General features: G+C 41.6%; 1 protein-coding gene across 1 annotated transcript; it reads right to left on the reverse strand.

Moving 5' to 3' along the window:
* Positions 1 to 21,614: 21,614 nt before the first annotated feature.
* LOC139470885 (uncharacterized) lies at positions 21,615 to 52,560 on the reverse strand. Its single transcript, XM_071253209.1, has 3 exons — positions 52,349 to 52,560; positions 32,266 to 32,422; positions 21,615 to 21,943 (listed from the first exon to the last, which is right to left on the reverse strand). Exons 1-3 carry the CDS (start codon positions 52,475 to 52,477, stop codon positions 21,867 to 21,869), a joined length of 363 nt encoding a protein of 120 aa, XP_071109310.1. The 5' UTR covers positions 52,478 to 52,560; the 3' UTR covers positions 21,615 to 21,866.
* Positions 52,561 to 62,777: the final 10,217 nt, after the last annotated feature.

Below are 62,777 nucleotides of genomic sequence, written 5' to 3' on the forward strand. Positions count from 1 at the left end.
TCCTCGCTGCTTTTCTTTGATAGAAACTTTTAAGCGATGAAGCAAATCAGCATAGTAGGCACCGATAATAGTCTTTTGACTTTCTAAGTAATCAACACGGATCACACCCTTTGCATCCCCGAATACATTGGCCATAACTTTCTTTGATCTTGAAGAATTTCTTTGGTGCCGAAGAAGCGGATTGGTGTCATTCCATGGACTGACGTTTTGACTCCGGATTATAGTGGTAGACCAATGTATAATCACTCGTTACTCATCCCTTTTTTTAATTTGACGAAATCCTTCTCAATTAGCGCTAAATTTTCTCTGTCATTGTCAGTTCCTTTTCCCTTAAGATCAGAATATAGAAACTTTGGCACCTAACGAGTAGATTAAAAGTGGAATAGCTAGGTCGCGTATCCCCAAACACTTGTGACATGCGGTCATGAATTTATTGGGGAGTACTTTTCTCTGAAGTCAAAAACTTGATGACTGCTCGGTACTCGTTCTTTTCCGTTTCTGTGTCATTTGGACCTCAATCACGTTCAACTGTCTGTCACTAATATACAAACGACCTCAACAGACCAAATACACTTGCAATGAACTACTCAAACAATGTACTACATTGTTCGATCCCCGGCCGCGTCATACCAAAAGACGTTAAAAGATGGAACTTGTTGTTACCCTGCCTGGCGCTCGGCATTAAGGGCTAAAACAAGGACTGGTCGGCCCGGAGTAAGTGTACTGTGTCTGAGTGGGGTATTCATGTTAAACTGTGGCATGGTATTTGAGTGGGCTAGCACTATAGAAAAATTGGCATTAGTCCGGGCTAATGTAAGCAGCCACACACGCACACGCACACACACGCACACACACGCGCGCGCGCATGTACTGTCGCTATATAAGTGCAACACGTGAAAGCGACGTTAAACCCATTTCATTTCACCTCATATAACGACATCTAGTCGAACGTTAAACGTTTTACAGCCGATGTCATGTTTTATCTCCAGCATCAGCATATTTCAGATAGTACCCACGTGTAAATGATGTACTCACGTGTAAATGGATCCGTGAAGATGCGGGTTAGAATAGGTCTTCAGCAACCCATGCCTGCCGAAAGACACGACTATGCTGGTCGACTAGAGACGACTATCGGGGTCGGGTGGTCAGGCCCGCTGAATTGGTTGATACATGTCATCGTATCCAAAATGCTTAGATCGATGCTCATGATATCAATCACTGGACTTTCGCGCCCAGACTTGATTATTTACAGACCGCCGCCATACAGCTGGAATGTTAACTACAAACAAACAAACAACACAAATAAAACAAGTGGACATGAGACTTGGAGTACGAAGGAGTACGAATGTTCTGTCTTATATCACTTTGAAGCCATGTGAGCTGTACATAATTCAACTTAAACTGTCATCCATGATTCGTTGCCTCGAGGGAAGATGTGACATTAAACACAAATGATACACAAAACATAAGGAACCCTTTATTACATAAATAATAATTACGCTGTCATTTGTTCGTGCGTTGTGACGAGAGTAGGGAAACGTCAATCGTGAAACGAATGCTTCATAACACATTCTACAACCTTGAGCATACAAAAAATATCCTAAATACCTTTAAAAACTGTTATAGAAAAGAAACACTCGTTGGTTCAAAGAAATACTAAACTGAAGGGCAAAAGAAAGTATACCGAGTTTGTTTTTTAAGATAATTGAAAATTGAAAGAACTTCTGTTAAATTTAATCATGTCTATTTAACCATCACTCCTTCCTGCAACATTTTGTAAAAAGTAATCTGTGACTGGGTAATTTTGGGTAAAAATGTATTGGTTCAATGAAGAATGGTAAGAAATGAATTTGCAACCACACGATCCCAACCTTGTTTGAAATGTAAATTTTGTGCAAATTTATTGATTTTCAAAGATGAGATGTCTATAATATTCATCAACAGTGACTTAAAAGTGACTTAAAAAAATAAAATAAAATTGTATTTAACAAATTAAAACATGTAAAAGTATTCTTTGAGTGCTGACTAAGCGCCAGTAAAGTTCAATTTTTGGATATAATATTTGTAACATAAGATATGTTCAACTGCAAAGCAAACATGTAATAAATCAACAGAGGTATAGTTTCCTTGTCTTCTCCGTTTATATAAGTCTAATATGGATATTTTGGTTACATGTTGTATCATGTTTGTTTAATTTGTTTGTTTAACGCCGCACCCATCAATATTCCAGCTGTGTGACGGCGGTCTGTAAATAATCGAATCTGGACACAACAATCCAGTGATGGACATCATGAGCATCGATCTACGCAATTGGGATGCAATGACATTTATCAACCGAGTCAGCTAGGCTGACCACCCCCGATCCGTTAGAAGCCTCTTACGACAAGCATAGTCACCTCTTACGGAAAGCATTGGTTGCTGAAGACCTATTCTAACCAGGATCTTCTTCTGTATCATGTAACACAATGTGACATTTTGGAAGATATCTTCAGTCCACCATCCAGACTCCAGCCATTTCAGGTTTATTCAAGTGCAAGGAAAAACGAAATAAGAAAACAGAAATGGAAAACTCTTAAAAAAGTAAACTCATTGTCGGCGAGATATTTCAAGAATGTCATTTTCTGCTTCAGCTGGAAACACAATTTGTCCCACAAAGTCATTCTTTCACAAGTGTGTTTATGTTTACTTCGCAAACAATGTAAATGTTTGACCTTCTCTGCGACAGCATCGTTCTTCAGCAACGCGGTCAAGACAGCATCCTTCTCAACATACAGATTAGTTAATTGGACATTGGAAATCGTTGCCGGATTATAGAAAAATGTTATTTGCTATTTTATTATTAAATGCATAATAATCGTTTTACATTGCTCGAAAATGTATATTGGTTCCAGCTCATTTCGCGACATAAGGTTGAAAGGGAAAAAAAGCTCAGATTAGAAAAAGCACACAAAATATTAACAATGAACATGTGCTCTATTGCGCTTGAGAGATTCGTCACGATGAAGACAGAGTTGGTGTTTGTCATGGCACAGCTGGGACACATGACACCAGAAGCCAAACAACCCTTATATGGTATATGAAACCGATGCTCGTAAAATGTGGCAGCTGTGGGCAAAACTCTGGCAGCTATGAACAATAATGAGTTTTGTTTTCTTCAGACAAAAGTTGGTAAATCGGTTTTTCAACTAAACACTTGTCTTTGCGAGTTTGGTTAAACTGAAATACCGGTATCGCATCAGTACAACACTTATCTTAAGAAAACTTAAAGGTACAACTTTATGGATAACAGATTCTGGTTTATTGTATATAGCGACGTTTCTATGTAGATTCTTACACCTTTATCAGTGTACAACCCTTGTACTTAACGACGTCATCGATATGTTTGATAAGCCATCTTGACCTGACGAAGTGCGGTCGGGTAGCCTAGTGGTAAAAGCGTTCGCTCGTCACGCCGAGGACCGGGTTCGATTCCCGACATGGGTACAATGTGTGAAGCCCATTTGTGGTGTCCCCCGCCATGATATTGCTGGAATACTGCTAAAAGCAGCGTACCCACTCACTCTTTACCTGACGGAAAGAATCCTTATAACATTGTTCAATGCTAAACACATCGGCAAAACATGTCCTTGCGCGTAACCTCTAACGTCAGTCGTCGCAAGTTGGGGACATGCCGGAAGATCGCATGATAGGTTTTAGAGCAATTTATCACAGAGGTTTAAAGCAATCTCATGTATCTTCTCTGCCAAAACCACGCATCGGTTCTTTCAATTTTTGGCTTGACACTAAAGCCTGAAGTTGCCCACAAACGCTGAGCTCCAAGTTCACTAAATGTTTTGCGTTCACATCCATGGTCTTCATCCATTAAACAGAATGTAAGACAGCGGGTTACCCCTACGAGTGAGTGAGTAAGTGAGTATGGTTTTACGCCGCTTTTAGCAATATTCCAGCAATATCACGGCGGGGGACACCAGAAATGGGCTTCACACATTGTACCCATGTCGGGAATCGAACCCGGGTTTTCGGCGTGACGAGCTAACGCTTTAACCACTAGGCCACCTGACCGCCCCTTTCCCTTACGATATCGCACAGTCCTTGATGATTGGTCGTTTTCATCTTCCCGTGGCAAGTGGGTCAACTGACTATAAAAACCAGTTTCAACCCTTGCCGAACTAGGATGGAATTATGAAGTTATATTTTGGCTGGACTAACGAGCCTATACATTGTCCAATCAAAATCGCGTAACGAAATCGAAATCCGCTTCGTAAACTGCCTTGCAGCTTTCGGTCGATTGCAGGATATGCAAAGCGTCTGTACCGTCAATGTAGCCTTGACATATATTTTCCAAATCTTTCCACGTTTTTAATCAAGGTGCTAACGTGTTTGATGCGAAGTAAGACCCGCTCTATTACAATATAGATCTTGATTATCGATCATATCGTCTTGACTTGGCGCCGCCATTTTGTTTGAAGCAAATACAAGTAATATGAAAGGTAGAATCTGATTGGTCAATAAGAGGGAAATAGAAGGGACATAACTCGTAATAGCCACTGGTGGCGCTACGATCAAACCCAGAAATTCCAGCCTTGTTCTGCAAGGGTGGAAACTGGACTTTTACAGTCAGTTCACTCCCTTGCCTCGGGAAGATGGGTTGTTTTCAGCCTGCATCATCGCTGGCCATGTCGCCAGAAAGACGGTAACCTCAAGGCTGGTACGTCAGGCATGTGGAGGGGGATTTAATATTTTGAGCCGATAAAATATCCGTATGTATGTATCTTTATATGTACCGACATCCTTCATGCTTGAATCACCCAATTTTATCAACTTGTGTTGACATTTTTAGCATATGCAGTCGGCGACCTCTAAATAGAATTGGGTAGCCTCGAGGTTAAAGCGTTCGCTCGTCACTCCGAATACCTTGCTTCGATTCCCAACATGGGTACTTTTTGCGAAGCCCATTTCTTGTGTCCCCGTCGTGATTTTGTTGAAATATTGCTAAAAGCGGCGTAAAACTATACATCACTCACTCACTCCTAAAAATGTTAGAGGCCAACTTGGACTGTGTTTGTTGTTTGTGCCTGGTTGTCTTGTCTACTAGGCACGTGTGCTTAGACAGGATACCAGTTCATAGGGGGAAAGTAACGAGAGATTACAATCACTTGTTTGCTAAATTGGCGTTTTCTCAGTAATGATACGGCGTCACTCTATTGTTTAAACAGTTTTATTTTGACAGCTAAATATCATTTTGTCGTTTACCTGTACTGGACAAAAGAAAGAACGGAAAATGTATTACCAGCGCCATGAAATCACTGACTTCCACTGAGGTTTGGACAGCAACCATTGTTACATTGTCCTTTCTCTCTGAAAACAGCAACCATTGTTACATTGTCCTTTCTCTCTGAAGACAGCAACCATTGTTACATTGCCCTTTCTCTCTGAAAACAGCAACCATTGTTACATTGTCCTTTCTCTCTGAAAACAGCAACCATTGTTACATTGTCCTTTCTCGCTGAAGACAGCAACCATTGTTACATTGTCCTTTCTCTCTGGCGACAGCAACCATTGTTACATTGTCCTTTCTCTCTGAAAACAGCAACCATTGTTACATTGTCCTTTCTCTCTGAAGACAGCAACCATTGTTACATTGTCCTTTCTCTCTGGCGACAGCAACCATTGTTACATTGTCCTTTCTCTCTGAAAACAGCAACCATTGATACATTGTCCTTTCTCTCTGAAGACAGCAACCGTTGTTACATTGCACTTTCTCTCTGAAGACAGCAACCATTGTTACATTGTCCTTTCTCTCTGAAGACAGCAACCTTTGTTACATTGACCTTTCCCTCCGAAGACAGCAACCATTGTTACATTGTCCTTTCTCTCTGAAGACAGCAACCATTGTTACATAGACCTTTCTCTCTGAAGACGGCAACCATTGATACATTGACCTTTCTCTCTGAAGACAGCAACCATTGTTACATTGTCCTTTCTCTCTGAAGAAAGCAACCATTGATACATTGACCTTTCTCTCTGAAGACAGCAACCATTGTTACATTGTCCTTTCTCTCTGAAGACAGCAACCTTTGTTACATTGACCTTTCTCTCCGAAGACAGCAGCCATTGTTACATTTCCCTTTCTCTCTGTAGCCAGCAACCATTGCTACATTGCACTTTCCCTCTGAAAACAGCAACCATTGTTACATTGACCTTTCCCTCTGCAAACAGCAACCATTGTTACATTGCACTTTCTCTCTGAAGACGTACTGAAACAATTGTTTTTTGTTGGTTCCTCTTCAAATTACACATGTGGTTATGGATACACTATGGCTTTATTGAAAGTGCTCAAATGAAACAAAAGTTAGAATATTAAACTTGCTTCAATTTTATATCAAGTTTATGTCCACAGGGAAATAATTGTCAGATTACCCCTGGTAAACCTCGGGCAAATTATTTTACTCGAGCCATGAACTTGATATATAAAATTGAAGCATGTGATACTCTATATAAACAGTCAAGGGAGGATTTCTATATTCTAGTATTCACAGAAAGTATTTGAGTATTTGAGGCAAGTGCAATCAATATCACGTGGATTTTTAAGAACTCCAACGATTTCCTTGAAGAACCACATTCAATAGCTTCAAAACTTTTGATTTTTCAACTTTGTACATAACTATCCCATTTCTAACACGTCAATTCTCGATCCTTAGTCACAAAACGTGGTGACCACAGAAATAGTTGTATTTTAATCTTGAAAGATGAAGGTGCACGGGTGGCCCAATCGTCTAAGGCGCCGCAATTCTCTTTGCAGAGTTGCGTCCCTCAGTCACGCCAGAAACCTATGATTGTAGGTTCGAATCCCGGTCGCCCCGATTATGTTTCTAGGTTTGGCAGCACCATACCCGTGCTCGTGGGTTTCGCCTAAGTGGTAAACGTCCGAGACCTACATCACTGCGGCCTTTCCTCCAACATTAAGCTGACACACCGCGATATAACTGTAGTACTTATAAAAGCGGCGTTAAACCCAACTCACTCACTTCGAAAACAAAATGTTATCCGTTTCTTCATGTATACGAGGCATAATTTCATCTCTGACTGACAGAATCCAAACAAGGGGATTTGGTCAAGAAGTTTAACCATAGTTACGTCAGGCATGTGGCGGGGGTGAGGGGGGGGGGGGGGGGGTATTTTGAGCCGATAAATGTCCGTATGTATGCAATATAGTTCGTTAATGCTCAAATAGCCCATTTCCTACCCCTGATTTACCCTGCTGAACTACATGTAGAAATACAGTGAGTGAGTGAGTGAGTTGGGTTTAACGCCACTTTTAACAGTATTCCAGTTATATCACGGCGTCTCAGCTTAATGTGGGAGGAAAGCCCGAAGTGATGCAGGTCTCAGACGTTTACCACTTCGGTGAAACCTACGAGCACGGGTATGGTGCTGACAAACCTAGAAACAATCGGGGCGAACCGGGATTCGAACCCACAATCATAGGTTTTTGGCGTGCCCAAGGGACGCAACTCTGCACAGCGAATCGCGGCGCCTTAGATGACTGGGCCACCCCTGCCCCCCTAGAAATACAGGAGACCAGTTAAACCGTCATCTCTTTTTAGACCAATGCACAAAGGTTCAGAGTGGCAAAAGAACCTCGACAAGGCTGTTTGACAAGAGGGATGACTTTCCAACAGTCGACTTTCCCTTTATGTCGGGCAATATTGCTGCAACTCCAGCCTTTGGCGTCAACATTTCACAACTTCTGAGATACAATCGAGCATGGTCTTTCTTTGATCAAGACTACAACATTCACAGCCTCAGTAAAACTTGAAAAATATTTTGTGGTAGACACGAGGCCATTCCCAATTTTGACGCGTATTTGTCAAAATTGATGCCCGATGCAATTGCCTATTTGGACATGTGCCATATGTTCCTGTGTTTTTCAGGTGAACAATTGACTTGCCGTTGCGTGTGTTTGTGACGGGTGCTACCGGTAGGGCAGGGTGCACTCACCTATTGCGCTCACTATTTGGCATTTCATAAACACATGCTCATGATATAGTCGGAATCGTCAATCGACTTTCACGAATCAAGAAAACGTCTTGTCGCTTTTTTTTTATTCACAGACACTTCTATGACATTTTCCACTGGCAGTGGAAAGAAAATGCAAATGTATTCCTTCTTTAGAGTGAAATATAAGACACTAATGTCTAGACGCGTGTGTCGATACTACATAAATGTGTTTTGTTAAAGGTCAGGCTTTAATCATAAGAAAGACAATTATAATATGGCTGGGCATTATTGAGACTCTCTTGTTTGAGAGATAAGGCTCCACCAAAATACCGCGAGGCAATACGATATCATGAAGTGATTGCTGTCAGAGTGTTAGGTAACTCAGTTAATTAGGAGATACTGTATTTTCAATGTAGAGCTAGCCTACTTGTAGATTTAAAAGTGCGAAATTGAATTTGGAACCGAACGCACAGCTTGGGGTTTCAAATGTAAAATTTACCATGACTAAATAAAACGCGAACCCTTTGGTGGTAGCAAATACATTGAGTGAAGCGAGTCCAGTGTTTTGAGTGTGTTGTCGATCTGAATTACGGAATCACCGATAACAGCCTTTAAACAAAGTATGACGTTGTATATGCTCAGGCAGTTTATTTACACCGTAATACATCACTCAAACATATGACAGGCACTGAAAGCATATAAGCACGGCAACTTGGTAAACTAACATGAAGTGGGCACCCCTCAAGAAAACTAAACAAGCATGGCAAAGCTTTCGCTCTACACCGCGCATCACCATTATGACGTCACATCGCAAAGATATTACGTCACAGTCGTATATAGAACAGCGCGAAATCCCAAGCTCTCTGTTGTCCCCAATCGTGTTTTCTGCACGAAATGTATTGCATGATTGATCTATATTTAATCTATATATCGATCTATATCGATACATAGCTGATTAACACATCGATGCAGAGCTGACCTATATATCGATACAGAGCTGACTTACACATCCATACAAAGCTGATCTATATATCGATACAGAGCTGATCTATGTATCGAAACAGAGCTTATCGATACATAGATCAGTTCTGTATCGATGTGTAAAACACCTATGTATCGATACATAGATCAGATCTGCATGGATGTGAAAATCAGCTCTGAATTGATAATTATATAGATCAGCTCTGTATCATCTATATATCGATACATAGCTGATATATATATCGACACAGAGCCTGCTCTTTCCTTGCTCCGCCGAACTTTTAGCAATATTCTAGCAATATCACGGCGGGGGACACCAGAAATGGGCTTCACACATTGTACCCATGTAGGGAATCGAACCCGGGTCTTCGGCGTGACGAGCAAACGCTTCAACCACTAGGCTACCCGATACTGTATCATGAGCGTGTGTTTAGGAATCACTACCAAAGAGAGGTGATACCAGGTGTTCGCGAAAAGGTGAGTGTATCCTGCCCCAAAGATGGCACCCGTCACAAACACAGCTGTTGGAATATTGCTCGTCATGAAGGGAAAGTTGACTATAGGAAAGTTGAACTCATCCCCACTGGCGAACACATTCGTGTTATTCCGGGACAAGCCGAATTCACGTATTTTTCCCCAATAAATCGTAGATATTCTAGATGCTTTTGAAAACACATCGGAATTACAGTATTATACAGTATGATTGAACACATTTAATTGTATCTTGGGCATATTTTGTCATGCAAGACATATGTAAAATCAAAACTTATTCCTAAAGGATTCTTTGACCGAGGTACTTGAAGTCATACGCGCCTGCTCACTGGTTTGTGGTATTTTCGCACATAGCATTCTTTGAAGGGGGGACCAGACTTCTTGCAGGTTACGGAAAAGAAATTCACTGACTCCTCAAATGTCAATGTCAATCTCAACATCGGAAATTCCAGTGTTTCAGATTGAGGAATTCAAAAAAGGTATAATTGACCTTAACCTTACTTTCATTTTGACAACCTCTCTAGTTTAGTTATCGAATGCCGCGGTCGCAACGATAGAGTTGTCTTTTATATTCATTATGTGAAAAATATGTCGAAAATTTTAAGAAAAGAGGAAGTGAAACTGACAACTGATTAATTAATTACCAATTTTTCAACTCGGCTAGCTGTCATCGATACCTGTTCAATCTCAGGCAAACCTTCCGGCTTTGAAAAGAAGGCCATTTTGGTGCTTTAAATGTATTAGGGTAATTGAAATTGGTTTGAATGCCAAGACAAGTAAAACATCAATGCGTTTGTGACAGGCGGTCCATGTGGGCGTGACACATGCCAATGACAATTTGACGTCAACTGTCATACACCCTACCATGATAAGCCACATCTCTGCTTCAATTTTCATGTAAGGTAATGAAAAAAGTTGTCATGTTTGTACTTTAATTGCATTTTCATATTACATGTATTTTTTCCTAGGTCTGAGCTGTTGTGTTTTAGATATTTTAATTCAGATAGACGTTCTTTGGGTAAAATATGAGGATTGTTCTTCAATGACGGGGATGCTTGGAGCCCAATCATAACGGCATTTTATTGTAATTGCACGTCTGTAAAATAGAGGGGTCCATCTTCTCTTAATTTCAAATTGATTTGTCATATTCGTCTATACATGTCTGCGTGTATTTGTATGCAAATGTCTTATAGTGTTAAGTATGTGTGTAAATAGTTGATTGTGATACTTAAGTGTTGAAATAGTAAATAGTGTGTGTGTGCGTGCGTGCGTGCGTGCTTGCGTGCGTGTGTGTGTGTGTTTAGTGTTTGTAAATGGTTGATTGTGGTAAGTACGTGTGTAAATGTTTGGTTGTGTTTAGTGTGTGGGGTGGGTGAGTGTTGTGTCTGTGTGTCTGTGTCTGTGTTTAGTGTGTGTCTGTGTGTATGTGTGTGTGTGTGTGTGTGGGGGGGGGGGGGGGGGGGGGGGGGTAAATGGTTGATTGTGTTAAGTATGTCTGAATGGATCAGGGAGTCGGGAGTTTTCATTGCTCCAGATAGAACAGTACTGCTTTAAATAAAATACACTCCTAATCAAAAGAAAGTGTACATCGACTTAGACTGCTTCTTAAAAGTAAACGTGAAATTTTCATTTGAAATGTAGTTTGGAGTTCAGCCATTTATGGTACAACAGGCCAAGAGGCAAATCCATGGCACTTCGGATGAATAGACACAAAGCAATCAGACACATCCGGGTCATAGCTGTCACTTTTCACAACAAAAAACGGGGCGGACGGATAGCCTAGTGGTTAAAGCGTTCACTCGTCACGTCGAAGACCCGGGTTCGATTCCCGACAAGAGTACAATGTGTGAAGCCCATTTCTGGTGTCCCCCACCGTGATATTGCTGGAATATTGCTAAAAGCGGCGTAAAACCATACTCACTCACTCACTCACTCACTCACTCACTCACAACAAAAAACAAAGAATGAAAATCTGCTAACAAAGCTCCGAAAGCGTCCATGGAACGTCGGTAACAGCGTCCTTGCGTGTTCTCCTGAGGCGTCCAGACGCGCCTGAAACCGATGCCTCATAGATAACGTAAGCCTCCCGATGACGTCATTTGGTATGCGGTGCTACTCCTCCAATAACCCACGTTCCAGCTGCTGCACGTTGTTCAGCAGGTTTGGACGTGGTGTTATCTCGCGCGTAAGGTGATCCCAGAGATGTACTATCAGCGAAAGATCACAAATCCGCCCAACACCATGACGTCACCACCTCCAAATGGTTGAACCTCTTGGTGCATCCTGGAGCCATTTGTTCGTCTCTCCGTCGGTTTTGTTGAGGTGAGGGAAGGTGAAATTGGGTTTAACGTCGCGTCCAAGATTATTGCACTTATATAGTGACGTGCATGCACGTGTATGTGTGTGGCTGCTTGTGCTAGTCCGGACTGATGCCGATTTATAGTGCTAGCTCACTGAGATACCATGCCGCAGTTTAACATAAATACCCCACTCAGACTCAGTATACTGACTCCGAGCCGACCTGTCCTTATTGTAGCCCCTTAATGGCGAGCGGGGGCGGTCGGGTAGCCTAGTGGTTAAAGCGTTCGCTCGTCATGCCGAAGACCCGGGTTCGATTCCCGACATGGGTACACTGTGTAAAGCCCCTTTCTGGTGTCCCCCGCCGTGATATTGCTGGAATATTGCTAAAAGCGGCGTAAAACCATACTCACTCACTCACTAATGCCGAGCTCCAGACATGGTAACAACAAGTAAAATCTTTTAACGTCTTTTGAATGACGCGGCCGGGGATCGAACCCCGGACCTTCCGCTCTCCGGGCGGAGCTTTACCACAAGACCACGCCGTTTTAGCAATATTCCAACAATCACGGCGGGGGACACCAGATATTGGCTTCATACATTGTACCTATGTGGGGAATCGAACCCAGGTCTTCGGCGTGACGTGCGAACGTTTTTACCACTTGGCTACCACACTGACCCCCAGATCAAAATTAGAGATGTATCCAAATAAGTCATACAATCGTTACAACGTAATAAGTCTGCTGGGATAGATAGAATAGGTAATGGATATCTTAAAGATTCATTTGATATTATGGGTAACTTATATGTATTCCTATTTAACCATATATCTTTGATGCTATGCCTGATGCATGGGAATGATAGGACCTGAATTCTGGAGTTCTGGATTCTGGATGAAGACTTCATATCAGTGTGTAAACATGTGCCCTTCTGTAAATAATGTAGATTGGAAACTACATATCAGTGTGTAAACATGTGCCCTTCTGTAAATAATGTAGATTGGAAATTACATATCAGTGTATTAAGCCCTCCTGTAAATAATGTAGATTGGAAACTACATATCAGTGTGTAAACATGTGCCCTCCTGTCAATAATGTTGATTGGAAACTACATATCAGTGTATAAACATGTGCCCTCCTGTAAATAATGTAGATTGGAAACTACATATCAGTGTATTAAGCCCTTCTGTAAATAATGTAGATTGGAAACTACATATCAGTGTGTAAACATGTGCCCTCCTGTCAATAATGTAGATTGGAAACTACATATCAGTGTATAAACATGTGCCCTCCTGTAAATAATGTAGATTGGAAACTACAAATCAGTGTGTAAACATGTGCCCTCCTGTAAATAATGTAGATTGGAAACTACATATCAGTGTGTAAACATCTGCCCTCCTGTAAATAATGTAGATTGGAAACTACATATTAGTGTGTAAACATGTGCCCTCCTGTAAATAATGTAGATTGGAAACTACATATCTTTGTGTAAACATGTGCCCTCCTGTAAATAATTTAGATTGGAAAACTACATATCAGTGTATAAACATGTGCCCTTCTGTAAATAATGTAGATTGGAAACTACATATCAGTGTGTAAACATGTGCCCTCCTGTCAATAATGTAGATTGGAAACTACATATTAGTGTGTAAACATGTGCCCTCCTGTAAATAATGTAGATTGGAAACTTCATATCAGTGTATAAACATGTGCCCTCCTGTAAATAATGTAGATTGGAAACTACATATCAGTGTGTTAACATGTGCCCTTCTGTAAATAATGTAGATTGGAAACTACAAATCAGTGTATAAACATGTGCCCTCCTGTAAATAATGTAGATTGGAAACTACATACCAGTGTGTAAACATCTGCCCTCCTGTAAATAATGTAGATTGGAAACTACATATCAGTGTGTAAACATCTGCCCTCCTGTAAATAATGTAGATTGGAAACTACATATTAGTGTGTAAACATGTGCCCTCCTGTAAATAATGTAGATTGGAAACTACATATCTTTGTGTAAACATGTGCCCTCCTGTAAATAATTTAGATTGGAAAACTACATATCAGTGTATAAACATGTGCCCTTCTGTAAATAATGTAGATTGGAAACTACATATCAGTGTGTAAACATGTGCCCTCCTGTCAATAATGTAGATTGGAAACTACATATTAGTGTGTAAACATGTGCCCTCCTGTAAATAATGTAGATTGGAAACTTCATATCAGTGTATAAACATGTGCCCTCCTGTAAATAATGTAGATTGGAAACTACATATCAGTGTGTTAACATGTGCCCTTCTGTAAATAATGTAGATTGGAAACTACAAATCAGTGTATAAACATGTGCCCTCCTGTAAATAATGTAGATTGGAAACTACATATCAGTGTGTAAACATCTGCCCTCCTGTAAATAATGTAGATTGGAAACTACATATCAGTGTGTAAACATGTGCCCTTCTGTAAATAATGTAGATTGGAAACTACATATCAGTGTATAAACATGTACCCTTCTGTAAATAATGTAGATTGGAAACTACATATCTGTGTAAAAACATGTGCCCCTCTTTAAAAAATGTAGATTGGAAACTACATATCAGTGTATACACACGTGCCCTTCTGTAAATAATGTAGATTGGAAACTACATATCAGTGTATAAACATGTGCCCTTCTGTAAATAATGTAGATTGGAAACTACATATCAGTGTGTAAACATGTGCCCTTCTGTAAATAATGTAGATTGGAAACTACATATCAGTGTATAAAGATTTGCCCTTCTGTAAATAATGTAGATTGGAAACTACATATCAGTGTGTAAACATGTGCCCTCCTGTCAATAATGTAGATTGGAAACTACATATCAGTGTGTAAACATGTGCCCTTCTGTAAATAATGTAGACTGGAAACTACATATCTGTGTATAAACATGAGCCCTTCTGTAAATAATGTAGATTGGAAACTACATATCAGTGTGTAAACATGTGCCCTTCTGTAAATAATGTAGATTGGAAACTACATACAAGTGTATAAACATGTGCCCTTCTGTAAATAATGTAGATTGGAAACTACATATCAGTGTGTAAACATGTGCCCTTCTGTAAATAATGTAGATTGGAAACTACATATCTGTGTATAAACATGTGCCCTTCTGTAAATAATGTAGATTGGAAACTACGTACCAGTGTATAAACATGTGCCCTTCTGTAAATAATGTAGATTGGAAACAATATATCAGTTTGTAAACATGTGCCCTCCTGTAAATAATGTAGATTGGAAACTACATATCTGTGTATAAACATCTGCCCTCCTGTAAATAATGTAGATTGGAAACTACATATCAGTGTATAAACATGTGCCCTCCTGTAAATAATGTAGATTGGAAACTACATATCAGTGTGTAAACACGTGCCCTCCTGTAAATAATGTAGATTGGAAACTACGTACCAGTGTATAAACATGTGCCCTCCTGTAAATAATGTAGATTGGAAACTACATATCAGTGTGTAAACATGTGCCCTTCTGTAAATAATGTAGATTGGAAACTACATATCTGTGTATAAACATGTGCCCTTCTGTAAATAATGTAGATTGGAAACTACATATCAGTGTATAAACATGTGCCCTTCTGTAAATAATGTAGATTGGAAACTACATATCAGTGTGTTTACATGTGCCCTCCTGTAAATAATGTAGATTGGAAACTACATATCTGTGTATAAACATGTGCCCTCCTGTAAATAATGTAGATTGGAAACTACATATCAGTGTGTAAACATGTGCCCTTCTGTAAATAATGTAGATTGGAAACTACATATCAGTGTGTAAACACGTGCCCTCCTGTAAATAATGTAGATTGGAAACTACGTACCAGTGTATAAACATGTGCCCTCCTGTAAATAATGTAGATTGGAAACTACATATCAGTGTGTAAACATGTGCCCTTCTGTAAATAATGTAGATTGGAAACTACATATCTGTGTATAAACATGTGCCCTTCTGTAAATAATGTAGATTGGAAACTACATATCAGTGTATAAACATGTGCCCTTCTGTAAATAATGTAGATTGGAAACTACATATCAGTGTGTTAACATGTGCCCTCCTGTAAATAATGTAGATTGGAAACTACATATCAGTGTGTAAACATGTGCCCTTCTGTAAATAATGTAGATTGGAAACTACATATCTGTGTGTAAACATGTGCCCTTCTGTAAATAATGTAGATTGGAAACTACATATCAGTGTATAAACATGTGCCCTCCTGTAAATAATGTAGATTGGAAACTACATATCAGTGTGTTAACATGTGCCCTTCTGTAAATAATGTAGATTGGAAACTACAAATCAGTGTATAAACATGTGCCCTTCTGTAAACAATGTAGATAAAGGAACTACGTGTCAATGCGTATACAGATGACATTTCTGTAAATAATGTAGATGAGGACGTCATATTAGTGTGTAAACAGATGCCCCTGTAAATAATGTAGATGGATATATTTCGTTTAGTTTGTTTAAACCCGTCTTCATTTGGTATGTCGTAAACACGTTACGTCAAGACGATGTTGGTCAGTTACCCAGTGTCAAACTTAAATAAATCGTTCCATTAATAGTGTAGAGGGTTTCTTCATCTTATTGCGAGTGAGCGAGTGAGTATGGTTTTACGCCGCTTTCAGCAATATTCCATCGGCGGGACACCGGAAATGGGCTTCACACATTGTACCCATTTAGTGAATCGAACCCGGGTCTTCGGAGTGACGAGCGAACGCTTTAACCACTAGGCTACTTCATCCTATAAGAGAGTGAATATTTTAATATTATAGATAGAGACAAGTTAAGACGTGTTATGTTGGCAGTAAAATACTGCCTTAAATCCAAAATGTTATTGAGATTCCGTGGACTTGACGTCAGGGAGTTCAACAATATTTCATGCACTATTGCCAGTGAGCGTGTGAATGAATGAATGAATGAATGAATGAATGATTGACTGATTAAGTAGAAGAGGGAATTGGTTGAAGATGAGGGATTGAGTGGAGAGTCAATGGAGGGAACATTTGATGAAGTGAGTGAGAAATAGATGACGTATGTTTGCATCTATATATGCTTCTGTTTTTGTCCTTCTCTATGGACCGCCTCCGTGGTCTAATGGTAAAGCGTCTGCACTGAGAGCGGAAGGTCCAGGGTTCGATCCCCGGCCACGTTAAACTGGCGCTCGGCATTAAGGGGCTAAAACAAGGGCAGGTCTGCACGGAGTCAGTATACTGTGTCTGAGAAGGGTATCCATGTTAAACTGCGGTAGGTATCTCAGTAGGCTAGCACTATAAAACCGGCATCAGTGCGGACCAGTACAAGTATACGCGCCCACGCACACACACACACACACACACACACACACACACGTGCGTGCAGGTCGCTTTATAAGTGCAATAATCTTGAACGCAACGTTAAACCCCATTTCACCTTATCTCACCTCATCTTAACCACGCATCCATCCGTGATTCTGTCCATCCGCGTATCCATCTGTCCACTCATCTTACCACACATCTGTCCAGGCAACTTTAATCAGTCTATCCATCCAAACACGTTTCTATCTATGCCTCCTAATATCCATCAGTTGCCTGTCAATGTGTGGTGATAAAATGGAGGTGTAGAACAGTTCCACGTCAATGTGTGGTGGTAAAATGGTAGTGTAGAACAATTGCCCGTCAACGTGTGGTGGTAAAATAGTGCCGTAGAACAGTTGCCCGTCAATGTGTGGTGGTAAAATGGTGGTGTGGAACAGTTGTCTGTCAATGTGTGGTGGTAAAATAGTGGCGTCGAACAGTTGCCCGTCTATGCATGGTGGTAAAATTGTGGTGTAGAACATTTGCCCGTCAACGTGTGGTGGTAAAATGGTGGCGTAGAACAGTTGCCTGTCAATGTGTGGTGGTAAAATGGAGGTGTAGAACAGTTGCCCGTAAATGTGTTTTGGTAAGATTGTAGTGTAGAACAGTTGCCCGTCAGTGTGTGGTGGTAAAATGGTAGTGTAGAACAGTTGCCTGTCAATGAGCAGGAGTAAAATGGCGGTGTAGAACATTTTCCCGTCAATGTGTGGCGGTAAAAATGGAGGTGTAGAACAGTTGCCCGTCAATGTGCTTTGGTATGATTGTAGTGTAGAACAGTTGCCCTTCAATGTGTGGTGACAAAATGGTGGTGTAGGACAGTTGCCCGTGAATGTGTGGTGGTAAAATGGTAGTGTAGAACAGTTGCCCGTCAATGTGTTTTGGTAAGATTGTAGTGTAGAACAGTTGCCCGTCCATGTGTGGTGGTAAAATGGTAGTGTAGAACAGTTGCCCTTCAATGTGTGGTGGTAAAATTGTAGGTGTAGAACATTTGCCCTTAAATGCGTGGTGGTAAAATGGTAGTGTAGAACAGTTGCCTGTCAATGTGTGGCGGTAAAATGGTGGCGTAGAACAATTGCCCGTCAGTGTGTGGTGGTAAAATGGTAGTGTAGAACAGTTGCCTGTCAATGTGCTTTGGTATGATTGTAGTATAAAACATTTTCCCGTCCATGTGTGGTGGTAAAATGGTAGTGTGAAACAGTTGCCCGTCAATGTGTGGTGGTAAAATTTTGGTGTAGAACAGTTGCCCGTCAATATGTGGTGGTAAGATGGAGGTGTAGAACAGTTGCCCGTCAATGTGTGGTGGTAAGATGGAGGTGTAGAACAGTTGCCCGTCAATGTGTGGTGGTAAGATGGAGGTGAAGAACAGTTGCCCGTCAATGTGTAGTGGTAAGTTGGAGGTGTAGAACAGTTGCCTGTCAATGTGTGTTGGTAAAATGGTAGCGTGGAACAGTTGCCCGTCAATGTGTGGTGGTAAAATGGTAGTGTAGAACAGTTGCCCTTCAATGTGTGGTGGTAAAATGGTAGTGTAGAACAGTTGCCCTTCAATGTGTGGTGGTTAAATGGTAGTGTAGAACAGTTGCCCTTCAATGTGTGGTGGTAAAATTGTAGCGTGGAACAGTTGCCCGTGAATGTGTGGCGGTATAATGGTGGCGTAGAACAATTGCCCGTCAGTGTTTGGTGGTAAAATGGTAGTGTAGAACAGTTGCCCGTCCATGTGTGGTGGTAAAATGGTGGCGTAGACTAGTTGCCCGTCCATTTGTGGTGGTAAAACGGTGGTGTAGAACATTTTTCCTTCAATGTATGGTGGTAAGATGGTGTCGTAGAACAGTTGCCCGTCAGTGTATGGTGGTAAAATGGAGATGTAGAACAGTTGCCCGTCAAAGTGTTTTGGTAAAATGGTAGTGTAGAATGGTTGCCCGTCAATGTGTGGTGATACATTGGTAGTGTAGAACAGTTGCCCGTCAATGTGTGGTGGTAAAATGATGGTGTAGAAAAGTTGGCTGTCAATGAGCAGTGTTAAAATGGTAGTGTAGAACAGTTGCCTGTCAATGAGCAGGAGTAAAATGGCGGTGTAGAACATTTTCCCGTCAATGTGTGGCGGTAAAATGGAGGTGTAGAACAGTTGCCCGTCAATGTGCTTTGGTATGCTTGTAGTATAAAACATTTTCCCGTCCATGTGTGGTGGTAAAATGGTAGTGTGGAACAGTTGCCCTTCAATGTGTGGTGGTAAAATTGAGGTGTAGAACAGTTGCCCGTCAATATGTGGTGGTAAGATGGAGGTGTAGAACAGTTGCCCGTCAATGTGTGGTGGTTAAATGGTGGTGTAGAACAGTTGCCCGTCAATGTGTGGTGGTAAGATGGAGGTGTAGAACAGTTGCCCGTCAATGTGTAGTGGTAAGTTGGAGGTGTAGAACAGTTGCCCGTCAATGTGTGTTGGTAAAATGGTAGCGTGGAACAGTTGCCTGTCAATGTGTGGTGGTACGATGGAGGTTTAGAACAGTTGCGCGTCAATGTGTGGTGGTACGATGGAGGTTAAGAACAGTTGCCCGTCAATGTGTGGTGGTAAAATGGTGGCGTGGAACAGTTGCCCGTCAATATGTGGTGGTACGATGGAGGTTTAGAACAGTTGCCCGTCAATGTGTGTTGGTACGATGGAGGTTTAGAACAGTTGCCCGTCAATGTGTGGTGGTAAAATGATGGCGTGGAACAGTTGCCCGTCAATGTGTGGCGGTAAAATGGTGGCGTGGAACAGTTGCCCGTCAATGTGTGTTGGTACGATGGAGGTTTAGAACAGTTGCCCGTCAATGTGTGGTGGTAAAATGGTGGCGTGGAACAGTTGCCCGTCAATGTGTGGTGGTAAGATGGAGGTGTAGAACAGTTGCCCGTCAATATGTGGTGGTAAGATGGTAGTGTTGACCAGTTGCCTGTCATTGTTTGTGGTAAAACGGTAGTGTAGAACAGTTGCCCGTCAATGAGCGGTGGTAAAATGGTGGTGTGGAACATTTGCCTGTGAATGTGTGGTGGTAAAAAGGTAGTGTAGAACAGTTGCCTGTCAATGTGTGGTGGTAAAATGGTAGTGTAAAACAGTTGCCCGTCAATGTGTGGTGGTAAGATGGTAGCGTGGAACAGTTGCCCGTGAATGTGTGTTGGTAAAATGGTAGTGTGGAACAGTTGCCCGTCAATATGTGGTGGTAAGATTGTAGCGTGGAACAGTTGCCCGTCAGTATGTGGTGGTAAGATGGTAGTGTTGACCAGTTGCCTGTCATTGTGTGTGGTAAAATGGAGGTGTAGAACAGTTGCCCGTCAATGTGTGTTGGTAAAATGGTAGTGTGGAACAGTTGCCTGTCAATGTGTGGTGGTAAAATGGTAGTGTAGAACAGTTGCCCGTCAATGTGTGGTGATGATATGGAGGTGTGCAACAGTTGCCCGTCAATGTGTGTTGGTAAAATAGTAGTGTGGAACAGTTGCCCTTCAATGTGTGGTGGTAAAATGGTAGTGTAGAACAGTTGCCCGACAATGTGTGGTGGTAAAATGGTAGTGTGGAACAGTTGTCTGTCAATGTGTGGTGGTAAAATGGTAGTGTAGAACAGTTGCCCGACAATGTGTGGTGGTAAAATGGTGGTGTAGAACAGTTGCCCGTCTATGTGTGGTGGTAAAATGGTAGTGTAGAACAGTTGCCAGTCAATGTGTGTTGATAAAATGGTAGTGTAGAACAGTTGCCCATCAATGTGTGCTGGTAAAATGGTGGTGTAGAACAGTTGCCCGTCAATTTGTGGTGGTAAAATGGTAATGTAGAACAGTTGCCCGTCAATGTGTGGGAAAGGTTGAATTTGTTTGCCTTCAGTGTGACTTCTTGTTTCTGGTTCTGGTCATAAATTAAATGAATTCAACAAAATCATTGATGCTAGTGAATCATGTGAACACAATGAACCAGTGAATACCTCGGCAACGACTGACGTGTCCTTTATGCCATAAATCCTCAACCCCAAATTCGGTTGGCAGAATTCGGTTCGAATCCCAACTTAAACCATGCGCCATAGCTTTATGTTCGTGTTCATGCTGTACACTGTGTGTGCATGAATATATCCCTCCGTGGCAAACACAATAATAATCACCAGTATCTGGCCAACACTGGTGAGATAATTATGAGAATATACGGAAGTCGTAAGTTACGCAACCATGACAGAGTCATCTCACGAAGGGCACTATTCATGGGATACATTATTATACAGTGTCTCATCATGACAGAGGTTAAGACATGTTGGTCTCCATTCAATCACTCTGAGGTGGTTGCGTAACTTATTAGCATCAGTATATGTTTTTCTCCTCTGAGGTGTGAACTCAAAGAACTGGATGAACAAGAGTAAAGCTACTTAAAATATGTATCACACTTTATTTCTTACCAGCCAAATAGCCGCTCACGCATACACGCACGCACGCATGTTAAGACCAGGAAGGAAGTATGGGGATCAGAGATTTATTTGTAAGGCCATCAGAGCGAGAGATGAGCTCGCACAAAGTCCCGTGACAGGATAGGAAAATAGTATCTTATATATTGTCCAAAACATCAACCGAAACGACAGATAGTATTTTCCTGATGCTAAGCTGTAGTCCAATTTCTCCAATCTGCCATTCTGAACCGTGATTGAGGGATGATGTGCCACGCCATTGTAACGTGGTGCACGACGATGTCTCGGGTAGGGCACGTGATGCTCATTTTCCGACGCTCTTTTTCGACACAAGCCAAGGTGCAGCGGGACAGACCTTCCATAGACAGAGAGACATTCCACCTGCAACAAACAAATACCCGTCTTAGTTTGTTTGTTTGGTTGTTTGGTTGGTTGTTGTTTAACGCCGCACTCAGCAATATTCCATCTATATGACGGAATATCTGTAAATAATCGTATCTGGACTAGACAATCCAGTGATCGACATCATGAGCATCGATCCACGCAATTGGGATACGATGAAATGCATCAGCCAAGTCAGCGAGCCTGACCACACGATCCCATTAGTCGCCTTTTAAGACAAGCATAGTCACCTTTTACGGCAAGCATGGGTAGCTGAAGACCTATTCTACCCCGCATCTTCACGGGTCCCGTCTAAGTATTCAGGTTTGCATATTAACACATTTCTAGAAAATAAAAGGGGAAAAAGAAGCTGCTCCAGCTTGTGGTGTCTACATGTCACACCTTTTGAGGTACAATCGAGCATGCTATTTTGACCAAGATTTCAAAGAGCGTCATACGACCCTTGCTCAAACGCTGTTGATCAGGGTTACAACAGTCATGGCGTCAGTAAAACTTTTGAAAGGTTTTATGGTAGACATGTTGATGCCGTTTCCAAATTTAATGCATCAGTGACAAAAATGACGTCCGATGCAATTTCCCGTGTTTCTTTTAGGTGAATAGTTGACTTGCCTTTGCATGTGTGTGTGACGGTTGCCACCGGTGTGGAAGGATACGCTGCCTATTCACGAACACCTGATATCCTCACTATTTGATAGTGATTCATAAGCACATGATTATGATGTCGTTGGTGCAATCGAGACTGATTTCAGCAGATATTGCTTCTGATAATATGAATGGATTTGTCGCTTCTATTTACAAAAGACCCGGGTCCTCATAACACACGTTTCGTTTTATTTAGTACTTAGTTCAAACTAACACATACATTCATTGTCAGAAAATATATTAAAAACATATTAATTGTAACATTAGCTGTGAATCACTACCCGCTTTTATCATGGAACTGCCAGCGTAAGCCAGCGCTTTGCTGTGACATGCTGTTGTCACAATCAGTCGCCGTACACTTCAGTGGTCCCGGAAAGACTTAACTCGACTTTCAAGAGCCGGACTAACTTACAAGAGCCGGTCTAACTTAATAGCATTGTTATTACCATAACAATCAATAGCTCCTTTCAAACAAGAGGAGGTAAGAAAACAGATTGCTTGTTCACGTAAAACGTATTAACAATGGTCATGCTCTTTAACATATATCTGTACAGAAGGTTTTACGGTACATGCTTGTTAGACTTGATCGATTTCCCCGCCATACCGTGATCACGCGCAAATCACATTCAATCAGTCACACTTCTTTTCACTGTTGTAAGATGCCAAAGTAGCATTTTCTTTATGGTAAACTTGGCGCAACGATTTCACTGCCTGCGTCGGTTGACTGATTGCAGTGTCTTTAATCCTGTCATTATAGTTGCTCCTTATAAAGCGCAATAAGAAGTCAATTGATCTGGCCTTTATACGAAGCAATAGGAAATGCTGAAATAAAGCGGCGTTACAATGTCTTTATTCCTTCAGCCATCAGATGGCGCTGGCAACCACAGTCTACACGGGGTAAGTGAAGCACATGCATACTTGTTCTAATGTAGTTCAGTTATTCATAACCTAGCGCGGGAGAGTAGCTTATTCCTCCATAGGCTCCACATGCCCACTTCCGTTTACATGTCCCACCGGAAGTCTCGCAGTATCACGCTATGCTTTTCCTATCACGTGATGACAAGTGCCGTATGTGGTTATGTTACGGAAATAGTTTGAGGAATATTTTGGTCCGTGTTTGTCACAAACGAGTTGCCGGAAAAGAATAACCGTTTGCTTCCGCGCCTTAACACTGTACTGTCTCGGTCCTTTGTTTGTAAATGACGGTTAATTACAAAGGTACGTGGAGGTTAATTGATTCGGGTCACGACAGTGTTGCGGGTGAGATGAGGTGCGCCCACTGACAGTAATCACCAGCACTAACGACATACGGTAGTCGTGAAAACCACGGCGCCCTCTGGTGGGGTTTTCCGGGTACTACGACCACCACCACTACCACTGCTACTACTGCCATTACTGTGATCCCTGCCATTACTACTGATACTACTACTACTACAACCACAACCTCTTCTACCACCACTATTACTACTACTACTACTACTAGACTTACTAGAAACCTATGATAACGGGTTCGAATCCTGGTTCGCCGTGATTATGTTTCTACGACTTTCATCAACATACCGGGGGCACGGGTGGCCCAGTCGTCAAAGGCGCCGCGATTCGCTGTGCAGAGTTGCGGCCCTTGCACGCCAGAAACCTACGATTGTGGGTTCGAATCCCGGTTCACCCCAATTATGTTTCTAGGTTTGTCAGTACCATACCCGTGCTCGTGGGTTTCACCGAAGTGGTAAACGTCAGAGACCTGCATCACTTCGGGCTTTCCTACCAAATTAAGCTGACACGCCGTGATATAACTGGAATACTGTTAAAAGCGGCGTTAAACCCAACTCACTCACTCACTCACTCACTCACTCATCAACATTCCTTCCTTTGGACTTCACCATAATGGCAACCGTCTGAGCACTTCATCACTTCGCACTTTCCTTCCAAATCAAGCTGACAAGCCGTGATGTAACGGAACTACTGTTCCATTAAGCTTAGAACCCAGCTCACTCACTCACTCACTCACTCACTCACTCACTCACATACCACGTGTCGACTTTGGATCATTCCATCGCCACACCGCACGGACAGGTGTGGATCTACATCTCTGTGATGGCACGCATGTATTCCACCGCCCATTTGTTTGCATGTTATTTAAGCCGCATACAGCAATATTCCGGCTGTGTGACGGCGGTCTGTAAATAATCGAATCTGGACACAACAATCCAGTGATTGACATCATAACTATCGATCTACGCAATTGGGAAACGATGACGTGCATCAACTAAGTCAGCGAGCCTAACAAACCCGATCCCGTTTGTCGCGCTTATGCCAAGTATGCCATTTGGTTTGCTGAAGACCAATTCTAACTCAGATCTGCACGGGGAACAAGCATGGGTTGCTGAAGACCAATTGTAACCCAGATCTGCACATGGGACAAGCATGGGTTGCTGAAGACCAATTCTAACCAGGATCTGCACATGGGACAAGCATGGGTTGCTGAAGACCAATTCTAACCCAGATCTGCACATGGGACAAGCGTAGGTTGCTGAAGACCAATTCTAACCCAGATCTGCACATGGTACAAGCATGGGTTGCTGAAGACCAATTCTAACCCAGATCTGCACGGGGGACAAGCATGGGTTGATGGAGACCAATTCTAACCCAGATCTGCACGGGGGACATGTATGGGTTGATGGAGACCAATTCTAACCCAGATCTGCACATGGGACATGCATAGGTTGATGGAGACCAATTCTAACCCAGATCTGCAAGGGGGACAAGCATGGGTTGCTGAAGACCAATTCTAACCCAGATCTGCACATGGGACAAGCATGGGTTGCTGAAGACCAATTCTTACCCAGATCTGCACAGGGGACAAGCATGGGTTGCTGAAGACCAATTCTAACTCAGATCTGCACATGGGACAAGCATGGGTTGCTGAAGACCAATTCTAACCCAGATCTGCACATGGGACAAGCATGGGTTGCTGAAGACCAATTCTAACCCAGATCTGCACATGGGACAAGCATGGGTTTCTGAAGACCAATTCTAACCCAGATCTGCACATGGGACAAGCATGGGTTGCTGAAGACCAATTCTAACCCAGATCTGCACATGGGACAAGCATGGGTTGCTGAAGACCAATTCTAACCCAGATCTGCACATGGGACATGCATGGGTTGATGGAGACCAATTCTCTCCCGGATCTTCACGTGGGGGAAACATTGGGTTCTGAAGACAAATTCTAACCCGGATCTTTACAGGAATCGCAACACATGTTTGTGAAGACTCCCATGTCAGAAACCCTGGGGACTTTGCTGAGGTCACCTTAGTTCTTGTTGTGTTTATAATTGCTGATGTTTCCGCACCGATATACTCTCAGCGGAAGACAGTGTCACTTCAGTTTAACAATGAACATTGTCCATGCACAACAGAACAAAAACCTTCAAAGATTACAAGTACTGCCATTAATATCAGTCAAGCTGTTAAGTAAGGTTGGATTAGTGGCATGTAGGGATCATATTCAGTAATGCAAACTTCGCTTTCGAATTGTGTTTGATGTAAATACTGTATTTTTTCGGAACATGAAGGACAATAGTTCCCAAACGTTTGAAAACAAAATAATTTCTCCAAGTGACGTTTGCCCTATAAAACCGCACTTTGAAGTTCCTCAGATGATTTATTTATTTTCAATGACTCTCTTTAAACACATGAAGATTGTCAAGATGCTTTTAATAGCCTGATCCATATATGACAAATAAAGTAATATTGTGAACAGGACTTCTTCAACACATGACAAGTATCGACAACAGCAGTAAGTGTTGTAACGTACTTTCGATAATTCACAAGATGGTGTTTTTTGAAGGTGTCATAATATTTATTTCCTTTGAATCTGGTCTCACGTTTGTCAGCTCGTGTCAGTGGATATTGTGCTTAGTGTAGACTCCGACAACCGCTAACCGAAATAGACAAAGGCCGCCTTGTTATGGAATGTTGAGATTGATGAACGCAGCCTTTGTAAGAAAGCACGATCCAAAAGTTCAACCGCTGAGGAAAAGGGGCAGATAACTTCGGGTTAATACACTGAGAGGCCTAATTACAACGCGGGAAGCCTGGGGGTCTCGCGAGAGTTGGCGTGAGACGTTGTGAGAGAGTATCATGTGTGTCTAATGACGGAGGTATGAGTAGGCGCCAGGCGAGCGGGGGTCACACTCCGGGGAGATGGTGCGAGATCAAACCTCTCGCTGCCCCACCGCAAACAATCACCCAACAATGAAGCTAATACCCGAACCCCGCAAGCTGTGCATGACGTCCACGTGAGCTTTGTTTGCCACTCCGGCACAACCACGGCCGCAAGCAACGTCACATACAATGCCCCCAGAAAAAAACGCCAAAAATGGCGGCCGGCCTCGTTCGTTCACAGAATGCCGGTAATGGCTCAATCAGGCTGCGATGGACTCAGGTTTTTGTCTCTAGTGACATGAAATTCTAGGTGATATAGTGGTTATAAAAATCATCCCAAACGATGATCTCGGCCTACTTGGGGTATTTTGAAGGAATTTTGAAAGAAACACATCTGACCATTTCTCCTGATATCATTAACCACGAGTCTCGCCAATGTTACCTCTCCAGGAGTGGCCGATGAGTCGCTGGCGTGAAAATCTTCACTGCCTGCTGGGTGTTTCCTAATCCCAGGAATGGTCAGGAACTTCAAGATACATATATGTGATTTCAAGCAACCCATGCCTGCCGTAAAAGGCGACTATGCTTGTCGTAAGAGGCGACAAATGGGATCGGGTGGTCAGGCTCGCTGACTTGGTTGATGCATGTCATCATATCCCACATGCGGAGATCGATGCTCATGACTGTCTGGTCCAAACTCTATTAATTACTGATCGCCGTCACATAGCTGGAATATTGCGGCGTTAAACAACAAAGAAACAAACAAACAGAATCCGAAGGATTTCAGATCATTTTTGCTTCTGCTTCGTCACTGCTACTGCTTCTCTTCCACGGTACTATTGTTGCCATGGTATCTATTTTCACTACTGATACTTTTATTGTGGTCTTGCTTAGATTATCATTATCATTTTAGAGGTTCTTAATTATTAGTACCAGAATTATTACTACAACTCTTGTGGCTGTGATTGAATGTTAAAGTTAAATATTTCGTCTCCACGTCTCACTGAGAAGTATCAATAATTTACTATCTTCAGGTGAAGATCCGGGGTGGAATAGGTCTTCAGCAACCCATTCTTGACGTAAAAGGCAACTATGCTTGTCGTAAGAGGCAACAAACGAGATCGGGTGGTCAGACTCACTTACATGGCTGACCCGAATTGCGTAGATCGATGCTCATGATGTTAATCACTGGATTATCTAGTCCAGGTTGATATTTTTACAGACCGTCGTTATATTGCTGGAATATTGCTGAGTGCGGCGTTAACCAACAAACAAACAAACAAACAAAGCTCTCGCCGATGCTGGCGGAAGCGGAAGCGATGATAGCCATGACTGGTGATGACGTGTTTCATGACCATTGTCACACTCACTTATCTCTGTTGGTTCAGGACAATGTCATTTGAAGAACACATTCCCTCCATTTTAGCTCTAGGCCCGTGAAGATCCGGGGTAGAATAGGTCTTCAGCAACCCATGCTTGCCGTAAAAGGCGATTATGCTTGTCGTAAGAGGGGACTCGAGGGATCGGGTGGTCAGGTTCGCTGACTTGGTTGATGTAGGTCATCAATCCCAATTGCGTGGATCGATACTCATGATATTAATCACTGGATTGTCTGGTCCAGACTCGATTATTTTCAGACCGCCGTCATATAGCTGGAATATTGCTGAGTGCGGCGTTAAACAACCAACCAACCATTTTAGCTCTAATGACGTTACGTTATTTTTCAGGGCATTGTCTGTCACTTGCAGACACTGTCAGTCCGTTCAAGTTTTCTCCGTCGGGCCAGTTAATGGCTGACCTCGGGCTTCTATTAATGATAATCCTCCGACAATTAGCGTTACCGTCATAATGTAGGTGATGACGTTCCAGCGTCTCTTAATTGTTTCCATCCTTACATCGCAACCCAGAATTGTGACCGAGCGTCGCAATATTTGGAAAAACAAATCTAACGACTTAATAATGGGCAATATAACACACGGTTTAGAGTCTCGGCGAACACTCAATGCCGTGGTGGCGATATAAATATTTAAGGAAGTACATGGATGTTGATAGTATCGTGCACTGACACGTTCAAAAGGCTGTAGATATGACGTGGCATGACATTAACCTGTCAACTGGTAATAATGCTTGTTATTAACCCACCCACCTTGATCGTATCGTCTGATCATCCCGTTAGTCACGTGACCCTTTTGCGAGATGTAATTGTCTTTTATCGCTGACTGTTCCTGTACAATGTATAACCTTTCAGAGGCACGACTCAACATCCCTTTATAACACCACATAAAAATACGATACTTGGTTCGTTCTCAGTACTAAGCATTCTGGATTAGTGACTAGGAAAATATTATTGAACTATTTGTGGCTCGGGTCCAGGTCGCTGCAGAGGGAATGATTGATAGAGGACGAGCGTGGTCCCTAATTTCTCAACGGTGTTTGACGCAACTTTGGAAACTGTATTTGTTAACACTTAAAGCCCTGGTGACCCATTGGTGATAAATGGAACCGTATTTGTATGGATGATTAAATGTCGTTATCTTAGGAATTCATCACGAAACCTATTCAGTCACACGGTTGTGTTGTGCCGATTCGGTTACAAGTAGCCAAATGCTGGCTTATTGTCATACATTGTGAACAAGATACTTTGAAACTACGACAATATCATTAACATCACCCACTTCCCATGATGGACAAAGGGAAAAAATGCAGTTGATGGCGGTGCGGTATGAGCGGTAATCTGTGTTTTTCAAGTCATTGTCGATAACGATTTAGTACAACCGGCGCGAAAAACCTTGCCAAGTGATGAATCACGCCCCGTCTGATATTACATCGTGTCTGGACCTCTGCGATATACCAGAACTTGCCCACGACAAATGTGTTTCTCTTGGGGTAAATGAGGTCAGCTTTGGCTGAGAACATTGGTATTTTGAAAAGAGAAATCAGAATGTTTACCATATCGAAAGTTTTACAAGAATTTTGGACAGTAGTTTAAATGAATTTTGCATTGGCATTTTCATATACAGTGGTTACATTATTTGGACATCAGGTGGCAGAGAGTTGATGATATTTGTTGGTTGTCCGGAGTTGTCTTCCCTTCCCTTCCCTTCCCTTCCCTTCAACTGACCCAATGCTGTCACAAATGTTCGTCTGTTCTTCCACAGAATTAGTATCTACCCGTTGAAGTGAACACCACCGCTAGCCCGACACAACCCCCTCCCCTGACACCACCCCCTCCCTCGACACCACTACAGTCATAGAGATACTGTCTTCCTGACGAAGTGTCACATGGACACCAGCCCTCCACCGACACCACTACAGTCATAGAGATACTGTCTTCCTGACGAAGTGTCACATGGACACCAGCCCTCCCCCGAAACCACCCCCTCCCCCGACACTCGCCCTCCCCCGACACCACTACAGTCTTAGAGATACTGTCTTCCTGACGAGGTGTCTCATGGACACCACCCCTCCCCCGAAACCACCCCCTCCCCCGACACCACTACAGTCATAGAGATACTGTCTTCCTGACGAGGTGTCACATGGACACCAGCCCTCCCCCGACACCACTTTAGTCATAGAGATACTGTCTTCCTGACGAGGTGTCACATGGAGACCACCCCTCCCCCGACACCACTTTAGTCATAGAGATACTGTCTTTGGAATAGTTTTTGAAAAAGGCCAGCACCATGCTATCAAATCGAACTAAACAGAATTGTACGTACTTGGGCAGTTTTGTTTCTTTATGTAACATTGTCTGATAAACTTCCGAACACAGTGACTGTCTTCAAAGTTTATCTTGAACCTCCATGTTCCAAACAGAAATAACAGCCCTTTCACCTGGCCACGAGATTCTCTTGCTCATCACATGAATCTGTTATGAAGATAATTTGCGAAAACAAGCAGACGAACTTGTCCCTCTGACCAGAAACCATTTTTCACTCGCTTTCAATTCAAAGTTGGTAGTGTCTTGAACAAGGGCATATGACAAACTTCTACAGATCGCTATTAGGATTTACATGTTGTTCGTATTTCATACTCACAAGTAAGTCAAGCATTGTGGGAAACTGTTTGTACCGACCTTCCCTTTCCTCATCGAAAAGACTTTGCTATGGCGAACACCCGCTGGGGGGCGCGCCGTTCCATTTTTATTGAAAATAAGCGCTGCCGCGAGCATAGGGAACTGGCGAGAAGCGAGGAAAGTTGATTGTATTGTTACTGTGATAATGCTCTGTTACTGTTATTACTTTGTTGCTGTTTTACTGTTATTACTTTGTTGTTGTGATATTGCTGTGTTACTGTTATTACTTTGTTGCTGTTACTGTTATTACTTTGTTGCTGTGATATTGCTGTGTTACTGTTATTACTTTGTTGCTGTGTTACTGTTATTACTTTGTTGCTGTGATGTTGCTGTGTTACTGTTATTACTTTGTTGCTGTGTTACTGTTATTACTTTGTTGCTGTGATGTTGCTGTGTCACTGTTATTACTTTGTTGCTGTGATATTTCTGTGTTATTACTTTTGTGCCGTGATGTTGCTGTGTTACTGTTATTACTTTGTTGCTGTGATGTTGCTGTGTTACTGTTATTACTTTGTTGCTGTGTTGTGGCTGTGATGTTGCTGTGTAACTGTTACTACTTTGTTGCTGTGACATTACCGTCACTGCGTTGGTGCTGTAATGTTGCGGTATTGTCGCTGTGATGTTGCAGTATTGTTGCTGCGTTGTCACTGTGTTGTTACTGTGGTATTGCTGTGTTGTTGCGGTCGGTTGCTTATTTGCTATAGCCAGGAAGGGATGAGTTTGTTACCCTCTTGTGTTTTTATTCACTTTGTCTCTATTCTACACTCAACTTTACAAAAACACATTTGCCAATATCCTGCACTCAGTTTGGATCAAACGTATCGTGTGATGACTTGATGGAACATTTCCGAATCGGCGGGAGCAAAGAGCAAACAAACCACATCATCTCGTTTTAATCAGCTGTAAAACACATCCTGGGGAGTTCGCCCCTAGTTCATCTCAGATCGCAGCTTCCAAAGTGTTGTGTCCATGTGACCACCTCGTTACTCAATAGATACTGTCTTCCTGACGAACAGTCACAGGTCTACCGCCTCCTCCCCGATAACAGATCATATATGCGGAAAATATCTTCCTGGCAAAGCGTCATCACCCCTTTCCCCGAAACTACTACAGACATATAGATAATATCTTCCTGATGAAGCGTCATCACCCCTTTCCCCGATACTACCACAGACATGGGGATAATAACTTCATGACAAACTGCCACATGAACATTACATGGGTCCACGAAATCACCCAACACAAAGGTATACTATCTCCCTGGCGAACTGTCGCCTGTACAACCCCTTGCAGATACCTCAACGGACAAATATACACCGTCTTCCTAACGAAATGTCACATTCCCATATACTATGTAATGATTCTTCCATAGAAAGCCGATGTCAAAGGTTGTTATAGCAATGAGAGATATATTTACCTGATCGGCCCTGTAAAGGTGCCCTGAATCTCTTTTCCTCGTTGTTAGCGAAAGGTGCGGGCGGGGCGAGGTCTGGGAGTCCGGCTCCACCAAGCAGCGGCCGGTTGAAGTTGAGTCTGTTGGTCACTGCCATCAACCTGGATAACATCATCGACCGCTGCGGAAAAAAGAAGATGACCTTACATTGTTGCATTGTGTTTTTTAGAAAAAAAAGATATGTTGGCTCATAGGATTCAGTAAAAGAATATCTTCTTTTGCAGATGTAGCTGGAAAAAAATATCTGGTCTCAATACAATAGCCAAGGCCCCTCAAAAAATGTTAAATGGTCCGTCACTAACAGTTTATAGTAGAGGACAATTAGGGTCCAGTTAACAGCTTACAGAACCGGGCAATAACGTTTGTTTATTCAGCAACTGTACTGTTTGTTGTTTGTTTGTTTGGACAAGACAATCCAGTGGTCGACATCATGAGCATCGATCTACGCAATTGGAATACGATAACATGCATCAACCAAGTCAGCGAGCCTGACCACACGATCCCGTTTGTCGCCTCTTACGATAAGCATGGTCGCCTCTTACGGCAACATGGGTTGCTGAAGATCTATTCATACCCGGATCTTCTCCGGGCAGAGCAGCAACTGTACTGATGGGGCGACACAACGAGGAACTATTTTAGCAGTTGCAATGTTCTGAGGTGGTCAAGGTTGACAAAGTTGGTGCTCCGCTGAAGTTGCCAAAACAAATTGATAACTTACGACAGAAGAAAGACATCATGTTATCAACATTAACAGAACATTTGCTCTGTAAAGATTTAAAAGAACTCTTGTGAGCGTGACATTATTTGACGATATTCCACGAACACGTCAACAGGAAATATATACGCTGTATGTGAGATATGTTATCATTTATTTGGCATGATCAAGGAAGTCATGAAAGAGTATTTTCAAACACGTGATTATTTCATGACGTCATGTTGACCGATTTACACAACCGATTCGTGAACAAAATATTTATTTTAAAGACCGTGTTTCTAAAAAGTACAGACTTAAACGACTCATTGCTAAATTCATATGCAGATGTTCATAATTAACGCCAAAACAATCTTGTGTTTCCTGGCCAGCAGGCCCGAGTCCCCTGTGGCTCTCATTGAGGCCTGATCGGGTTGCAAGAGCAAACCTGTATTGCAACCAACATGGCGGCCAGATGACGCCAACGCGTAAAAGGATCCATCGTTTGGTCATTTGCATCAGGGATATATCTTTATTTGTTGCTGTTCGCGGGAATGATAATTCTATTTTGATGATTTTATGTGATTCAGTACACATCTAATTCATCGAGACAGTCTGTGAACAGCAGCAACAATCTCCGTTTGTTTGTTTAAAATCTGCCTTTGACATCCAATAGCTGTAGCAGTATTCTGTGTATGGTTTGAGAGTGTTAACGTTTGCTGGACTGGGCTTTATAAGATGAAAATGTCAGTACAATTGTTGTTTAAGGGATTAGATAGTGGTATGCGTCAGCCTGTTCTGTTTGAGGTCTAGTCGTCATCTGTTTATGTACTGCTGAATATATGGACTTCTAGTCGTCATCTTTTGTTTGTTGGTTGTTTAACGCCGCACTCAGCAATATTCCAGCTACATGACGGCGGCCTGTAAATAATGGGAGTCTGGATCAGACAGTCCAATGATTGTCATCATGAACATCGATTCACGCAGTTGGGGGCTGTTTGTACTGGTCCGGATTAGTTTCGGTTTTATACTCATTACCCAGTGAGATACCAGGCGCAGTTTTAGTGAGTGAGTATGGTTTTATGCCGCTTTTAGAAATATTCCAGCAATATCACGGCTGGGGACACCAGAAATGGGTTTCACACATTGTACCCATATCGGGAATCGAACTCGGGTCTTTGGCGTGACGAGCGCAGTTTTAACATGAATACCCCATTCAGACAGTATGCTGACTCCGAGCCGACCAGTCCTTGTTTATCCCCTTGATACCGAACGCCTGGCAGGGTAACAACAAGTAGCATCTTTTAACGTTTTTTGGTATGACGCGGTCGGAGGTTGAACCGCGACCTTCCGATCTTAGAACAGACGCTCCGTCCACTAGACGGCGGCGGTCTAACACTGGACAAACAGGCGATTACTGTATGTGACATTGTCAGCATAACAGTTCGTCATGTATATTTTAAAGTGTGGATTTCTGTGTTAGTTACATCTTCGAATCAATGTACTATCAGTGTGAAAAAAATCAATTAGACTTTCTTTTTCTCGAGTAAAAGGTCTATTAGCTTCCAATGTTCGCAATACTCTTTTTACCTTCCTTTGAAATCAAAAACTCTAATAATGACTTAAGTTATTAATATGAATACGTAATAGATCATTGCGCTGCAAGGAGACATATAAGATATTACTGTTACTAGATTCTAACGACAACAATTTCATTGATCGTAAGAAAATTCTGCTAAAAGCAGAGTCCATTGAACGAGTCCGACCATTATGAATTATGTACTATGAAATAGTGATAACATCATGTGTTCGTGAAAAGAGCGTATCCTGCCGCATCCGTCACAAACACATGCCCAGAAAGAAACACGGGAACATGGTACAGGCATGAAAGGCGCAAGTGATTAAAGAATATATTGGATTCTTTTCATTTCTTTGTTGTCGTCCACTTAACAGGGGAAAAATAGCTGTTGTATATTTTGAGAAGTCTTTCGACAAATGAAAAAATAATTTAATCAAGAAAAATGTTGTACAATAAACATTACAATTGAGACTGGATGGCGCCGATCTATTTATTTCACTTGGATAAAATATCACTCACAGATGGGTTTTTTAAGGGAAAAAAGTATAGTAGTACGTGTCATTTAAACTTGTGAGGAGAAATACATCATATGGTTACAAAGAGTGGTCGAGTATTAACGCCATCACACTGATCCGTCAGCGTGAAGGCATTAAGTAGCAATTATTCAAATTAGCCATTTGTGCTGGAAAAGTGAGTGTTGTCCTCTCCCCAATTTCTTCACATTTTCTTAAAATTTCCAAATCAAGGTATTAATTCTTGCCCACAATATTCCCAGCGGCACAGTTACGACACCTACAAATGGTTATTTCACGTCATTAACCATACTCCCATTTCGAAGCGTTGATCTCGAGGATGCGGTGTTTAATACTACGCACGTATCTCAGAAAATGACGTTTTAAATGAATCGAAGTTTAATATTATCCATTTTCGGATATATTATTAAAAGAAAGTTGAGAAATATTTCATAGAAATGATTGGCATTTCTGTGATGGTTGTTGATGTTACGCGAATGAGACGAGTATTTCTAATTTGCGGGAATCCGTTCACTTAATCAATCTTCTACAGACTGACTACTTCTGTAATGTGTGCTCGTGTACTCCCTAATGTGTATATGTGATATTTCATATGTGTGCCATCCGTTAAGATCCGGGGTAGAATAGGTCTTCAGTGACCCATTCCTGCCGTAAAAGGTGACTATGCTTGTTGTAAGAGGCGACTAACGGGATCGGGTGGTCAGGCTCGCTAACTTGGTTGATGCACGTCATCGTATCCCAATTGCGTAGATCGATGCTCATGATATGAATCACTGGATTGTCTGGTTCAGACTCAATTATTTACAGAACGCCTTCTTATAGCTGGAATATTGTGCGGTGTTAAACAACAAACAAACAGTCATATGTGTGCGATATTTAACTAACAAAACTACTAACTGTGACGTGTAACTAACCCATGAATATAATTGTGGCATGTTACTTTATAAAAGCGACAAAACCTTTTTCATAATCATAAGAAATTTCTGCTAAATGCAAAGTCGATTGTACGATTCCGTCTATATCATAAGCATGTGTTTAGGAAACATCGCGAACAGGTGCGCGAATCCTGCTCCTCAAGTGGCATCCGCCACAAACACATGCAAAGGCATGGGAACAAACACGGGAACATATAGTCCAAATAGGGAATTGCATCGGACATCATTTTTGTGACTGATGCTTAAGATTCGGAATGTCCTCTACATACCTTCCCTGAAACATTTAAAAGCGTTACTGCTGCCTTGACTGTTAAAACCCTGATCAAACAACAACAACGCTCTTTGAAATATTCGTATAAAAATTTGTGGAATGTATACACCACAGGCAGGAGGTGCAGGACTATTGCCCGATAGATGTTGAAAGTGATCCCCCTACAGTATTGCGGAGAGTGTTTTGTCAATCTGAATCTTTTTGCACACTTGGTGCGTATGGGTATGCCTACATCTTGCCTGAATCCCCAAATCTCACACAGATGTTATCTGTGTATTTAAACTTCGTAGGCACGCATTGAGTATGACGTAAAGAAATATATCTATCAAGATTACGTCGCATCTATTAAGACTGTGTCATCTATCAAGACTATGTCGTATCTTTTAAGACTACGTCGTATGTATTAAGACTACGTCCGACTGTATCTATTAAGACTACATCGTATCTATTTAGACTACGTCGTATCTATTAAGACTACGTCGTATCTATTAAGACTACGTCGTATCTTTACAGATTACGTCGTATCTATTAAGACTACGTCGTATCTTTTAGGACTATGTGATATCTATTCAGACTACGTCGTATCTATTCAGACAACGTCGTATCTATTAAGACTACTTCGTATCCGTTAAGACTACGTCGTATCTATTAAGACTGGCGAATAGATTTAGACAACGACGTATCTATTAAGACTACGTCATATCTCTTAAAACTATCATCTATCTTGACTATGACATGTCCATTGTGACTGTATGGTGTCTATCATGATTATGACGTTTCTACTATGACTCTGAAGCGTACATGTATATTATCCTGCACATGAAATGAAATCCAGGGCTTGACAAGATATTTTATTTAAAAAAACACATGCATGATCGTCGGCGGTACTCATTGTTATTCAAATTGTCACAGCTGGGGTATTCATCGGAAAAATATTAAAAATTAAGGCCTATTCATAAACTTTAAATATTACCTCAGACCTGCAATTGAAAATAAAAAAGAGATGTTGCAATTGGCAGAGTACCATTAACACTCTTTTCGTGAACGATCACTCGTTATCTTTTTATCTTGATACAGTTTTTTGGAACCACTCTGTCAGATTATAAATGTAACCCACACTTCACAGCCACGGTGACTGATCAACGTTCTCCCTGACAAATAGATCCAATTTGTCTTCCGGGAGAGTCTATCAGCCTCGTTTCAGAACCCGCACCGGAAGTTAGTGGGTTATCATTACACACGGTGCGTGACAACTTAATGAAAGCTTAAATACTGCTCGAACTAATTGCTTTAAAAAGACAGTGAATCTCTCCCGATTGTTCACTTTTATCTTGTTTTTCTCAATGTGTTGAAAGAATGGAACAGAACTTAACAAAATATCACACGATCTCTCCAAGTAATTACTGACTTCCGCCCCATCACTGCTGACAGTGGTCCGCGTGCGCTGCTCACTTTGTTCTTAGCCCGGACTATTTTGTAGCCAAGGGAGACAACCAGTGCTGGAAGGACCTGGCCTCTGTCTTGAACAAAGGCGCCCAGTGGGGGGCGAGCGAGCAGCATTTCTGGAAAACCTGGCTAACGAATGCTTTCAGTTCATTTGATGGTTGCCCCACCTAGGCAGACAGGCATTTCTGTCCAACCAAACTAGCTCCAATTAAATTTGTCAAGGTGGACATGGGACATGCCGCGATCGCAGTCGGACACTGCAAACCATCACGTTACAAAGTCGCCATTGGGACGACAAGACAATCGACTTGTTCCATTTCTGGCTATCAACATAGACATGTTTTCTGTGTAATTATTTTTTGCGAAACTCGGCCCTTGTACAGTACACACATATTCCTGAGCTATGCGATGATAAATCAAATGATATGATGCCAATGATATATTAGGTGAGGTGAAAAGGGGTTTAAAGTCGCGTCCAAGATTATTGCACTTATATAGCGACGTGCATGTACGTGTGTGTGTTTGTGTGGCTGCTTGTACTAGTCCGGACTGATGCCGATTTATAGTGCTAGCTCACTGAGATACCATGCCACAGTTAAACATGAAAACCCCACTCAGACACAGTATACTGACTCCGAGCCAACCAGTCCTTGTTTTAGCCCCTTAATGCCGAGCGCCAGACAGGGTGACAACAAGTACCATCTTTTAACGTCTTTTGGTATGACGCGGTCGGGGATCGAACCCCGGACCTTCCGCTCCCCGGGCGGACGCTCTACCACTAGACCACGGAGGCAGTCGCAATGATATATTAATAACTATTCAACTGTTTTATCGAAAAACGTAACTTTTCCTGCATACTGAATATACTGAAGTGTTGATAGGCTTCATGACAGAATATCAAAGACGACGTAGAAAATATGCTATTTCCGCAAAATAGTAATAAAAAGAATTGTCACGATTATGTAATGATACCTTATGCGCAGGTCAATGCAAACTGCAAATTACATTGCAAGGTGCAGGTCACACACTCAAACTAAATGACCCGTGAAGATCCAGGTTAGAATTGGTCTTCTTGTCGCTTGTCGTAAGAGGCGACTAACGGGATCGGGTGGTCAAGCTCGATGAATTGGTTGATGCATGTTATCGTATCCCAGTTGCGTGGATCGATGTTCATGATGTCTATAAATGGGTTGTCAGGTCCAGACTCGATTATTTACAGACCGCCGCCATGTAGCTGGAATATTGCTGAGTGCGGCGTCAAACAACAAACAAACACACAAACATATTCGGAAATTATAACGAACTTATCGTGCAAACAGATGACAGCTAGACTTCCGTATATTGAGAAGCCCATAAGCAGACACATATTCAACAAAATATTAGAATTTTCTCATCGATATGAGAAACTCTTTGAAGATTTAATTTTAGTTAAATCCAATTAATCAGAATCTTTTGAAACAGCCAATGCAATAAGCACCTATCACGTTAGTAACTTGAGGGTCCATGATGCTAATGTTTGGAGAATTTTCATGAATCCTCCTGATGTCAGACGGATTACTTCTCATAATGTCAGAGGGAGACTGGTTTCAGTTGGTGCGTTCTTAATTGTGTGATGTTCGAAGTTACAATTCAGAATTCAATTAAGAGGGGAATGATAAAAATTAGTATTTATGCTGCTTGGAACTGTAACAGAAACTGTGCTCTGTTTTCTTCTGAAGCAGCGTTCATCGCATCCTGCAACAGTTATCCTGCGCTTCATCTCACAGCTTCCTTCGCCTGATTCAAATAAAAATGTTGTCGGCGTGGTTAAATAACTTGTATTGATGTTTGTTTCTGATGGTTTTTTTATCGAAGTATATATCGTGAAGTAGTGAAGTAGATATTGTGAAATATTTACATTGAAGTATATACCTTGAAGTAGTGAAGTGTATACGGAAGTAGTGAAGCATATATGGTGAAGTAGTGAAATATATATAGTGACGTAATGCAATGTAAAAAGTGACAAAGTGAAGTATATATCATGAAGCATATAGTGTGAAGTTGTGAAGTATATATAGTGAAGTATATATTGTAAGGATTTGGACAAAGCAACATACTGAAAAGCTGCAACGTCTGGGCACTAATTTTCCAAAGCAGCATCTCGCCATACATGCACACGCACGCACACACACACGCATCCACACAAACACACACACATATCAGACACACATACACACACATACAAAAGGTCGTGATGGGATATTCCTATATTATTTTGAGAATGCTGATTTAACTTGTCGCCCGTGGCAACATTCAGTGACAAGAACTTTCTTTAACCGAAACATGGAGGTGATCTGCTCAGCGACAATGCAACAATCAGATGATTTTCTGGGATACCGAATCCATTCGACCAAAGCGTCCGTCAAGTCTTCCTCAGAGATAAGGTGACTCAATGTTTAAAAACACAGCTGCACTGTTGTCTGGGCCTCTGTTGTTGTTTTTTAGAATGTTAAAAGAGATATGTAAAACAAGAATCAGATCTCCATTAAAGAGGTCAACTTATGACGTCACATGTGTATCCAACAATACCACGTTGAAGATTAAGCAGCACTATATATGGATGGTGTTCTCGCTGACGTTGCTAAGTTACACTGATGAAGGATAAGGAAGGACACTTTCATCTTTCTTTATCTCATATACATATTTGAGCTGCATTTAAAAAGTGAATCCAATATTTTCAAAATGTCAAATGAGATCTTTACATATTTCTGTTGTGGGATCACAGAAATGGAGTCCTATCAGTGTTTTAAATTAAATACCATTTAGATGTGGATAGAAATCTCACAAGATGGAATTGTGTGTAAACAAAACAAAGTTGCATGATTGGTAATTTCGAGGATTTCACAAACCGATATGTGGGGAAGCGTTCTCGTGACGCTGTCAACATATCTTCTATCTGACTGCTATCACAATAAAACATGGAGAGGAAATTACACTTATCAATATGGAAATATTTTATATTGCTGTAATTCCTGCTACTGGAGAATTATTTCCTGTCATGGAAGGAATACATCGCACAGTTGCGGGAAGATGAGGCTTCGTTGTGATATGGACAGCTATGTCTTACTGATGTCTGATGTTATACAGTTATATCTTTACTGATGTCTGATGTCTGATGTGTTAGACAGCTATATATTTACTGACTTCTGGTGTAACGCAGTTATATCTTTACTGATGTCTGATGTTTGATGCGTTATACAGCTGTATCCTACTGATGTCTGATGTCTGATATGTTATACAGCTGTACCTCACTGATGTTCGATGTATGATGTGTTATACAACTGTATCTTACTGATGTCTGATGTCTGATATGTTAGACAGCTGTATCTTACTGATGTCTGATGCGTTATACAGCTGTATCCTACTGATGTCCGATGTCTGATATGTTATACAGCTGTACCTCACTGATGTTCGATGTAGTATGTGTTATACAGCTGTATCTAACTGATGTGTGATGTCTGATATGTTATACAGCTGTACCTCACTGTTATTCGATGTCTGATGTGTTATACAACTGTATCTTACTGGTGTCCGATGTATTATGTGTTATACAGCTGTATGTTACTGATGTATGATGTGTTATACAACTGTATCTTACTGATGTGTGATGTTTGATATGTTATACAGCTGTGCCGCACTGTTATTCGATGTCTGATGTGTTATACAACTGTATCTTACTGGTGTCCGATGTATTATGTGTTATACAGCTGTATGTTACTGATGTATGATGTGTTATACAACTGTATCTTACTGATGTGTGATGTCTGATGTGTTATACAGCTGTATCCTACTGATGTCTGATGTCTTATACAGCTGTATCCTTCTGCAATCTCATTAAAATCAGATCTTAGTTTTCGCTACCGCTAAACAAAGATCTGAGGACATCCCATTACGGGTCACGTCAGAACGACCTTACGCGAACTTTTACCGACCAGTGAAATGACTGACAAGAAATCGACATTAGCCAATCAAAAGGCACCTTTCTCGAGCTTTACGACACAAGTTTCAAACTGGCGACTACGCTTCGAAACATATTTTGACGTATTCTCGATTAAACATTTTAAAACTGATAAAAAGAACATTCTGTCATGGCTTATAGATGGCCTAGATTGTATGGATATAATCATAAAACTAGTAACTGTCATTCGGAATATCACGTTTTAAATATTTCGAGGTTGCATTATTAGAAAACACATTCCGACTGTCACTTTCAGGATCTGGTAAACGACGCCCTGATTGGTTGGGTGAAAGGTCGTTCTGACGTGACCCGTAATGGGATGTCCTCAAATACTATAAAATCAAATACTTTCAATTAGAGTAAATATCAGCTGATTAGTTCCAGGGTTGCAAATGAAGAGAAATTAAAGACCAAAAATATTCAGGGTCGCCTCCATCAGTCTAAAAACCCCATTAAACAACACCCTGTAAACATACCCCAATAAAGACCTCTCGGTTGATAACTCTCCTTAAATAACACCTTAATTAGAGCCCCCAATAAACAGCTCTCAGTGGATAACCCTCCTTAACAACCCTCTGTAAACAGACCCCAATAACGAGCTCCCAGTGTTTTACTCCCATTAAACAACACCCTATAATTATGTTTGTTGTTTAACGCCGCACTCAGCAATATTCCAGCTATCTGGAGGCGTACATAATCGAGTCTGGACCAGACAATCCAGGGACTGACATCATGAGCATCGACCCACACAAAGGGATACAATGACATGCATCAACCAAGTCAGCGAGCCTGACCACCCGATCCCGTTTGTCGCCACTTTCGACTATAGTCACCTCTTACGGCAACATGGGTTGCTGAAGACCTGTTCTACCCCGGATCTTCACGGGTACAACACCCAATGAACTGGCCCCAATAACAGGCCCCAATAACAGGCCCCCATAAACACTGTTGTACCCCCATTAAACAACACCCAATAAACAGAGCCCAGTTAACGTGTTAATAACGATGCGGGGCGGTCGGGTAGCCTAGTGGTTTAAGCGTCCGCTCGTCACGCCGAAGACCCGGGTTCGATTCCCGACATGGGTACAATGTGTGAAACCCATTTCTGGTGTCCCCCGCCGTGATACTGCTGGAATATTGCTAAAAGCGGCGTAAAACCATACTCATTCACTCACTCACTGATTTCACATCGTTCAATAATGATCAAATAACCTATTCCATTCAACTGATTTACTCATCAGAACAAGAAATTCAAGCAACCAGATAAACTGTATATTGTGCTCCCCTCCTTGCTGACCTTCTTCCGAATGTTTATGAGTCTCAGAACAAGGGAAGTTGGCCAAACAGTTTGACTTCACTCAGGAATATCGCTGATCTGATGTCGTTCAATTATGGTCAAATAGCCAATTCCATTCAACTGATTACCCACGTCAACTAGAAATATAAGTCCAATGAAACCATGTCACATTTAGTCTAAGTGTAAGATTCAGGGTGATAAAAGACCATCCAAAAGAATGTATGGCAAGAGGGATGACCTTCAACTTTCCCCGTATGCCGAGCAATATTCCAGCAGCCTCAGCCTGTTGTGTCAACTTTCACAACGTTTGAGGTACGATCGTGCAGACCGCCTCCGTGGTCTAATGGTAGAGCGTCCGCCCGGAGAGCGGAAGGTCCGGGGTTCGCGTCATACCAAAATACGTTAAAAGATGGTACTTGTTGTTACCCTGCCTGGCGCTTGGCATTATGGGGCTAAAACAAGGTCAGCTCGGAGTCAGTATACCGTGTCTGAGTGGGGTATTTATGTTAAACTGTGGCATACTATTTCAGTGAGCTAGCATTATAAATCGGCATCAGTCCACTAGTACAAGCAGCCACACACACATACACGTGCATGCGCGTCGCTTAAACCCTTTAACCCCATTTCACCTCACCTTAGGAGAATGTTGTAATGTAGTATCTTGAGAATATTTCTAAAGTTGACGCATCAGTGACGGAAATGTTGTCCGATGCAATTCCCTCATTTAATTTGTACCATATGTTCCGATGTGGGGTTTTTTTCGTAAATATTTTACTTGTTTTTGTTTGTGGTTGTGATTGGGGCCACTGGCCTTTTCTCGAACACGTGGTATCGTCACTATTTTACAGTGATTCAAAGATACATGCTTTAGATTTAGGAATGATGGACAATGGACAGTGTTAATACCACAGTCGTCCCTTTGGAGATTGTGGGTTAGAATAGGTCACAGCAACCGTTGCTGGTCGAAAGGGGCGATCGGATGGTCTGACTCCGTGATTTGGTTGATTTCATGTCTTCGATCCCGGATGGGGTGAAACGTTGCTCATAATATCAATCACTAGTTTATCTGATCCAAACTCGATTATATACAACCAGTACGTTAAACAACAAACAAACAAAACAAACATATCTTTCATACATAGTGGGGCTTGAAACGTTGGTTGACGAATATCTCTCATTTTGACTTATGAAAGAACCAGTGAAGACCCGGGTTAATTAATTTCAGCAATCCATGCTTGCCGCAAAAGGCAACTGTGCTTATCTTAAAGAGGCAACTGACAGGATCAAGTAGTCAGGCTCGCTGATTTGGTTGATGCATGTCATCGTATCCCATTTGCGAAGATCGATGCTCATGATGTCAATCACTGGATTGACTGGTCCGGACTATATTGTAAAAACCGCCGTCATATAGCTGGAATATTGCTGACTACGGCGTTAAACAACAAAGTTTTAGAAGTGTAAACATGGTTGGATGTTAAAGTCGCCATCACAAATGTACTCCTCGTTAATTCAGGAGTATGTGTTTCGGTGTTATCAATACCGTTTGAACATCGTTAAGTGCGTTAAACAACAAACAGAAACACAGCATTATCAAGTATTTCATGACAGTGCCTCAGTGTCGAGGGTCAATATCCATGGTTTCAAATCATCTGTCCGTGTTACCGTAATGAACTCTAACGACGGAAGGTGCATCGGATGAGTGTCAGTCATCTGGCACCTCCACAAAGCATTAGCAGGTCCGAGCAAATAATCTAATGGAACTGGAGCATCTCTCCCCTATTGATAGATTCCAATGATAATTCACTTCTACAGTGAGAGCATAAATCGAAAAATAAAGTTATAATATTATTGCCATCAGATGTTAAATTTGCGTTATTATCTGCAACATGTACGAGTTATTAGGTTATTGACGGTAAAAGTGCTTTTTTAATAGATTTACGACAGGTATGTACTTGTTACATCACGATTTATCACTTTTTTACTTCCTGACATGAGACTGATACATTCTCCTTTGGGTATAATCGTTTGCAATATTTCAATAATTATTGGACATTAAGGCTAGATTGTACTAGAGTGAGTGAGTTGGGATTAACGCCGCTTTTAACAGTATTCCAGTTATATCGCGGCGTGTCAGCTTAATGTGGGAAGAAAGCCCGAAGTGATGCAGGTCTCAGACGTTCACCACTTCGGTGAAACCCACGAGCACGGGTATGGTGCTGACAAACCTAGAAGCATAATTGGGGTGAACCGGGATTCCAACCCACAATCATAGGTTTCTGGCGTGCCCAATGGTCGACTTGGCCACCCGTGCCCCCTTGCAATATTTCAATAATGCTTGGACATTAAGGCTAGAATATACTAGAATATACAAGAATATACTCACCGCGAACCATAGCCATATGAGGAGACGTTCACGTTAAGAAGAGACGTTTCCAATGTGTACCCCTTAATGACAAAACTACCAAAAATCCAAGTGTTACCACAGTGTCTTTATTCTTATCACGACTTACTGCACGTGATTTCCAAAACTTAATACGCTTATTCTGTACGAGACAAATAGCACATTTCGAGTCATGAATCTATGACGTCACATGTTATGCGTTCATGAGCGTAGGTTCTCGCAACATAACAGTATGTTCGTTTGTGCATCGAACCAATCTAATATCTCTTGAATGTGAGAGATTTTCATATATTAACCAACATGTATGGTATTCGCGTTTCTTTTGCGGTATGTATATATTTCACGAATATTCGTTCAGAATCAGGTACAGACAATGCGATACAAGCAAATCTAAATAAAACAAATCTCGATTATCCCCAAGTTAACATAACATTTGATTAAATCTTTTCGTTATTCAGAAACATCTGGCCAAGTTCCATCCCGGCGTATTGTTTGAAGCCGAAACAAACATTAATACTTTTACTTCGGATCCACCCCGGAGTCCGTCCCATCGTATAACCTTTGACTTGGCACGCGCATTGCCTCTGATATGTGTGGACACGCCTATCCGGCCCTTGGTGCGTGAAAGATGGCATTTAAACGCTGTAATACCAACAATTCAACTGTTTAGATGTTTAATGAAGATGATTATGTTCTGTTTGCGCATACAGAAGTTATAACGGGTGGCGGGTTACACAGCAGAGAATTGGTGTCTGCACGACTGACAATTCTTTTGAAGTATCACATTCAATGTGTGTTTGATAGTGAATGGACCGCCTCCGTGGTCTAGTGGTAGAGCGTCATCCCGGATGAGTGGTCACCGCGTCATACCAAAAGACGTTAAAAGATGGTACTTGTTGTTACCCTGTCTGGCTCGGCATTAAGGGGCTAAAACAAGGACTGGTCGGCTCGGAGTCAGTATACTGTGTCTGAGTGGGGTATTCATGTTAAACTGCGGCATGGTATCTCAGTGAGCTAGCACATCGGCATCAGTCCGGACTAGTACAAGCAGCCACACAAACACACACACGTACATGCACGTCGCTATATAAGTGCAATAATCTTGGACGCGACGTTAAACCGCATTTCACCTCACCTTGATAGTAAATGACAACATATCGAATATCGCTTCAGTGTTCATGCAATCTTGATAAAAATTAAAGTTGTTTATTCCTAAAACAAAACGAAAACCCTTACCTTTGCATTTGATACATTGGTTCTCATAAGTAAGTAGATGCACTAAGTCAGAAGTAATCTAATTTTGAAGAATCGATAGCAATTCAATCATAAAGTCCATTGCTAAAATGTCTTGAATTGGAAACATAAAACCTGGAAACATAATACTGTCGAAAATGAAATGGATTTTCCTCACTCCGACTTTGAAAAACAGGATCAGTTTTATCGCGGGTAAATGATGTTATAAGCTCGGAACAAATCCTGACTTTCCCTCAAACCGGCATTCGAGAAGCAGTCTGGAGTCGGACAAGAGGCAGTTACCACAGATGTTGCCGCGAGACAGATACAGAAGATCAACAATCAGTTTCAAACATAACATAGAATTGTAATGGACACTCTCACTGAGGTAGTTATTCCAATCATACCATGTTAGCAGAACTGCGCTTAAACATTGGACGAGGGACATCAAGACTAAACAATTGATATAATTTTCGAATTAAGCAAATAATTTTGGATTCATGGAATTACTGGACTGCAGTAAATCGGGTAATGTAGGCCGTATGGACAATATAAGCCTGAAATATCTCCGCGTGTAGTTCGCGTCTCATATTGAAGTGCAATACTGAGGTGTAATCTGTCGCCAGAGGATGATTCAGGGTTTATTGTGAATGTTTCGCCCATGTGACGTCTAGTATCAGATAATAGGAGGTCTGGTTTCAGTACTGAGGAAATGGCCATTCCGGAAAGAGCAAACAAGTGATTTGTGTACAAATTAATTCCATCAATAAGACGATGAAGGTAGATACTAAAATAGAAATTGTTTGGTAATGAATGTACGGCTAATGTGTGCTTGCCAACAGGATTGTTGTGATAAGCTTGTAATGTACATTTAAACACAGGAAGAGAATTGTGGCAATATTTTTCAGCAATTTGTCAGTCAAATATTTCAGCGGAAGTAAACAGAGACTGAGCTTTAAAGGGAAAAGAGAAGATGCTTTGTCTTTGAACAATCAATGGTACTTACATTCATCTTCCTGCTTCTTGTCCAGAGCTATAATTTGCCAGTGCGACTTTGATATCAGGCAAATTTGAATAACGTTCATGTTGAAACGGTCGCCTGCGCTTCCTTTTATTGTCAAGTGTATCTCCCTCCGATAAAAAACTTATTTAAAGGAGTGTCTGTGTTTGACGGAGCTTGTTTTTGACGGAACCCGTGTATGACGGGGCCTATGTATGACGGACTGTGTATGACGGAGCCTGTGTATGACGGACTGTGTATGACGGAGCCTGTGTATGACGGAGACTGTGTTTGACGGAATCTGTGTATGACGAAACCCGTGTAAGACGGAGCCTATGTATGACGGACCCTGTGTATGACGGAGCCTGTGTATGACGGACTGTGTATGACGGAGTCTGTGTATGACGGAGCCTGTGTATGACGGACTGTGTATGACGAAATCTGTGTATGACGGAGCCTGTTTATGACGGACTGTGTATGACGGAACATGTGTATGACAGAGCCTATGTATGACGGAGACTGTGTATGACGAAACCCGTGTATGACGGAGCCTGTGTTTTACGGACTGTGTATGACGGAGTCTGTGTTTGACCGAACCCATGTATGATGGATTCTGTGTTTGACGGAACCTGTTTTGACGGAATCTGCGTTTGACGGAATCTGTGAATGACCGAATCTGTGTATGACGGAGTCTGTGTTTGACGGAACCTGTTTTGACGGAATCTGCGTTTAACGGAATCTGTGTATGACGGAGTATGTGTATGAAGGAGTATATGTATGACGGAGGTCTGTATTTGACGGATTCTGTGAATGACGGAGGCTGCGTATGACGGATTCTTTGTATGACGGATTATGTGTATGACGGAGTATGTGTATGACGGAGTCTGTGTATGACGGAGCCCATTGGTGGGATGTATGTATGAAGGGGCATATATGTGCAATATATATGGCGGAGTCGCAGCATATTGCCAGTGGTTGTGGGACATACTCATTATCAAATACAACAACGTGACGTCATCATTACCACAACATAATAGCAACAACAGCAGGCAGACTGGTCTTATTCACCGAGAAAACTAGTGTTGAGTGGGAGATTCATCGTGTTATTAGCCACTTCATCCTGTTTACATGGATTTGTAAAATGGAATCCATCCGGCAAGATAAATGCATATCACACATTCGACGACAAATCACAGTTTTAGTTCATTCCAAATTGCCAAGAGACTACAGTCACGTGACAATATCTGCCACAATGCACTTCTTTCGCCGTCCCAGGAGGTCAATTAAAACACTTCTGTTAAGTAATACATCATGGCATTAAATTGGCTATCACGTGACCTGACTGAACCGAGACCGAAGCTAGATTACAGTAAAAAAAAAGATACAAATCTCCCAACACGAAACAATCTTAAATCTTTAATATCTTTCAAACGTTTCTTAGGATAGGATCAAGTGCTGTATTTACCAAGGGTAATGTACGTCGTGCTCAAGAGAGCAGTGCACACACGCTGAGATTACGCCCGTGTGTGGAACTGGGACAGCCTCCATCAATTGTTCCCTCACAGAAGAATCAATGGACCCAACATTAAAAAAGATCATTGACAGTCGGCGTGTGTTGATACACACACAGATGTATTCTTGTACATCCTGCGGAGACGAGTTCGCAAGTAGTGACCATTGTCGAAATGCTGTCTAATTGGCACTTTTGTGACAAGCGAACGTGTGGTTGACATACATATATATTCCTTGTTTTGTCCACGACTTCATGCCTGACTCCGGTAACAATGGGACGATCTTATATAATTCGTTGAATCACGTCAATGCATAGCTGTTTAAAAACAGGTCAGCATGGTTTCACGAAAATATCCCATGTCCGGGGTGATATACAGTGTCAGGTTGATGGAGGTAACTTTGGAAACGTGGCAAACGAAATCAAATATTTTAACTTGCCGTAATCTCGTGTATATGAGTGAGACAAATCACTGGTATGTCGTCAGTCTCGTTTATAAGGGTGAGACAAATCACCGGCAGATATGTCGTCAGTCTCATTTATAAGGGTGAGACAAATCACTGGCAGATATGTCGTCAGTCTCGTTTATAAGGGTGTGACAAATCACTGATATGTCGTCGGTCTCATTTATAAGGGTGAGACAAATCACTGGTATGTCGTCAGTCTCGTTTATAAGGGTGAGACAAATCACTGGTATGTCATCAGTCTCGTTTATAAGGGTGAGACAAATCACTGGTATGTCGTCAGTCTCATTTATAAGGGTGAGACAAATCACCAGCAGATATGTCGTCAGTCTCATTTATAAGGGTGAGACAAATCACCGGCAGGTATGTCGTCAATCTCGTTTATAAGGGTGTGACAAATCACTGGCAGATATGTCGTCAGTCTCATTTATAAGGGTGTGACAAATCACCGGCAGGTATGTCGTCAGTCTCATTTATAAGGGTGAGACAAATCACCGGCAGATATGTCGTCAGTCTCATTTATAAGGGTGAGACAAATCACTAGCACATATGTCGTCAGTCTCATTTATAAGGGTGAGATAAATCACTGGCAGATATGTCATCAGTCTCGTTTATAAGGGTGAGACAAATCACTGGCAGATATGTCGTCAGTCTCATTTATAAGGGTGAGACAAATCACTGGAATGCAGTGCCCTTAATATCATCCAAGAGATGGATTTAATAGTTACAACTCAACAACAAACAGAAGCGTGAATTGTCATGTGACACCCTCTTGCAATAACCTTACTGTTAAGCTGCAATACTGTCTGAGGCGCCATCTAGTCACCATGTTGGAAATACTTGTCAGCGTTTAGGAAAGATGTGATGTGAAACCTAGAAGGCGACATTAGTTGAGTATAGCAGGTATCCGTGATTAGTAGGTTTCATTGGGGTTTGACGTGTCGCGTTCCGTGCGAAATAATAAGTTCATGACCGAAGGTGTAACGTCGATGCTCAATTTGCCTAAAAGTGTTTGAGTTCATCTATTTCACTTTAAATTAGAAAGTTGTCTCACGTGTCGCTGTAAAACCCGACACTCAAGAAAACGGCATTTTTGAATTAGTTTGAACTATTTTAAGCACAGGTGAGAGATGATATACTAGTGAAATGAAGCTGGTCTTAAGACTAAAACTGGGGCGGTTGGGTAGCCTAGTGGTTAAAGCGTTCGCTCGTCACGCTGAAGACCCGGGTTCGATTCCCGTTATGGCTACAATGTGTGAAGCCCGTTTCTGGTTACCCCGCCGTGATATTGCTGGAATATTGCTAGAAAACCATACTCATTCACTCACTGAGACCAGAACCGGACCCACCCTTGTCTCAAATGATTTGAAATTCCCCTGAAGAGAATTAGTCCCTGTTAGGGCTACGGGAAATCGTTTATGTCCATTGAGAGTGAGTGAGTGTGGTTCTAGGTAATATTCTATCAATATCACGGCGGGGGACAAACATGGGCTTCACACATCAAACCCATGAAAGGAATCGTACCCGGGTCTTCGTCGTGATGAACGAACGCTTTAACCACTAGGCTACCCCACCGTCCCCTTTATCCATTGAGATGCACGACTGGTAATTCAGTGCCTTATTTAGTGAATACGTATAAATTAGCATAGATATCTGTATTGTATTATATTGAGAAAAGATCAAAGAGACACAAATATTCGGAAATTACCCAGAAAGGGGGGAGTAAGAGGGGGTGCTGGGATTTTGTACCGAGATAAAAAAAATTTAGCTACAACTACAAAACCAGATATTATTTTAATCTAAAACTTTGAGCCTGAATTTGTTTTTAAAAAAACACTTCGCAACAATGTAATAATTCTGTTGCGGGCAAATCGGTTTATTTTGAACACTCCGAAGTATAATTATTTTCAAGAATTTTCAGGGACAATTATTTTTCGATAAAAGAGCCAGACCTTTTCAATCAAAGAGAATTGTCAAGACGCGCTTGTGTTACACTGGCAGGATTGAGATGCACACAAACGCAAAGCAGGAAAGTGTTTCTCCTCTAACTATGGCCTTACATTTCTTCTTGTCGAACTCACAACCTTCACATAGAGATAGAGCTGTGATCCAAATATATAATTTATCTATCTTCCTGTCTAACTTTCAACCTTTACTTTGCTTTCCCCTTTACGTATTATTTAACTTAATTTTCACCTCTGCTCTTGTAAAAACCTAGTTTCAGTAATATTTTAGACAAATCTGTTGATCTGACACAAATAGTTTTTCCCTTCAGAACTGGCGGGTTTATGTCACTACTGACAGTGTTTAGCATCCCCACTGGTTAAGACACTTTCTGAGGGAAAAGCGTTCGTTCGGTTCTCGACTCTGTTCATATATATTACCCAATCGCTGTTGTTTTTCCTCATCATAAATTGATTGAACCCAGCCGCAACAGGCTGAATAAAGTTATCCCAATTTAATTAAAGTTAAAGACAAAACGCAATGCCACCGGGGGAAAAGACACCATTCGTTATTTCATTTTACAAGATGGCTTGCAGCTGCAATCCGGGTGAGTCTTTTATTCCTTGTAATTTTAATTCTGATTAACTGAGTCTGTCAACAAGTTTTAAAAGACATAACTGCTTAATCCCAAACTGATTCATTTCCTAAAAGATTTAGTTGTGAAGTTTTGAAAAGTTTTTTCTTACCTTAATTGCTTCTTCATCATCATCTGTGAAGTCGTCAATGGGTGCAGCAGACGACAGCCCTTGCAACAAGACAAGAAGCATAAGGGACACAAAGCAGACGACATGCACGGAGTTGGATTGACGCACCATCCTGGCTGGGTAACGTGTAAGATACTGATCCTGCGGCTGAGCTTCTTCTGGTGCGACAACGGCGGCGATGGAGCTAAGACCGTTGCATGCGCCGCCCGACGTTTATATTGGCCAACCATAGACCTCCTAACTTCCGGCGTCAGACAATAAGTGATTTGGTTGGGCCGCATCGACGAGGTGTGGAACTATCAACTATTCACAATTCTATACCTGCGTGATGTTTTCACTTTCACAGAAGGCCACACAAGCGATTACTTTGACTATATTTAAGTGTTGTGTGCGTATGTAGCCATAGGAACCAAATATAATTTACTGTTGTTAAAATCTGTCATTGCGAAATGCCTTTTAAGAAAGTATAATTGTGTTAATTTGTGAAAGCTGTGATTGACAGAGTTATGAGTGGTGGGGGGTTCAGCCAATGAGCGCTCAGATCTGCCAGGTGCGTGGTCTTTGTTCCCTCCCACGCCAGAGAGCTCTGTCCGGTATTGATCACGGAGGACGAAAAGTCATGGGCGTTGCATTAACCAACAAGGAATGGTCCGGGACGCTTATCCAGGATTAGACATGTTAGATATCGATGTACACTCCAACTGACACAATCGCCGACAAAAATATCCGACTGAAACCTTAATCTTATTACTGGTGCGATTATTCATGACTTAAGTTGAATATAGAGCAGTGTCCATAGAGCAGAGCCCTCACTGATCGCCACCCGATAAACGATAAGAAATACGAACAGACAGAACTAACCACATTATCCTCAGCAGCAGATAAAGGATCCAGATGCTGTATAGTCTCCGATCGCTCCGAGTATGTGAATAATAAAAATAATAAAAATAATTCAATTTAATCCAATTTCATCTAATTAGAATGTTGTAAAACGTAATTGAATATATACAATTTGAACTACATCGATAAATCCATTGTACTCATTAGAGATGTTTTCTGACCATTGTAATTCATTTAGGGTTTTTTAACTTTTTTAATTATAAAAATTATGCCCGGAGCTCCGATCTTATAAAGCTGCGAATGTTATTATACGTTTCGATTTGAGATGGTTGAGCTATTCTAGCTAAGAGAAGATTTTAATTGGAAGTTAAGATCATCAGCTTCATGTTCTCGTCTGTGGTCCTTGGTTGGGGGGCAGTGCAGGTACGACTCTTCCATTCGTCGTTGTCGTACACCACTGATTCAAGTGCGGGTTGTCAATATATTGGAATATGAATCAGGGATGCTATACAATTCGACGCAAGGCACACAGGACAGAGCTACTTGAGATGATTCAGTGAAGACAAAAGTTTATAGATAAGAGCTTCTGTATGATCTTTCAAGACAACGGTATGAGGGTCTATCTTTCCCGAAACGTCGCTGTTAAAGTTTAATAAATCAAAATTTGTTATCCATAAATTGTGTCTACCATTTCATCCGTCAACTAGAGGGGCACGGGTGACCCAGTCGCTTAATGCGCCGCGATTCGCTGTGCAGAGTTGCGTCCTTTGGGCACGCCAGTAACCTATGATTGTGGGTTCGAATCCTGGTTCGCCCCGATTATGTTTCTAGGTTTGTCAGCACCATACCCGTGCTCGTGGGTTTCACCGAAGTGGTAAACGTCTGAGACCTGCATCACTTCGGGCTTTTCTCCCAGATTAAGCTGACACGCCGTGATATAACTGGATACTGTTAAAAGCGGCGTTGAACCCAACTCACTCACTCACCCGTCAACTTCGAAGAAATGCCTATCAAACAAATGATTTAACAGTATTCTGATATTTATTTATATAACCATCTTTGATATGAGTGTTATCATGAGGCTTTTGTTGAATGAAAAAGATGAATTGTGAAGCTTCAAACAGTTGATTCATCCATTTGCACAAACAAACAACAGAGATCGTAACAACTTTAAACAGAAGCATTTTGAAAAGGTTAAAATGATGGAATAGTTCCCGTATTTATATCAACTACGAATACGGATTCTTTTGTAATTGAAAAAAAAGACATTAGTCTGGATCGGCGTTGTTTCCCGATTTAGAGATCCAAAACATATAATAATCATTTTCCGTATTGCTCTTTTTTTTCAGTGAGGACGTGTCGACGTCAGTCACCTGAGCCGATGTATCTACAGTAATCAGCTTGCACCTATGATGAAAAGATAGACACAATTTTTATGGATAACAACTTCTTTAATACTGTAAAAAGCGACGTTTCGGTATAGATCCTTAAACGTCGCTTTTTACAGCATTAAAGAAGTTGTTATCCATAAAAAATGTGTCTATCTTGTCATCCGCCAACTTCTAAGTAATGCCTATCAAACAAGTTACCTATGATGAAAGGTGAGCTTGTTTTTTAGGCTTGATTGGATATTGGTATGTTATTAAGACACTTTCCACGAGACTGTATGACAAAACGGATGACTTTAACTTTCCAATAGTCAACTTTCCCTTTATGTCGAGCAATATTCTTGCAGCTCCAGTCTTTGGTGTTTACGGTTCATAAGTTTTGAGGTATAATCGACATGCGCTTTCTACCAAGATTTCAAAGGGAGCAATACGACTGAAGATCAAGGTTACAACATTTAATGCCTCAATAAAGCTTTCAAAACGTTTTATGTTAGACATGTGGAGGAAATTTCCAAATTGTCGCTTCAGTGACAAAAATGATGTTCGTTTCAATTCCTTTTTTTTATTTTACCATATGTTCATGTGTTTATTATCATGCTTCTGCATGTGTTTGTGACGGGTCCCACCAGTGTGCCCCGATGCGCTCACCTTTTCGCGAACACCTGCAGCTGGAGTAATCACTATTTGATAGTGATTCATAAGCACATGATTGTGATACAGTCGGGACCGTCTCCGTGGTCTAGTGGTAGGGCGTCCGCCCGGAGAGCGGAAGGTCCGGGGTTCGATCCCCGACAGCGTCATACCAAAAGACGTTAAAAGATGGTACTTGTTGTTACCCTGTCTGGCGATCAGCATTAAGGGGCTAAAACAAGGACTGGTCGGCTCGGAGTCAGTGTACTCAGTCTGAGTGGGGTATTCATGTTAAACTGCGGCATGGTATCTCAGTGAGCTAGCACTATAAATCGGCATCAGTCCGGACTAGTACAAGCAGCCACACAAACACACACACGTACATGCACGTCGCTATGTAAGTGCAATAATCTTGGACGCGACGTTAAACCCCATTTCACCTCACCTGATACAGTCGGAATCGTACAATCGACACTGCTTTTGGTAGAAACTTCTTATGGGCATGGAAAAGGTTTTGTCGCTTTTGTCAGAAAGCATCCTGCCTTTAATGTAACGCGCAATCGCAATGAGATCAGTCAATTTAATTGTGTGTGAAGTTGAAAGTTTGCTGGTGTGGGTGTGTGGATGGTATTTTTCTGTTGAACTGTTCGAGTCCCATGCTTGCTGTAAAGGGCGACATTGTTTGTCGTTGTCGTAAGAGGCGACTAACCGGATCGGGTTGGCAGGCTCGCTGACTTGGTGGATGCATGTCATCGTATCTCGGTTGCGTAGATCGACGCTCATGATGTCAATCAGTGGGTTTTCTGTGTTGTTTTTTACAGACCGCTGTCAAATAGCTGGGATGTTGTTGAGTGCGGCGTTAAACAACAAACAAACAAAAATATTTGAATACGTCGAAAAGGTACTTGACCTGACAGATTGTTTTAATATATCGTCTAACTACAACTCCTGGCAGATATTTGAATATTTCGTGCAGATTAAGTTAGATATTTAAATACATATCGTTCAGATTAATGTTAGAAATTTGAAGATATATCGTACAAATTAAAGGTAGACATTTGAATTAATTACCTACGAGGGCAAACATATCGGGGTTCATAAAAATCACATGTGCCCTTAGGTGATATCACGTCCCGAGACAACAGTGTATTGTTTCCGTCATCAGGACGGCATTGTTGACGTCATTCGAATCTTATTGTGACGTGATGTCGGAATAACATCACACTAGAAACGCCGTCATAGCTGAAGATTGTTTGACGTCAAATTGTGGTTCCGCTGCTGTTGCGACTTGGTGTCCTTACAAGTAAACACTAAAATTCGGCTCTGTATGTTGACAACTTCTTCGGTAATAAATAGAACATCATATTCGTGTTCATGTCATACTATGTTTACGACACTCGTGCCTAAATTCCGGTATTTCCCTAGCTATCGTTCAGGAAATACCGGAATTTAGAATAATATTATAATATCCTTTGTATATCGTACAGATTAAAGGTGGATATTTGAATATATAGTACAGATTAAAGATAGTTATTTGAGTATATCGTACAGTTTAAAGGTAGATATTCGAACATATCGTGGGGTCAAGGGTGGCCCAGTCGTCTAAGGCGCCGCGATTCTCTGTGCAGAGTTTCGTACCTTGGGCACGCCAGAAACCTATGATTGGGAGTTCGAATCCCGGTTCGCCCCGATTATGTTTCTAGGTTTGTCAGCACCATACCCGTGCTCGTGGGTTTCACCGAAGTGGTAAACGTCTGGGACCTGCATCACTTCTGGCTTTCCTCCCACATTAAGCTGACACGCCGTGATATAACTGGAATACTGTTAAAAGCGGCGTAAAACCATACTCACTCACTCACTCGAACATATCGTAACAGCTGCTGTGCATGTTGTCAAGAAGTACTATCAGTCAGTGCGTGAGATTGGGAAGCAGACTCCCTTGTATCTCTGCACAATCAACGGATCGAAAGATCGTGTCACTCTTTAATAGTTCTCATTGTTGCAATTATCAAACCTGCTACACGAAATGCTAGTGTAATAAACAATGCCATCGGCCGTCATTTGCAGTCTGTTACCACCAGTTTAAGCAAACTGAAAATATCGATAATGAGTCCACACGACGCACACGCCAGTGCTCTCACCAACACAGGACATTCTGGGATTCTAGCCTTCCACACATTGGTGGATGCTGTGACATTTAAATGTAACAATCCTCTGTATGCGAGAGAAACCACATTAACTCCGGCTTCTGTAACACGCTTACTTCAACCGTCAATGCGATAGTAGACCATAAACTCACCATGCATCTCAAGGTTTGGACGATTTCCAAACATGACTAGGAAATTCTCCGTAAAACTAAACTCAATTTATCTAGTATTTTGACCTTAATGTTTTTTGGTCCAGATGACACTACAATTTTTCTTCAGTAGGAATGTCAATCATTCTTCTCTTTCAAAGGAGAGCCTTTGTGTTGTCGTCTCACCTTCCACGATCTCAATGAGAGGATGCGGGAATACATTTCCGTTACGCTGTTCGATCAAACACTGTGTGACATTAAACAGTTACTTTTACAGATATAGTCGATTTCAATTACAATTGTTTTTCTGAGACTTGTTATCGTTAACACAATGAAAAATCGTCTAAAATTAAAATCCACAGAAATTTCAGTAAGTAAAACATGTCTTGTAAACGCCGACTAAAGCATGTCTAGTTAACGCACACTAAAGCATGTCTAGTTCACGCAGACTAAAGCATATCTAGTTTACGCCCACTAAAGCATGTCTAGTTTACGCGGACTAAAGCAGGTCTAGTTAACGTCGACTATAGCATGTCTGGTTAACGCCCACACTAAAGCATGTCTAGTTAACGCGCACTAAAGCAGGTCAAGTTAACGCCAACTAAAGCATCTCTAGTTAACGCGCACCAAAGCATGTCTATTTAACGCGCACCAAAACATGTCTAGTTAATGCGCACTTAAACATCTCTAGTTCAGGCCTACTAAAGCATTCTCTAGCAAACACACACAAAAGCTTGTAAACGTCTTGTAAACGTGCACAAAAGCATATCTAGTTAGCACGCACTAAAACATCTCTAGTTAACGCGCACTAAAGTATAGCTTGTTAACGTGGAACTAAAAACAATTTCGTAAATAATTTAAAAAAAAACTTCATGCCGATGAGTTATTTTTAGCTGGATTAATCTTCGTGTGACCTTTGTCTGATTCGCAATGGAAGATGCCCAGGCATACGTCATGTTGACACTATAATTTGCCTTTTATATCATTTTCAAATATAATCAAAATATATTTCAGGAAGTTAGAACCAGGAATCAGCGTCGCAGCTTAACGAGCAATCCACACAGGATATCATGGTAATGATTGCGATGATAACAAGAAAAGTCACTTAAAAGTGCAATGCAGTATTTGTGTTGGAAGATGGGACAACCCACTGCCCCTAAACCATTTGCTAGGAGGGTCGGTTGAAAGGTTCTGAGCTTTACGATGGCCTGCATTGACAGAGAAGGTTGCTTATTATTTTTCAACATATTCTCTTTCGACGTCCACACACGTCTGCTAACGGTGCTGTCATGTCTGGGTCCGGCTGGTGTTGAAGGCTCCCCCCCCCGGTGTTTTTTAAAAGTCAGACCTCAAAGTTGCGACTAAAACGGTAGCCAGTGCGACCTAAATTTCAGTTTGTCTACTGTCTAAAATTCAAAATGACTACCTAGAAAAATATCATGTGGCGACTAAATTCTATTGCTGCGCATCTTTAGACCTAGAAATAAATAACACCCTGCTAATAATTGTACCTGCAAATAATTTCTTCGAAAGTCGACAATGAACCAAAATACATAAAAAATAAGTAATTAGTACTATATTTTAGTTGACAATGCTCATTGGATAAGCGACGATGTACCTATATAATCTAGTAACATAAATTGCATCATTGGTTAAGTCACAAGTAACAAAATTCAAGTAGAGTTTCCAATAAAGATACAATCAAGACTAGTGCCGTAACTTGTACATATTATGATAGTTTTTTTATAAAGATAATTTCAAATGATTTTGGCTACCTACAATATTGGCTTGACTTCTTGATTTTATGACTGGCTACCTAGAAAAAATACTTGTAGCCATATGACTACTTGGTAAAAATTTAAACTTTGAGGCCTGCCCCCACAGCAGAAATGACGTCATCATCATTTGCATAATGCTTGTCAGTTCTTTCTTAAATTTGGGGAGAGGGGGTGAAATCTGGTGAATCGAGAAGATGTTAAATGGCTTTAAAGTCACATTCCTGCATCGCAGCCTTGCAACAACTACCTGTTCACAAGTGCATTATCCTGGCGTACCAAACACATCTTTGGTTAATTTTGTCTCACCACATTAGCGTATTATTGGTTAATGATCTGGCCTTTCGGGAGGTAGTCCACCTGTAGGATCCTTTGGATTCTCAGAAAACCGAAGCCATCACATTGCCGGCTGAGGGAACAGACATTGGCTTCTTCGGAGGAGGAGGAGGCGTCAGATGTTTCCAAAGCTTTGACTGTTGTTTAGTCTCTGGCTGATTGTGGAGAACTCGAGACTCATCCATGTTTACCAATCGCTGAACGGGTCTGCATAAATGTGACGTAATTTCTCACGAGAGGTGATGAACCTGGAGTATTTCTGATGAGGTGTCAGAAGCCTTGGATTTATTCGTGCTGAAACCTTTGTCAAGCCCAGTTCATTTCTCATTACCCGTGAAGATCCAGGGTAGAAAAGATCTTCAGCAACCCATGCTTGGCGTAAAAGGCGACTACGCTTATTGTAAGAGGCGACTAACGGGATCGGGTGGTCAGGCTCCCTGACTTGGTTGATGCATGTCATCGTATCCCGATCGAAGATCGATGCTCCTGATGTCAATCATTTGATTGTATGGTCCAGGCTCGATTATTTACAGACCTCCGTTATACAGCTGGAATATTGCTGAGTGCTGCGTTAAACAACAAACAAACAAACCAATCTTTCAGTTCGTGCTGGTAATGTTCGCACAGCGCAATTGGCCAAGTCAGAGATTCACGAAGTGCCAAATACAACCGCTCGCCGTCACCTGACTGACGATCCCTACTCGGATGATAACCATGTGATCAAAAAGTTGATGTTTATAGGTAGCAAAGTGGATATTTCTTGAAAAGCTCACTTGCCATTTTTGCCATAACTGAAAGTTATATTCGTTATCGCCGGAATGGCTTGTTTTCAATTTATAAATATGATCACCCTTGTCTTCGTTAATTAATAATATTTCGGGATTCTTTGTCAAGTTTCGAGGACTAAAGCAAAGTGTTCCGATCAAGCAGGATTGTGTCGAACACATCGACATGAACTGATGTCTTGTCTTGCAAGGCTGTGTCGTACACATCGACATGAACTGATGTCTTTCCCAGCAAAATTGTATCGTTCACAACGACATGAACTGATATCTTGTCTCGCAAGATATTGTCGTATACATTGACATCAACTGGTGTCTTGTCCATTAAGTTTCAGTTCTCGTGTTAAACTGATCGAAAACATTTAGTCCACCCAGGGCGGACGACCCATCAATGTTGCTGAGGGCTTTTATCAACAAACAGTTGACCGTGAACCTATGGGGTTTTCCAGGTACCATAGTTCCACAGCAACCTATGCTGTGGTTTCATCGTACTCGGGCGGTGTTAAACAACGAACAAACAAAAGATAATCATGACTGACTAATTTGTGTTTCATCACTTCATGAATGTTATTGATTTTGAAAACGACGGCGTATATGCACCAAGGGTCTTACAATTGGTATGTGGCAGTGTAATATATTGTTACACAATGTTGTAATTGTATTACGTTGTTTGTGTTAAGATTCAGTGGAAGTTCATAGCATTGTGTTTTGACAAGATTAGTTGTTGGGAATGTAGTACTATCTAATGTAATCAGTGGTGTGGAAGTTACTATCTTTAGAGGGGCGATCGGGTAGTTTAGTGGTTTAAGTGTTCGCTCGTCACGCCGAAAACCCGGGTTCGATTTCTGACATGGGTACAATGTGTGAAGCCCATTTCTGGTGTCCCCCGCCGTGATATTGCTGGAATATTGCTAAAAGCGGCGTAAAACCTCACTCACTCGTTCACTACTATCTTTAGATGATTCTTGGAGTCAAGTGTTATCTAGAATCATGTCCGTCCAGCACTGCACTACATACAGGGCACAAGAGCGTGCCTCTCTCATCTCACATTTCATCTCGCATCACATCAAGACCAGCGGATGTGTGAAGATCATTGTTATCACTCTGAATAACCAGCTTGGACCTATTTGGAAGCTTGACCAATAATAATATTACAACTGCTAGTACATTTTATACTGCCTTTGTAATTGTACTGCCATTGAATTTTGCCACTCCATTGTGTACTGCCTTTATCATTTGTATTGCTTTGTGAACGTAGTTATGTTTATAATGCAGTTGTTAATTGCATACCATGTTTGTTGGTTTCACACAGAATAATATTTTATGATTTCTGGGTTAACTTATTGTCTCACTTTGGAAGTCGACACGTAACTCACTGATGTATATTATTGAGGTAATTTGACTCCATTGACACCGTTTGTCATGTCTATTCAAAAGAGAATTATGCACACGGGATTTAACGTTTTGCGCGCCAGTCATGGGGGACGCCTACATAGAATACCATTAGGCCTTGTACCACTCATTTACTGACGTCAAGGTCGTTTGGGGAATTTATTATCTCACTGCGAGGTCTCGGGACGTGTAGGGGAGGTCGGGTATCCTCATGGTTAAAGCATTCTCTCGTCACGCCGACGACACGGTTCGATTCTCGACATGGGTACAATGTGTGAAGCTCATTTCTGGTGTCCCCCGCCGTGATATTACTTGAATATTGCTAAAAGCGGCGTAAAACCATACTCACTCACCCATCCTTCCACATTTGCAGAAAAATAACTAATACGTGATTACAATATACATTGTATACTTGAAAATGTTTAATGTATAAACTACAGTAAATACTGAGTTCATACTCTACTCTTTCACACAAACCCCAAGCAAACCCACTCACATTGCAGCCAGAACTTTCATGCATATATCTCGCCCGATTCCGTTACCTGAACATGCGCTTGACAGGAGGAATGACACGTGTGTTCACGATTGCACGGGACACCGTACTGCATTACTCCTTGAGACGAACATTTTTCATGCCCCGGTCGTGTTAGTTCAAATAAATACGTGTGGCAAATCGGATATTGTATAGTCAATGTGTCTTGTCAATACTTCATTGGATGCATTTGATTTGTTGTTCTCCAGTTAGAAAGTGGCGTTTGCTCAAATAACCACTTATCCAACTGCACACTAATCTCACCTAAAGAATGTTGTCCACATCGACATGTACTGATGTCTTGTCTTGCAAGACTGTGTTGTACACATCGACATCAGCTGGTATCTTGTCTCGCAAGACTGTGTCGTACACATCGACATGAACTGATGTCTTGTCTCACAAGACTGTGTCATACACATCGACATGAACTGGTGTCTTGT

Source organism: Haliotis cracherodii, unplaced genomic scaffold, assembly GCF_022045235.1.
Source record: "Haliotis cracherodii isolate W230 unplaced genomic scaffold, xgHalCrac1.p SCAF_21, whole genome shotgun sequence".
Classification (NCBI taxonomy): Eukaryota; Metazoa; Mollusca; class Gastropoda; order Lepetellida; family Haliotidae; genus Haliotis; species Haliotis cracherodii.

Bases quoted from the DNA above. Each gene is read 5' to 3' on its own strand.
- LOC139470885 (XM_071253209.1), bottom strand. From the start codon at position 52,477: ATGGTGCGTCAATCCAACTCCGTGCATGTCGTCTGCTTTGTGTCCCTT. The intron at 32,423-52,348 runs GTAAGAAAAAAC...TTTTTTCCGCAG, and splicing joins ATGATGAAGAAGCAATTAAG to CGGTCGATGATGTTATCCAG. The intron at 21,944-32,265 runs GTAAATATATCT...TGTTTGTTGCAG, and splicing joins ACCTTTACAGGGCCGATCAG to GTGGAATGTCTCTCTGTCTA.